This window comes from Pelodiscus sinensis, chromosome 30, assembly GCF_052426305.1.
Source record: "Pelodiscus sinensis isolate ZL-2025 chromosome 30, ASM5242630v1, whole genome shotgun sequence".
Taxonomy (NCBI): domain Eukaryota; kingdom Metazoa; phylum Chordata; order Testudines; family Trionychidae; genus Pelodiscus; species Pelodiscus sinensis.
Genome location: NC_143081.1, coordinates 14,868,125 through 14,939,105, shown reverse-complemented (window position 1 = coordinate 14,939,105; position 70,981 = coordinate 14,868,125). Strand labels below are relative to the sequence as shown.

The 70,981-nt window shown below is 47.4% G+C and overlaps 5 protein-coding genes and 1 pseudogene across 5 annotated transcripts; all 6 read right to left on the bottom strand.

The window, feature by feature from the left end:
- Positions 1-5,650: 5,650 nt before the first annotated feature.
- Positions 5,651-6,598, bottom strand: LOC102450658 (olfactory receptor 4D2-like). Its single transcript, XM_006132672.3, has one exon. It carries the CDS (start codon positions 6,596-6,598, stop codon positions 5,651-5,653), a length of 948 nt encoding a protein of 315 aa, XP_006132734.2.
- A 12,720-nt stretch (positions 6,599-19,318) lies between these two features.
- Positions 19,319-20,260, bottom strand: LOC102458135 (olfactory receptor 5V1-like). The gene has a single exon (XM_006126114.3). The coding sequence runs from the start codon at positions 20,258-20,260 to the stop codon at positions 19,319-19,321; it is 942 nt and encodes a 313-aa protein (XP_006126176.3).
- A 9,683-nt stretch (positions 20,261-29,943) lies between these two features.
- Positions 29,944-30,885, bottom strand: LOC102451141 (olfactory receptor 5V1-like). Its single transcript, XM_006132674.3, has one exon. It carries the CDS (start codon positions 30,883-30,885, stop codon positions 29,944-29,946), a length of 942 nt encoding a protein of 313 aa, XP_006132736.3.
- Positions 30,886-37,005: 6,120 nt separating this feature from the next.
- LOC102451374 (olfactory receptor 5J3-like) lies at positions 37,006-37,950 on the bottom strand. The gene has a single exon (XM_006132675.3). The coding sequence runs from the start codon at positions 37,948-37,950 to the stop codon at positions 37,006-37,008; it is 945 nt and encodes a 314-aa protein (XP_006132737.2).
- An 8,640-nt stretch (positions 37,951-46,590) lies between these two features.
- On the bottom strand, positions 46,591-47,535 carry LOC102451608 (olfactory receptor 11A1-like). The gene has a single exon (XM_006132676.3). It carries the CDS (start codon positions 47,533-47,535, stop codon positions 46,591-46,593), a length of 945 nt encoding a protein of 314 aa, XP_006132738.3.
- An 11,596-nt stretch (positions 47,536-59,131) lies between these two features.
- Positions 59,132-60,060, bottom strand: LOC149521269 (olfactory receptor 6B1-like; annotated as a pseudogene).
- Positions 60,061-70,981: the final 10,921 nt, after the last annotated feature.

The following is a 70,981-nucleotide window of genomic DNA, read 5'->3' as shown; positions in this document are numbered from 1 at the left end:
TGTCCATTGCTCCTCTGTTCTTATGTAAGTTCGTGGTGGATTCCCTATCACTGGCCATTTTTAAATGAAATATGGATTTTTTTTCTAAAGGATTTGCTGTAAGAAGAATTTTGGGGAGGTTTTATGGGCTGGGTTATACTGGAGGTGCTGGTGGACTTGGAACCTGTGAATCTATGAAAAATTCAGCCCCCATTATCTAATCCCCGTTGATGAGCTGCACACTGGCATTGGATGTGCTCTCCATGCTGGTCCATGTCAATGTTGCTCTCTCGCTCTCTCACTCGTAAACACACACTCACTCATCGCTGTCCTGTTCTAAAATAACTAGCACATTCAGGTCCCAGATTCTCAGTGTGTAGACAGGGCCTTAGGAGTGAGTCTACACAGTGGGGCTATTTCAGGATACCTGAAGTATCCTAAAGGAGCTACCCCACATCTTTTGAACACGCCTGCTATTTCAAGATAGGTCTCAAATTAGTGGACGTGCTGTTTTGGCATTCCTGTAATCCTTGTTCCATGAGGGTTAAGGGATGTCTTGAAACAACATGTTATTTCAAAATTTGGGTCGGTAGATGCATCAAATTTTGAAATACTTTGAATGTTGAAAAAATGTAAGTTACGCAATTTGCATAGCGCAAATTGCCTATCTTATTTCAAGTTTAGGATGCTTGGTAGATGCACCCCTGTGTAGATGCACCCCTTCCATGCCAAGGCTGAATTTGACTCAACAAAGGCTATAGGACTGCTTATGCTGCCTTTAGGTGGTGGCCGGTAGTTGGGTTCCTCTTTCTAGAGACCTATCCCCTTTTCATTCATCCTCAGAACCTTGACCATTCATTGACCAAAACCCTTCCCCTTCACTGCCCACTTATGTTCCATATTTTTTCCCATCAACCTAGTCATATCATATCCTTAATCCACCCTGTCAAGTCAGCTTTGGAAAATAGGTAGGACCCATCCTGATGGTCAGCCGAGTTGGCTGCAACATGAGAAGTCAATTTCACTGTCAATGAACCAATAGTTGTTTGCTCATGTGCCTCAGTCAGATTGGAGACACTCCCAATTAAAAATTGCTAGGTGAGAGGACAGATTGTGCATCTGGAGGGTTATAATGTCTGCTACCTTCTGAAGATGTTATTGTTGTGTAGGCAGGAGTTGAACAGACATTGGTATTTTCTGAAAGTTAAAACAAAACTTTACAAGATTCAGAACATATCTTGCATCATTATTTACATCTCTAGGGCCATGTCTACACTACAGAGAAAGATCAAAGAAGTCACAGTCGATCATCCAGGTTCGATTTAGTGGGTCTAGTGAAGACATGCTAATTAAAACTGAGAGTGTTCTCCCTTCAACTTCCCACAGTCTGGATGGTGCCCAAAATCAAGTTAAGATACTTCAATTAACGCAGCTGAAGTTGCGTATCTTAATTCGAACTTATCTACGAATGTAGTCCAGAAGTGTATGTGAGATCTTACCACTGTAATTTGAAGAACTGGATGAATACAAGGGGGAAATGCATGTGTGAAAAGTCACCTGAACGCGCACCTCAATTGCATTTATATTTGTGGAATATTCCAGCAAACCTAATTGGAAGCAACAGGGATGGGATATTCAAAGGGCCCCATGTCAGCTGCAGAAGTCCTCTGAAAATCAGGAGGACTTGTGGTTTAGTTGCTAGAGGCCCAGCCGAAAACCTCAATCAGACTTTCCCTCCCCCACTCTCCAGAAAGTACTTAAGCAGGAGTTGACCGTAAGCCGTCTTGGGGCCTGCTCACCCCACTGCCATGACTGATTTTCAAGAGTATCTCAGAAGATTCCCAGGGGCTGAGTTTTAAACTCGCAGTGGGAGGGGGTTCGGACACCAAACATTTGTTAAGCGGAAGAGAAACCGAGCATGCTGAGATATCCCCAGTCGAAGCAGCCCTGCTATTGCCTGTGGCATATTTGGGGGATACACCCAGGCACAAATATAGGGTTCTCATTATAATTTCTAATAATTCATAATCTTATAACGAACTTCTGTGACTCAAGGTGCCTCTAGGCAAGGAGGGGGGGCATGTGGAGTGAAGTGTTCCCCCCAAATTGGCCTGCTGGGGAGGGGAGGGAGAGGGACCCCTTCTCCTGCAGGCTTTGCCCCCCCATAATGCTCTTGGTACCCGGGCCTGGGTAGAAAGTAGAAGGCTCTGGACTAACGGCTTCTGACCCCTCAAGGTTGTTGTCCATTTGCCAGGCCAGTGGCCAAGCACGTGGGAAACATGCTGGAGAGGAGGCACCACAAGAGAAGAGCCAAGTCCCTCCCCACCACTGCCCACCGATAACCCCTAGCGGGCCCAGGCTGGGTGCAGGGCAGGGGTGTACGGCAGGCCAGAGGAGACACATGAGGCTGTCGTATGCCCTCCCCTTCCGTCTGTGCCCTCCTGGTATCGGATTGTGGGGGCCTGGAGGGTTTATTCACCTTGTTATGTTGCTATGAGTTCTACCACCCTGTAGTAACCCCACCTGCCTCCATGTCCCAGGACACTGCAGCAATACCTAGATGGGATGTGAATTCACACACACACACACACACACAACAGCCTTCACAACCGGACCCCAGGAAGGGATGCAACCAGGGGACACTCTTTTTGATTGGGAAGCAGGACAAAGGCTGGAGGAGGATCCTGGCGGCGGGGCTGGGATGTGGAACAGAGAGTTGGTGAGTCCGGGCTGGCTGGGAAGGCAGGGAGAGGTCCTGTCCCTCTCCCCAAGATGGAACGGTCCTGCCGGCTCTTGCTCTCTGTGCTGACAAGTCTGTGCCACGGTGTGTTCCTGTGGACTAATAACCCTTCTGTGCTCCCTGCTGGAAGATGGGGGGGTGCAGGACCCATGTGGATGCTGGACCAGATGGGGGGTGCAGGACCCATGGACTTGCCATACCTCGGTGACAGGGAGTCATAGAATCATAGAGCTAGACGGGACCTCAAGTGGGTCCTGTAGTCCTGTCCCCTACACTTATGGCAGGACTATTATCTTCTAGACCAGCACTGATACGGTCTTTGTCTAACCTGCTCTTCAATATCTCCAGAGATGGAGATTCCACAACCCCAGTAGGCAACTTATTCCAGTGTTTCACCACCCGGACAGACAGGAAGTGTTTTCTAATGTCCAACCTAAACCTCCCTTGCTGCTATTTAAGCTCATTGCTTCTTTGTCCTAGCCTCGGAAATGAACAAGAACATTGTTTCTCTCTGTCCTTTTTATGTACTTGAAAGCTGTCACCATGTCTCTCCTTTGATCTTCTCTTCTGGAGATTAAACAAATCCTCTCTTTTTCAATCTTCCCTCACAGGTCATATTTCAAGCCCTTTAATCATTTTTATTGCTCCTCCATGGATGTTCTCCAATTTCTTCACATCTATCCTGAAAAGTGGTGCCCAGAACTGGACACAATACTCCGGCAGAGGCCTAATCCATGCAGAGTAGAGCAGAATGACATTTCATGTCTTGCTCGCAACACTGCTGTTAATGCCTCCCAGAATGACATAGGGTTTGTTTGTTTTTTTGCAACAAAGTTACAGTGTTGAGTCATATTCAGCTTGTGGTCCACTATGATGCCTACACCCTGTTCTGCAGGACTCCTTCCTAGACAGTCACTTCCCATTCTGTATGTGTGCTACTGATTGTTCCTTCCTAAGTGGAGCACTTTGCATTTCTCCTTATTGAATTTCATCTTATTTCTCCACTTTGTCCACATCATGTTGAATGTTAATTGTATCATTCAAAGCACTGGAGACCCCTCCCAGCTTGGTGTCATCTGTAAACTTTATAAATGTGTTCTCTATTCCATTGGCTAAAGAAATGATGAGATATTGAAAAGAACCACACACAGGACGGGTCCCTGCCAGACCCCACTTGTTCTGCCCTTCCAGCTGGATTGTGAGCCTGTGATAACTATTCTCTGGAAAGGATGTTCCAACCACCTTATAGCAGCAGAGTTGTGGTTGTATTTCCTTAGGTTTTTGATACTATATTACATGATCTTCTTATAAAGAAACTAAAACAAGATATACTACATCTACCACCTCCCCCCATCCACAAGGCTTGTTACCCTATGAAGTAAACAAACAAACAAACTCTCACGGTAGTTTGGCATGATTTATTGTTGACATATCCATGCTGACTGTTACTGATCACCATATTAAATTATACATCCTTGCAAATTGATTGCTTAATTATTTGCTCCAGTGTCTTTCAAGGTACTGAAGTTTAGCTAATTGGCCTGTAGTTCCCAGATTGTTCTTATTCCTCCTTTTGTAAAGTGGCACTATATTCACTAATTTCCAGTTTCTGGAATCTCTCCTGTCTTCCATGAGTTTTCAAAGATTATCACTAAGGGCTCAGATATCTCCTCAATCAGCTCTTAGGATAGGTTATATCATGTCTTACTGACTTGAAGACATTTCACATGTCAAAGTAATTTTGACTTATTCTTGGCCAAATCTAGCCTCCGATCCTACCACATTTCCACTGGATTTCATTATGTTAGATGTCCAATCACTGCTAATATTTTTGCTAAAAACCAAACAAAAATGTCATTTCTACATTTTCTGTTATTGAATAATGGACCTACCCTGTCCTTGGTCATCTTCTGGCTTCTAATGTAGTTAGGAGCATCTTCTTGTTACCCTTTATGTCTCTACGGCCATGTCTACGCTACAGAGAAGATTGAAGCCACTGCAGTCAATCTTCTAGGGTTCAAATTAGCAAGTCTAGTGAAGACACATTAATTCAAACTGAGAGGGGTGCTCCAGTCTATGTCAATAGTCCTGCTTCTTCAAGGAGTAAGGGAAGTCAAAGGGAAAGCGTGCTCCCTTCAACTTCCCACAGGGTAGATGGCGGCAAAATTCAAATTAAGACACTTCAATTAATGTAGCTGAAGTTTCATATCTTAATTCTACCTTGTCCCCTAGTGTAGAGCAGGGGTAGCTAGTTTAATATCAGGTTGTGCATTGGTCTTTCTAGCGTTGTTTCTACAAACTTGTGTTATTTGCTTTTATTCACCCTTTGCAATTTGACTTAAGTTTCCAGTTTTTGTGGGACTCTTTTTTGAGTTTCCGATCATTGAAGATCTGCTGGGTAAGCCATACTGCCTATCTTTCCTACGCAATGGTCTTCTTCCCTTCATAATATCTCATAATGAACTGTCTTATACTGTTTTTCCCCCTTAGGTTTTGCATCTCATACAAGCTTACCTGTCAACTCCCTGAATTCACTAAAATTTGCCTTTTTCAAATCCCTTATCTTTCTTGGGCTGTCTTCTCCCGAGCCATTCCGTAGAATCATGAACGTTACCATTTTATGATTACTTTTACTTAAGCTGCCTTCTTATCTTAAATTCTCAACCAGTTCCTCCTTTTTTGTCAAAATAAAATCTTAGAACAGTCTCCCCTTTGGCGGCTTTCTCCATCTTCCAGAACTTAAATTAAATTAACTTAAATTAAATTCCTGTAACTCCAGTGGAGCCAAACTAGTTGGCGCCATAGACTTCAGCGGAGTTTGGGGCACAGTCGCTGTCATTCATTCATGAGCATACACATTTCATATGGTAAATTCATTGCCCCTGATATGTTCAGGTCCGATTTGTAATACAAATGGTATGTCTAAATAAATTATGCCTTTCGTTTCTGCCGTGAGCACTGGATTCTCCTCATCTGCCGCCTGATGGCCTTCTTCATCTCGGCATTTCTCAGTGTGTAGATCATCGGGTTCAGCATTTGGGGGATGACCGTGAAGAAGACGGATGCCACTTTGTCCAGGGTGTACTTTTTGAAGGGCCGAGCGTAGATGAAGATGCTGGGTACAAATAGGATACACACCACGATAATCTGGGTTCCACAGGTGGACAGAGCCTTGTGCTTCCCTTCCGTGACGTGTGTCCTGATCTTGATTAAGATGATGGTGTAGGAAATTAACAGACTGATGAACAGTATTATGAGGAGTGCTCCGCCATTGAAAACCAACTGCAGTTCAACCACGTGGGTGTCCGCGCAGGCCAGTTTGATCACCTGGGGGACATCACAGTAGAAATTGTCCAGGACATTTGGCCCACAGAACGGAAACTGGAGGAGCAGTCCCATCTGAACAGCTGAGTGAGCCAATCCACCCACCCATGCCAGCGCCACTAGCCCCACGCACACGTCCCGGTTCATGATAATCAAGTATCTCAATGGCTTATAGATGGCCACGTACCGATCGATGGCCATCCCCACAAGGAAGAATGCCATTGCTCCCCCGATAAAGTGGAAGAAGAACATCTGGAGGATGCACTCGTTAAAGGAGACAGTTTTACGCAGAGAGAGGAGACCCGACAGCAAGTTGGGAGCATTGACTGATGAGTCACTGACATCCATGAAAGCCAAGTTGGCCAATAGGAAGTACATGGGGGTGTGGAGCCGGTGGTCGGCGATTACGGTGATGATGATGGTGAAGTTCCCCAGCCAGGTGGTCATGTAGATGATGAAGAAAAAGAAGAAGAGAAAATACTTCAGCTGATGATTCTGGGTGAGGCCCAGGAAAATAAATTCAGTCACCGTGGTGGTGAGGTTCTGCTGGTCCATTTCATGTCCTTAAAATATACCTGAAAAATTGAATGAACAGAATCAAAATTCAGACTCTTTTTTCTAGGCCTACCTTGGCCTTTCATACTTGGATGGGAAATCTATTTTCAATCCAAATTAGGAAACACACTTTGTGTGGCACTTTTCTTTTTTAATCTCAATTAACATGGAGTCCCACTTCAGGAAATCCCTGATTGCCACGAGTGGGATGACTAGGTTTTACTCAAAGTTCCATCGTTGGGTTCTGGAAGGAAAGGGGATGAGTTTATTCCTCAAAAGAGTCACTGCTCTGCATGCCACTGGGTCCTTTCACTGTCCCCCAGCCCTTGTTCAACACAGTGATCACATTTTAACGGTCGCTGTTCTGGTTTTGGATTTTCAATCTCTTTCCTCTTTGTCCCTCACTCTATTGTTTGTTCATTTGTTTTGCTTTATCCCGTTTTTTCTATTAATGAAGACATGGAAATTTTAAATTGTAAGGAATTTGGGGGGGAAAAACACTTTCTCTCACAATTTGTCATATGAATATTAAGAAACAAATCCAAATGAAATGAGAGACACAAGGGGCACAGCTACACTATACAGACGATCAGCGCTGTCATAGTCAATCTTCCAGAGTTTGATTTAGTGGGTGTACTGGAGACCTGCTAGATCGAACTCAAAGGGCGCCCCCATCACCGCAGGTATTCCTACTCCTCATGAGGAGTAAGGGAAGCCAATGGGAGTGTTTGCTCCTGGCAACCTCCCGCTGTGTGGACGAGGATTGACGTAGACTCCAGCTATGTAATTTATGTAGCTGAAGTATGTAGCTGGAGTTGCATATCTTACTTTGACCTCCCCATGTAGTATAGACCAGGCCAACATGAGCAAGGTAATAACTTTTATTGCACCAACTTCTGTTAGTAAATGAGACTCACACTTTCACAAACAAAAGTTGGTCAAATATGAGACACGCCCTTTCACAAACAAACAATGAAGGAAGGCTGAAAGAATTGGGCTAGTTTAGTTTGGGAAAGAGAAGACTGAGAGGGGACATGAAAGTGGCTTGCAAGTATCTAAAAGGGTGTCAGAAGGAGGAGGGAGAAAAATTATTCTCCTTGGCCTCGGAGGACAGGACTAGAAGCAATGGGCTTAAGCTGCAACAAGGGAGGTTTAGGTTGGACACTAGGAAAAATTTCCTACCTGTCCGGGTGGTTAAACACTGGAATAAATTGCCCAGGGAGGTTGTAGAATCTCCATCTCTGGAGATATTTAAGAGCAGGTTAGACAGACATCTGTCCGGGATGATGTAGATGGTGCTGGGTCCTGCTGTGAGGGCAGGGGACTGGACTCGATGACCTCTCGAGGTCCCTTCCAGTTCTAGTGTTTCATGGTTCTATGCTCTTTGATATATAAGGATGAGCACAACTATTACAAGAATGCTATCGTTCAGATTAATAGTAACGTTCCATTTTAGAGTGACATTTTTTTCTTTGAAAAATCACTGTTCGTAATCAACAAAGCCATTTTGCGATCAAATATTTCAATGCCAATCACACATCTTTTCTGAAAAATGACAGGCTACTCGAGGGAACAATTTGAAAGCCCCACCCCCGATACACTGAGCACAGTTTCTGGACTTGTTTGTACAAATTTCTGACAGGTGTTGATAAAAAGGTCCCCTTTTGCCCCTTGGACATTATACAAGTGTACAGATTAAAAAGCATTTGTCTACCTACATTTTCTCAGCTGGGGACCTGAGAATGAAGTTGTGTCTGATCTTCTCTCTCTTCATCATCATCAGCAAATATTCTGCAGACAACATCAAGCGTTCAGTGACTGATTTGTAGACCTGCCCTCTTCACACCCGGCCCCCACACACTTCAGCTGAATACAATTCTTTTAATTCGGGTTTTTAATTTCCTGTTAATATCATACAAAGAGTGAAGTTAACATTCAGCGTGTGATGGCATTAACATTAACATTTGTGTGATAGTATTAACATTCAGGGTGTGTTTAGACTACAGGGTTTTGTTGACAAAACTGGACTTTTGTTGACAAAACTATACCTGCGTCTACACTGCTGCTGAGTTCTGTCGACATAACGTCGACAGAACTCAACAATTTTGTGGACGGCTGTAAACCTCATTCTACGAGGAATAACGCCTTTTGTTGACAGAGTTCTGTCGACAGAAGGCGTTACAGCATCTACACTGTCCTTTGCATCTACACCATCATGTCGACAAAGTGGCTTGCTTTGTCGACAGAACTGGATGTAGTCTAGACGCTCTTTGTAGACAAAAGCTTTGTCGACAGTATCTGTCGACAAAACTTCTGTCGACAAAACCCTGTAGTCTAGACATACCCCACCTGTTGACAAAACTTCTGTCGACAAAAGCCTGTAGTCTAGATGTACCCTCACTGCAAGTGTTTCTAAGACATAACTGCCAGAAAAAGCATGTAGCAGATTATACAGTGTAGCCTCTATTCAGGAGGTCCTAATGGGTATGAATAGTCAAAATTCCCTTTTAGAGCTGAAAATCTGTTTGGGAAGAAGGGCCCGTGTTTACCTCAGTAAGTTTCAGTATAGAGCAACCTCTTGAGTGCTTATGCTGAAAATATACATTGTGTTGGGAAATTAACAAGGAATCACAACATTGTTGGAAAATTTACACTTTGGGCAAACAGATAAATAAATGTTCCAATAAATCTGTTAGTCTCTAAGGTGCCACACGACTTCTTGTTGTTTACGCAGATTCACACTAACACGGCTACCCCTCTGATACTTATCATTAAAAACCAACAGAGTCCACGAGAGATCAGCACTAGAAGAAAACGGGATGTGTTCAGAACATAAGAAACTGGTTCTGATAGAACACGTGGACCTGGTTCTGATTTAGAGCTGCTTTTTTCTATGATTTTCTATTGTTGAAAATAAATGTATTTTAATTTGTGTGAAAGAAAAATCTCCATGTGAAAAAAATCGCCATGAGGGGGGTCATCAAGCAATTGACTGTCCTTCCCCGCCCCCAAACGGTCTGTAAAAACAAATGTGTTTTTTCATAAGAAAAATGTAGTGTAGTTCAAAATGGCTTTTTTCCCCTCCAGAAAACGTTCAACTCAATCAGTGGCAAAGGTTCTGCACTAGTGCAGAAACACCATTTCACAAGGAAACGTGCGCCTCTCGCTCACCAAGTCATTTCTGAACGTGGCACAGAGGCAACCCATGTTGTTTGGAGCCAATTCCGCAAACCAAATACACAGGGAAGGGTTGGAACTGAACTTCAGTGACAAGTTTGATTCCTATCACACAGGTATGACTAAAGACTTGGCTGGCTAGCACACTGCCTTGCACATCCTAAGGACTTAACCAACCCAACGATGGGTACTGAGACAAGGTGCAAATTGTTCTTATCAGCTTCTTGTAACTTGAACACTCTAATGCATTTTTTTTTCTCCCTTCCATCCCTTCCTCCCCCTTTCCTTATTTATTCTTGAATCTGGACTTTTAATGCTCCAGTCATCTGAAGAAGTGGGTTGTGCCCACAAAAGTTCACAATCCCAGCGACATGTTTTGTGAGTCTTTAAGGTGCTGCTAGACTATTCGTTGTTTTTTTAAAGTTTTTCCAGTTACAGATTAACCCGCCTCTCCCGCTGAAACCAAGTCACTTAGGCTCTTTAAACAATTTTATCCAGGATCCGGGTTTGACTTCTTGCACAATTATTCTTCAGCTTTATTCTCACTACCAATTTTAAGCTGCTTAGAAAAATGGGAAAGAAACCTTTCAGGAAAAGGCAGCTACATCTCAGCTGGCTGAAATTGATATCAGCCCCTTCACACACACACACACACACACACACACACACACACACACACTGTGTCAATTTCCACCACTCGAGAATCATTCCCTAAACAACATCTGATTCACATTGAACACTTAGGAAACGTGAAGAAATTACTCTTAATTTGCCCTTGGTTCATGCAAGTAGAATATGGAGTATGGACTGAAACGATAAAAAGATGCTTAAACCTACCTCAGTCTGCAAGAAACACTTGTCTAAGGAGTGTGAGCCATCAGATTGAAGTTCACTGGCTCTATTGAAGAAGGAGAATAGCACTGAAGTACCCGTCCTTTTCAAAGCACACAGAGTCAAATAGAGTCTCTGTGGTTTTCGAGACAGGTGTCTGGGGATTTTCAAAGTTCAGATGGGCATGCAAACTTGAGCTGGAAAATTCACACCTACTATATGTTTTGGAGAGTTTCTTTGTGGATTTGTTTGTGCAAAATCAAGTCAGACTTCCCAATTACCTATAGATACCAAATTTTCCATAAATAACCCTATCACAGAACCATATAATCCTAGAACCATAGCGCCTGGCTGGGCAGCGCATGCGCCGTGTGCCCCGGGGGTGAGCCCGTGCACCCAGGGGGGTGGACCCACGCCCCACGGGCGGGCCTGCGCATGTGTCCTGCACCCGGGGTCGGCGCTGCACGCCTGGGCCCAGGGCGCCAAAAGGGCTCGGGCCAGCCCTGGTTATATGCTCCAGCCACGTAATCATTTTGGTTGCCTCCACTGGATCCTCTCCAATGTGTCCACATCCTTTTTGTAGTGGGGGACCCAGAACTGGACACAATACTCCAGATGAAAGAAAGAAAGAAAGAAAGAAAGAAAGAAAGAAAGAAAGAAAGAAAGAAAGAAAGAAAGAAAGAAAGAAAGAAAGAAAGAAAGAAAGAAAGAAAGAAAGGAAGGTTCTTACACTCAGAACTCAGGATTTCTACCTTGATTGTCTCCAAATGTGTAAGGGTAGGTTGAGGAGAATTTGAGTTTTATGTAGTGACCATGGTGGGGGGAGCAAAACCACTATTTCTCCAAAGTAGCTCGGCAGGGTTTCCTTTGAGACCAAAAGCTGCTTAGCCGCTGCATGTCCACATGAGGGAGAATTCCCGGCCGGCTGGGAGACTAATTGCTTGGGGAGTGCAGGAACCAGCCGTTCATACCTCCTGGGACCGGATGGAAGGGGAAGGGGTCAGACACGGGGTGGAGTAGAAGCGCCCTGCATGACAGCTGGAGAAAGGGCAGGAATGCCCATCTCTCGATCTGTCTGGCTACGACACAAGGGAAAAAGGCAAGTCAAAGAAAAGAGAGAAGAGCAGAATCGTCTGTGGGCAATTTCAGTGCAGTTTTATGTCTCTGTCTATCCCGGGACCCGTGTAGTGTCTGAGCAGGAGGCAAAGGGGGTTTCTGTTTTATTCCTCCCTCTCCTGGCTCATTCACTGAGTAACTTCCAGCAAGTCACTTCTTTGTGTGTCTCCTCCGTTGGCCCGCTGTAAGCGGCCTTCCCTGGAACCACTCACCCCAGAGAGATTCAAATGCCACCCTGCTGATCAGCACAGAGCTGGCCCAAGCTACGGGCTGACCGGGCTGGTGCCTGGGGCACCCCATTACAGAACTGCTGGACTGGGTGGGGGCAGGACCATGCATGCACCGGGCACTTGGGGCGGGACCCCGAATGCGCCGGGGCCCAGGGGTGCCCTGCGCCCAGGGGTGGGGCCACACATGTGCTGCGCTCCCGGGGGCGGCGCCACACTCCCAGAGCCTGGGGCCCACGAATGACTCGGGCCTGCCCTGGATCAGCGGAACACATGTATCTACTGGGGGTGCACATCTCTGCATGCTTCAGTGCACATAACAACATTTATTCCGCACACGGACGGAAAAAAAAGATAAGGATCATTGGCTAGTCAAAGAGGGCGATGACAGTTTTCCACTGTGGCAAAGGATTCCGATATCCTTGCGGAGAAAGTGGCACAATATAGAAAGGTGACGTTAAAATAAAACAATGCGATACCTGAAATCACTCAAGGTATTTACACGGCCCCTGGCTGTTTCCCAGGCAAAGAATTCTTCTATCAGCCATAGATTTACCTGGTCAGTATCCCTTCCAGGGGGGAACTATCACTCCAAGGACGAATAAGGAACAACATATGAGCATAGGTTGGCTTAGGACTCCTATCCTGAATTAGAATGATAGAATAATAGGATCCTAGAACTGGAAGGGACCTTGAGAGGTCATCAAGTCCAGTCCCCTGCCCTCCCGGCAGGACCAAGCACCATCTAGGTCATCCCTGGCAGGTGTCTGTCCAACCTGCTCATCTTGGTTATTTCTTCTTTCTGAAGGTGGGTTCCAAAGAGGCTGGAGAGAGGCTGTTCTCAGGGGTGGCAGAACGAGGAGCAATGGGCTCAAGTTGCAGCAGGGAAGGTCTAGGTTGGAAATTAGGACAAACTATATCCCTAGTCGGGTGGGGGAGCGCTGGGATGGGTTCCCTAGGGAGGTGGTGGAATCTCCATCCCTAGAGGTTTTGAAGTCCCGGCTTGACCAAGCCCTGGCTGGGATGATTGAGTTGGGTTGGTCCTGCTTTGGGCAGGGGGTTGGACTCAAGGACTCCTGAGGTCTCTTTCAACCCTAGAAATCTAGGATTCTAAGTGGTCCTAATTCTTATGCCTCCATTTCCTCATCTATGATGTAGGGATAATGATGCTGGCCTGCCTTTCCAAAGTGCATGGAGACCATGGAAGGAAAGATGCCACACAGAAGCTGGATGGAGGTATCACTGTTTTATGGATGGAGAAACGGAGGCACGAAGACTGCAACATGATTGCCCGCAGTCGTGCAGTAAGGCAAACTAAACCGAGGTGCAAATCTCCTGTTGCTCACACTGCTCTAAATCAAAAGCCAGGACTATGTAGCACTTTAAAGACTAACAAGATGGTTTATTAGGTGATGAACTTTCGTGGGCCAGACCCACTTCCTCAGATCAATATGTGGAAGAAAATCGGCACAACCATATATACCAAAGTGATACAATCAAAAAAAATGTACGCATGTGAAATTGACAAATCAAATTTTAGAACAGAGTGGGGGTGAGGGGGGAAAGTTACTGTCTGTGAGGTCATGACATAGGGGAGATAATAGGGGAAGTTTCTGTGAAGTAATGACATTAGGGGTGATAATTGGGGAAATCAAGACTTGTTTGCTCCCTTGACTTCCCTGGAATTATTCCCCTTTTCTCAAAGCGGGGATTTCATATCCCAAGGGTGTGTAACCCTGATATATTTCAAGCCACAGGGGCTCTGGATTTCAAGCCTACCGATCGGACCCCTATGTGGAAGGACACACACACCTGGACATCCACCTGTACCTGCATGCGGCAAAGCCAAGGGTCTTCTAAGCCTGCAGCATGCTCTTCTCCCTAGGGCTTTCAAACAGGAACGAAAGGGGAGAGATCTTTCTTCCCCTGCCCTCGGCATCTGGGACAGCCATCCATTACAATAGGAGTTAGACACCAAGGCTCAGAGTTTTGAAGGCAACTAGGTGCCCAACTCCCTTGGTTGTGGTGGGAGTTGGGTGCCTAAATACCTTTAAAAACCCGACCCTTTGTGCCATAGAACACAATGAACCCGTGGAGCAAATTGCCATGGCTGAGGTGTGAGGGCCGAACTGGTAAATGGGTTCTAAAAAGAACTAGATACATCCATGGGGAATAGGTCCTGGTCAAATGCGGGGGAAGAAAAATGGGATCATCCGCATAACCCATTCCACCTGCTGCTCCCTCTGACGGCCAGCAGCCGGGAGGCAAAGAGGGAGTGAATCACGCCAGCTACTATACACGCCCCTTGTAGCCACACAAGAACATCAGAATGGCCACACTCGGCTGGAGCTCCCTTCAGTTCTCTTGGAGTATGTCTACACTGCAACATTATTTCGAAATACAAGCGACCCCCGACTTACAACCGCCCAACTTACAACCTCCCGCATTTACAACCATTTTTTTCATGCGAGATACCTCCTAAAGCCCCCCAATTTACGTCTGCAGCTCACATTTATGACAGTGTACCACGCAGACCCCATGCATCGTCCCAAAACAGGAAACACACAAAGTCAGTCAGACTCGCCAGTCTGCAGCTGTTGCTTGACCTGCGTGTGTCTCTATCACATCGGTCTTCACTTTTTAGTTATTTTTGGGCATTAGTTGAACTATTTCGTTTAGTTTTCCTCCACTTCCGTAGTCAATTTTGGTGGTTTGAGGGTATGAAATGGATTTCTAGGAATGGAACAGCCATTTATAACATTGCGCCTGGGGTAAATAAGAATTCGACTTACGGCGGTTTGACTTACAAAGGTTCTCCCGGAACCAATTAGGTTGTAAGTGCGGGGGTCACCTGTAACTTAGTTCTCGTCTACACAGCTGGCATAATGTCGAAATACTGCCACACTGGCAGACTTCTTACTCCGACTCCTGTAACCCTGATTGTACGAGGAAGAGAAGTCGGAGGAAGAATGATCGATTTCAAAATGAGTACCGTGTAGACGCTCCCAATTTCGAAATGAGCTAGTCGGAAATCAGTGACGCAATGAACATAGCTCAATTTGCGTCACTTCTTTCGAGTGAAGCCCTGTTGTGTAGACGCGTCCCAAGTGGCCTGAGTGAATGACTGTGATGGCGTGTCGGGGTTCCCCCCAATCCTGCACCCCCAAAGCAGCAAGGACAGACTCCACCAGCCAATAGAACAGAGGGGGTTTATTGCTTCTCCAGGATACAGCCTAACACAGATATGATGTGATTACAGGTGTCAGGGACAGGAGCCTCACACCCCTTGGTTTAGGGGGTCCATCCCCCCTCAACCCTCAGCTTAGCCTGTTTCCTTCATGTTTCCCAGCCAACAACTGCCTTGCTCCCAGACCCTGCCACCCAGACAGGTGGCCGTCTCCTCCTCCCTCCCTTTGTCTCTCCCTCTGGGAAGAGCCTTGTTATCTTCTCAAGATGGGACCAGGTGTCTGGGCCAATCCACATGTGGGTGAATCAGTGGGAATCTCACAGCCCAGCTCAGGGGAACCCCGGGTTACAGAGCAGACAGCACCCCCACTACATCACAATGACCTAACGTCATCAAGTAAAGACAGACACCGGGGGCCAGCCAATCATCTCCCACAAGCCTTTTGGACCAGCCCAGGTTTATTTATTGATTTTCCCCCATTGTGCACTAGGCTGAGACCCGGCAATTCGTCTCACATTGCAGACGGTACAAACGTCAGTCACTGCTAACAATACGGTTGCTTTGTCCAGAGCCAGGCAGCCTCAGAGACAGCTCGTAGCTTTGTGTCACATATCAGAGGGGTCGCCGTGTTCGTTTGCGTCTGCAAAAGCGACAAGGAGTCCTGTGTCACCATATAGGCTAACAGATGTATTGGAGCAGAAGCTTTCGTGGGCAAAGACCCATTTTGTCAGCTGCATCTGTCGAAGTGGGTCTTTGCCCATGAAAGCTTTTGCTCCAATACATCTGTAAGTCTATAAGGTGACACAGGACTCCTTGTCGCTTTCGTAGCTTTGTGTTCAGCTAGAAACTGGAACCATCTCATTGGAACGATTCCTATCTATCGACTTTAGCATATCCGAGGTACCCATCACCTTGGTATATAAGCACCCTGATAGCCACTTTATCTCCTGCCTACCTGGACTTTTCTAATCACAATGTGATTGATCTGTAATTCGTATTGATTTTCTCCTTCTCAATTACACCCTGTTGATCCGTAAGATGTTCCCCTTAATGGGTCCCGCTGGGCATTATTAAAAAGTCTTTGCAGTAGGCATGCAAAAAGAGGTTCAACTCCAGAGGGAGTCATTAAAAGTCAGTGAACTCCACTGGTGTAGCAAATCTGGAGTCCACAGTGTGACACTCGGGGTGAATTTGGCCCATCGCGCTAAATGCCCAGAGACAGGAGGTGTGTAGAGTTCTCAGCCGTGGTTACGATTAAAGCAAACTGGATGTGAAATGAAGGCAACTAAATGAGCCCTGGTGAGATTCAACTCACATGAGGAACAAAACTTTCCGGGTCCTAGTTCAATAGAGCTACAGGAACTTTCACCAGCTGAGGGTCTGATGGGTCGCAGAATTGTTGGGCGATTTCCGTGGGGAGGAGCACCCCCCACAGACATCTCCTCAGGGTTCCAGAGAAGCAAGCGGTGGAAATGCCTGTGGGGCTGGAACGGTCCTTCCTCAACTGAGAGAAAACAGCGACTGACTCCAAAGAGGAAAATCCAGTTAGTTCTGGGTCAGCATCAGGGGTCAGACTGGTTCCTGGAGTAACTCTGCTCTTAGACATGGGGTTACCCCATCATGGGCTAGTGACCAGTTCGGGGTGCTAGCTGAAGGCTAGCCTAGGAACCCTTTGCTCACATTAATGAATAGTTACACATGTAAATCGTTCCACTGAAGTCAGCAGTACGAATAACTGTTTATCAGCAGAAACACTCCAGCTACTGAGAGTTAAAGGCCCAAGTCTTCCTTCCTCATTCACAGGGTGAAGGACTAATCTTTGACTAGGCCAACTGACTTCAGTAGCTCTAGTCATAACATAAGGACTAGAGGTCACCACATGAAATGAATAGGCAGCAGGTTTAAAACAAACCAAAGAATTGTTTCTTCATGCTGTGTCAACTCGTGGAACTCCTTGCCAGAGGATGTTGTGAAGACCAGGACTTTAGCAGGGTTCAAAAAAGAGCTAGATACATTCATGGAGGTTAAGTCCATCGATACTTATTAGCCAGGATGGGTGGGAATGGTGTCCCTAGTCTCTGTCAGAATCTGGGAATGGGCAACAGGAGACAGATCACTGGATGATTCCCTGTTCTTTTCACTCCCTCTGAGGCATCTGGCATTGGCCCCATCAGCAGACAGGACACTGGGCTAGATGGGTCTTTGGTCTGACCCAGCCTGAACGTTCTTCTCGCTTCTCGGCCTCTTGAAGGCTAAGATCAGTATAGTCTATGTTCTTATGTTTCAGTTTGGTGTGTGGAGACTTCAGCCTACTCAGTTTTACGGCAAATACGCCATGAAAAGTCCTTTTTACCCTTTATTAAAGATACAGATGCTTAGCCCGCCATAATTACATTCCCCTGCTAGCAAGACAGGACTCAGCATTTATATAGGTCATGAGAGTCCGTAGCTTCCATAGTTTTACCCATGACCGCTCATGACCCTGTGTATTTGTTAGTCTCTAAGGCCTGGTCTATACTAGGAACCTCAGTCCAAAATTAGCCTCCCAAGGTTGCATTTATAAGCGATGCACCCACACTACCAGGCCCGTTATTCTGGAATAAAGGGTCACAGAATTCGAACTCCATCGTCCTGCCTTTCACGAGAAGTAACGCGATTCCTGAACCTGTGCGTCTAAAATAACGGGAGGATAGAGGCTCTGGTGCTACTTGGCCTCCGGGAGGCCTCCTGCAGCTCCCCAGAGCGCTTCTGGGGGTCTGAGTTGAAGGATAAACTTAATTTATTGTCAGTATGACCTCTGCTGTGACCTGGATGTTAAGTCTGGTCTTTGTAAAGAGGTACATGCTTGAACACAGGTATACAAAAGGAGGGGACAGGTGAAACTGGTTTGAACCTGTTGTAAGGCCTGCAAAGGGACTGTGAGGGGACAAATAATGATTGAAGGGAATTTGGTGCAAAGGGGCATGACCTGTATATGCATGCAATTGTAAGTGGTCAGTGAAAGAGGGGTAATTACCATGTAAGATAGTACAAAAGACCTTGCCTTTTGTTTGGGCAGTTGCAGAAACTTTGCAGAAACTTTTTCCTCAGTATCCTGGAGATTTTTGCCCTGGAATGCATTCCTGAATAAAGCTGGTTGCTTGAGAAGGGTGTCTGGAATTGATTTGGTAGGGGTTTTGGGCCCCCATCCGAACCCTCGGATTAAATTCTCCGTCAGAGTCCAAGGTAGCACATCCACATGAACAGATTCTGCCTTGGACGACATTTGATTCTTCCCCATTGCGAGGACACGGAACTTCCAATTTGTAAAATCGAGTGCCCAGAAATTGAACGTAGTCAATACGAAATAGGTTCCTAGTGTAGACATGGCCTAAGGCAGTGGGTCTCAAAGGGCAGTCCGAGGACCACTCATAGTCTGCAGCCACTTCCCAGGTGGTCTGCAGCTGGAGCTAATTCCCCCCATTCCCCCACAGCAGGGAGTGTGCTGGCATTCGAGCCTTGGGTCCGCCATGCCCCAACCCTGCCAGACCGGCTCAAGGGAGACCAAGAGCAGCTCCACTTTTCTTGCTACTCTCATTGGCTGGAGTTGCAGCCAATGGGATCAGCAGGAGACCATATTGGGACCCATGAGGGTGCGGAGCCAGATAAGCAGCTCCCCCGCATGCCCAAACCCTACACCCCAATCCTTCTCACATCCCCTCCCCCAACTCCACACCCACAGCTTGCTCCTACAGAGGGGCTGGGCAAAAGGTAATCTGTGGGTTGATCTGGCCCGTGAGAGCCTCCGCCAGCCCCCTGCCTGCCCCCGCCTCCGCTCGGCACTCAGGGAAGCCGACTGCAGGGCCACCTGTGTATTTGTGTTTCTGAATGCCGAGAGCCTGGAGGGAGGGGGGAGAGGCTTCTCCTGCTGCCCTCATCCCCAGTAGCTCCTATTGGCCAGTTTCGGCCAATAGCAGCCCCCTGTTTGCAGGATAGGAAGCATGGAAAGTGCCCCTCCTTCCTCATTCCCCTCCCCTGAGTTGAAAGCAGTGAACATGGCTCCTGCGGCTCCCTCGAGCACATCCAAGGGCTATACATTGATCCAGGTGGTCCACAGGCCAAAAAATTTGAGAACCACTGGCCTAAGGTGTCACAGGGCTACTCGTTATTTCTATTAAATTTAAGATGACTGATCGGCTAGCATCATTGAAGCATGAATTTCCTGCTAACTTTCCTCAGGGCTTCCTTGACCTCTTTGTTTCTCAGGCTGTAGAGGAGGGGATTGACCAGGGGGGTCAGAACCGTGTAGGCAACAGACAGAACTTTCTTGAAGTTCCCCAGAAGGTCGGTGGTTGGGAACATGTAGACAATGAGGAGAGTTCCATAGTAAATAGTCACCACGATGAGGTGGGAAGAGCAGGTGGAAAACACCTTTTGCCGCCCCCTCGTGGACGGGATCCTCAGGATGGTGGTGATGATGCAGATGTAGGACGTCACGGTGAGCAGGAACGGGACCAGTGAGAAAATCAAGCACAGCATGGAAGCCACCGTTTCCATCAGCTGAGGGTCATCGCAGGAGAGTTTTACCAGGGGGATCAGATCGCAAAAGAAATGGTCAATAGTGTTGTGGTCGCAGAAACTTAACTGGGATACTGATAATGTTGTTATGGCATTACCTAGGAAGCCCCCTAGCCATGAGCCACCTGCCAGCTGCAGCCAGGCCCTGCCCCTCATGCGGGCTGCGTAATGCAGTGGGTAGCATATCGCGACATACCGGTCATAAGACATCGCCGATAAGAGAAGGCATTCGGTGGCGACCAGAGAACCAAAGAAATATAATTGTGTGAGGCACCCACTGAACGAGATGGCCCTGTCCCCCGTCAGGAGCCCAACCAGCAATTGGGGCAGGATAGTGGAGCTGTAGCATATCTCCAAGCAGGACAATTTCCCCAGAAAGAAGTACATGGGGGTGTGAAGGTGAGGGTCGGCCACCACCAGCAGCACAATGAGGATGTTCCCAGACATGGTTGCCACGTAGATCACAAGAAACAGCAGGAAAAGGAAGGTTTGCAGATCAGGAAGAGTCCCGAAGCCCAGGAGGAGGAATTCCGTGACGGACGTTTCGTTCTGCTGATCGAGGTGCATCACGGGGTGTGTCCACAGTAAGTAAGGCTGCAACAGAAAAGAACAATTTCAGCTCCATAGGTGACAGGTTTATGTTCATTGCCTCTCTCTGCTGGCTATCAGAATAATAGCTGGGTGGCGAATGGAGGCCAAAGAAGAGGAAATCCCATCTCTCTTGAGACCCGGAATCGGTTTCCAACCTGAGCAGATGACAGGTTAAAACCCAATGTGAATCTCTCTGGAAACTTGCACAGTACCTTGGAAGACGGCCCGGGGGGTGATGGGGTCAGACACAACATTATGGACAGACAGACAGATAGATATTGGTTCAGATACTCTCCTGCAGGAGAGTTTGAACATCAGAATGGTCAGACCAGAGGTCCATCCAGCCCTGTGTCCTATCTGCCCACAGTGGCCAATGCCAGATGTCCCAGAGGGAGGGAACAGAACAGGGAATCCTCAAGGGATCCCTCCCCTGTCACCAACCTCCAGACAAACAGAGGCCAGGGACACCATTCCTACCCATCCTGGCTAATAGCCATTGATGGACCCAACCTCCATGAATCGATCGAGCTCTTTTTGGAACCCAGTTAAAATCTTGGTCTTCACAACCTCCTCTGGAGTTGGACTAGATGACCTCCAGAGGTCCTTTCCAATTGTAATTTTCAACGATGCTACAATCACTTTCTGGTGTCTAAAAGAAGAACCAAATGGAATTATAGAATCCCAGAATCCTAGGGCTGGAAGAGACCTCAGGAGGTCATCAACCCCCTTCCCAAAGCTGGACCGACCCCAACTCAATCATCCCAAGGGGGACTTGAAAACCTCTAGGGTTGGAGATTCCACCCCCTCCCTAAATGGGTCGGAAGTGCACTGCTGCGAGGGATCAGGGTTTTATATTTTAGGGGAAACCACAACAAAGACACAAACCAAGGAAACAGGGCTGGTAATTGCAAATGGGTGTGCAGCCAACACCAGGTGAACTGGAGGGGCAAGTTGCAGGTAAACTCTATTATCATCCATTAGAAATGATATCCTAGACAAAGAGGAATGCCTGTCCTACCTAGGGATAGCTATTCAATTTTTTGTGGTAGGACATTCTATGGCCAACGACCCAACCAATCACCATCTGTTTCACAACCACCAAAATTACCCTCTTTCATAGAATATTAGAATCCCAGGGCTGGAAGAGACCTCAAGAGAGATTGAGTTCAGCCCCCTATCCAAAGTAAACCAACCCTGACTCAACCATCCCAGCCAGGGCTTGGTCAAGCCAGGACTTGAAAACCTCTAGCGATGGAGATTCCACCCCTTCCCTAGGGAACCCATCCCAGCGCTTCCCCACCCTCCTAGGGAAATCGTTTTTCCTAATATCCAACCTAGACCTCGCCTACTGCAACGTGAGACCATTGCTCCTCGTTCTGCCACCTGTCACCACTGAGACCAGTCCCTCTCCCACTCTTTCACATGAATTATTTCTTTGTAACATTTGTAACAAATATTATTACTTTAGTGGTAGAGAACCCAAATCTAAATTTCACTGGCAATAACATGTTCTCAAATGTTTGGTTTTAATTCCAATTTTGAATTTAAATGGTGTCTCTTCTTCATTTTATTAATAGATGGAATTTTATATTACTAAAATATTGAGTTTATTGCATATTATTTCTATATTTTAATTGTTTATGTTGTATGTGATTTTGATTTGATTTTCGAGGCCAATATGAAATAGCTTTGTTTCTTACAGGATAATTTTGCTGACATAAATATGATCCCCGGGGACATTTTGTCCTTGACCAATTGGCATTTCCATCAGATTTTTTTATCGTCTCTACAGTTTCTCTTTTTTTAATATACGGATATTGTTTCTTTTTGTCTTCAGCGCTCATATCTGCCAGTGTTGTCTCTCTCACCATTACGAATCCTTGGAGAGACAAGATAAATGAGAAAATATCTTTTAATGGATGAATTAATTAATGCTTATTAACTATATGTCAGGACCTGATTTTACACCCCAGGAATAATTCTCTTTATTCTGACTTGTCTCTTGCTGCAGTTAAGGATCCAATTTCCACCGCCTTCACGAACTGGATCATTTGATTTCAGTTGCACATGGGCAGCTCCTGCCATTATAGTTCAGCTTGGCAGGATGCGATTTAGTGGATAAATGTTGGCAAACGTTCATGACAGCCGACCCACTGAAACCAACACCAGAGGAGTCCACCCTGCCGCTGACTGGCTTCTTCCCATTGAAGGAGCCATTTAACGATGAAATGGCCCCTCTGTAACTGGCACCTTTTCATCATCAACCTAGCTATGGATCTCTGCTCTATCGTGTTAAAGTGGCTGCCATCCCTGCACTGGGTATCCCAGGATTTTGGACCACTTGGCAATGCACAGAGCTATTGGTCATGGCTAGAAGGCCACCAGCAGCTCTGCCCTACCCCCGATCACATTGTTCGGATGCCAGACCATCACCTCCCAAAATAGGTCCTTCAAGTAGGCTCATAGATAGACTCATAGACTTTAAGGTCAGAAGGGTCCACCATGATCATCTAGTCTGACCCTCTGCACAATGCAGGCCACAGAATCTCACCCACCCACTCCTAGAATAATTCTCTCACCTATATATCAGATATTGAAGTCCTCAAATGATGGTTTAAAGACCCCAAGAGGCAGAGAATCCTCCAGCAAGTGCCCCTTGCTACAGAGGAAGGTGAAAGTAGTTAAAGGTGCTAACCTACCTCACCTCACTAGCCCTTCTCCACACCTCGGGAAGGTCACTGCTGGTGGAATGAAGGTTGCTTCAGGGTTGGAAGAGTCTCCCTCCACCCCTGTAGCCGTGGGGAATGGTTCTGTTCCCTGGTTTGCCACAAAATCTTTGTGTGACTTTCCGGCCAGGTTATTATCCCTCAGTAGGCCCTGAAAAATGTGGATTGGTGGCAGGATGGGTGAAGTACCTCAAACCGATTGACTTCAAATCTCACTAAAGGCATTTGGGCCGTTAGGTGCTGAAACACATGTCTAAATGCATCCCTCAGGGCAGCACGTTCCCGTCTGTAAATCGGGGTAATGACACGGCACGGGGAGGTGGGCAGATAGACTGTGAGGTGTCCGGATACCATGGTGAGGGGAGGCCAGATAAGGAGATAAGATATCAGTGAGCTGCCTTTGTGTTGAGTGGAGAGTTTGAGAGAGATCGCTGCCAAATTCCAATTGGGTTCCTCTGAGACTCCTCACCTAACACACTGAATTCCCCTAAAAAACCTTGAGCGCAAGAAGAAGGGAAGAAAAGGTTGCTTTACCTCTAAGCTGAAGGCTCTTGTCACCTCCTCGCTTGGCATCTCAGGGAGAAGATTGAGTTTATTCCATCCAGCCTCTCCCTCCACCACATTCACGTACATTCATGTTCCCAGTAAATACAGTGTCATAGTCCAGAGCAGCTACCGAGGCTCCGTTACCTCAAATGGAAATACGCTCTCTTCCTCAGACCTGCCTCCAAATGGGAAAAGGCTTTTCTGACTCACTATATATCCATCTGGGGAGCAGGTTCACTCTCCCCAGGCACGTCTGTTGTTGGGGAACATAACAGGCTAGGAAAAATTGGTATTTGCTTTGTAGTTAGAAAATGTGACTTGAGTTCAACTTCTAATACCAATGGGAGGGAAAGTCCTAGAAAGGGAAGAAAAGTCTAATCCTAAAATTAATCTCTCTTTATTGTGTGACCGTCTAGGTGACTATCAAGAAATAATGAACCCATTCTAGATTTTACATCCAAGATGTTCAGGGATGCTTAAGTGATTTAGGGTATGTCTACACTAGCCCCCTAGTTCGAACTAGGGGGGATAATGTAGGCATTCAAAGTTGCAAATGAAGCCCGGGATTTAAATGCCCCCTCACTCCTCTCTTCTGCAGACTAAACAAGCCCAAAACCCTTAGACTCTCCTCTTAAATCAAGTTTGTTTACAGAAAGTGCAAGTTCAGATTTCTAACACTGCCTAAGGAAACTGAATGAGGAACTTGTGTCTAAGGGTATGTCTACACTAGCCCCCTAGTTCGAACTAGGGAGGCTAACGTATGCATTCGAAGTTGCAAATTTAAATATCCTGGGATTCATTTGCATCTTCCCGGGTGCCGCCATTTTTAAAAGTCCCTTAGTCCGAACTCCGTGCCCGCGGCTACACGCAGCACGGAGTAGGTAGTTCGAATCAGGATCTCTAATTCAAACTACCATTACTCCTCGTGGAACTACTCCACCGGTAGTTTGAATTAGAGATCCTGATTCGAACTACCTACTCCGTGCTGCGTGTAGCCGCGGGCACGGAGTTCGGACTAAGGGACTTTTAAAAATGGCGGCGCCTGGGAAGATGCAAATGAAGCCCGGGATATTTAAATCCCGGGCTTCATTTGCAACTTCGAATGCCTACATTAGCCTCCCTAGTTCGAACTAGGGGGCTAGTGTAGACATACCCGTAGACACAAGTTCCTCATTCAGTTCCCTTAGGCAATGTTAGAAATCTGAACTTGCACTTTCTGTAAACAAACTTGATTTAGGAGGAGAGTCTGAGGGTTTTGGGCTTGTTTAGTCTGCAGACGAGAGGAGTGAGGGGGGATTTGAGAGCAGCCTTCAATTCCTACGTTATTTTTTCATGATTTTTCAGTTACAGACTAACATGGCTACCCCCTCTGAAATGTTATAAAGTGTTACTAGCCAATGGATGGTCCGATTTAATAGCAGTCAGCATAATCTTGGCTCCCCAATTGTCCTGTTTCAGCAAGAAGAAAGACATATTTTCAGTTCATCCCTCAGGGAAATGTTTGTTTCGGCCTCTGCAGAAGAACACGAGTATCCGTCTGTTTTCTGTACGCAGAACAAAATGGAAGATTGTTTTCCCCTGTGCTCATCAAGCACAATTTCACTCCTGAGCTGTAGAATAAATTCAGTCAAACACTGATTTGGTCTCAACTGGAGTATTGTGTTCAGTTCTGGTTGCCACATTACAAGACAGTGGAAAACTAACTGGAGGAAGTCCAGAGGAGAGAAAAAAAATAATCAGAGGTCTAGAAAATATGACCATTGAGGAAAGATTGAAAAATATGGGTTTGTTTAGTCTGGAGAACAGAAGACTGAAAGCGGACAGGATAACCATTGTGAAGAACATAGAAGCTCAAGGAGGAGGGAGAGAAATTGTTCTCCTTGGACTTTGAGGATAGGACAAGAAGCAATGGGAGGCAAAGGAGGTTTAGGTGGGACATTAGGAAAAACTTCCTACCTGTCAGGGTGGTGAAACACTGGAATAAATTGCCTAGGGAGGTTGTGGAATCTCCATCACTGGAGATATTTAAGAGCAGATTAGACAGACATCTATCAGACATGATCTAGTAATTATGGACTATTGGAGTTTTACTGTAATTATGTAATCCTACCTTGAACTGGATCAGATGACCTATTGCGGATCCTTCCAGTTTAACACTTCTATAACTCTGCCAGCGGAAAACACACTTCCCTTGGATTATCAAGGCTTGTTGTGTTTTCTCAGGGATCCATAATAGGTCTTCGTCTGAATTTTGCAGGGTGTGTCTTTGTTATGGACGTAGTTATATTGCATGATCCAACTCACGGACCAGTTTTGGTGATGAATCCTGGTGATGAGCCACCTGAGGTACGTGTGGGGCAGACACTAAGAAGAGTATTCAGGTGCTTTCTATGAGCGTGAAATATTTCCCCTCCTCTATGGGAATGAACTGCACTAAGGTCATGTCTAGAATACGGAGTTAAGGTGGTTTAAGGTCAACCCATGATCATTTTTAACCTCTCGAAGTTCCTACCAGTTCAATGTTTCTGTGAGTCGATATGGCCTTGCCGCAGGTGGGAAATGATAGGTAAAATGGTGCAATGTCCATGTGTAGACAGGACCTGAGGCCTTTATTCTGCACACGGTGGGACAGCTAACGGGAGGTGTGCCACTGCAGAAGTCAGAAAGAGAAGATTTTGTTGAGCTCTTTATTGCATTAGGCTTTTGGTGACAGAGATACTTTTATTAGGATCTCCTAGAAAATGGTGAAACATGAGGTGGGACTGGTGGAAAACACCCCCTGGAAGTGGGAGGAATTCTCAGGCCAGTGGTTAGGCTTGAAACACGCAGGCTGGGTTTTCCCATCAGACGCTGATGTTAGGTGCCCGAATCCTATGGATGGTGAATGGGATTTGGGCACCTGACACCTAGATCCTACACTCGATAACCACCAGACATGGTGGAGTAGCTAGTGCTCTGGATTAGGACATGGGGTAACTTGTTTCTAGGATTTTCTCCTCTTATTCTGGGCAGGTAACATCACCTCTCCCAGCCTTAGTTTCCCCAAGGTATAACATGAGGACACGGAGGTGGCCTTAGGGATGGATCCATAAAGCTTTTACGTTGGGCATATGGATCCCAGAATCAGACCCCACTGAGATTCACAAGGCCCCTGCTCAACTGTTTTCAGTAAAGAACCCATAAATGCCTCTGGATGTGTCCTCTGAAGCCCCACACCAGGTATCTTTGTGTCAAAGCATTAGAAAGAGGCATAAACACGGGGCAGGTGCGAGCCCCCATGCGACTCCCCTGTGGGTCCTGATCCAGCATGAATGATCCCATTGAACATCCAAGTGTCCTTAAAAACGAGACCTATGTTGTTGTTGAAGATGGGCAAATAAGAGGCGTGCTCATATGTCCCGTGTGCAATGGCCCATGTTGGTTTCGGGTCATTTTGAAACACAGCAGGAACTGAAATACAGGCAGTCCCCGGGTTACATTAATCCGACTTACGACGGATCCCTAGTTACAAACGGGGTGCAGCTAGTGCGGGGTGCCTCCCCCACTGTCGTTGCCTCTGGTGGTGTGGGGGGCGCTTCCCCCCAGCAGACCAGGGAGATGCAGAGCTAGCGCCCCCCCCCAGCAGACCAGGGAGACGTGGAGCTAGTGCCCCCCCCAGCAGACCAGGGAGACGCGGAGCGGCTTTTCTCACCGCGGAGGATGTGGGTCTGCTGGGGGGAACAAGACACCAGCCAAAAGGGGGCACTCCAGAGCGGAAAAATTAATTTCCTAGGGAACAGCAGGAGCAGCAGGCAGTGAGACCCATTGTGTTACAGTCCCCACCTTGGGAGCAACAGCTCTTTCCCTCTTCAGCACTAGAGCTGCAAGTATCTTGTTAACGTCACATGAAATTAACAAGTCCCTTCCAGCCTGGCAGAGGTGAAGCTGAAAAATTACCCAGTGGTGTGGGTGGGCAGGACAGAAGGGAAGAGGGGATAAGCCCCAACCCCACACCCTGGCTGGAGCGGAGCAGGGTAAGCCACGAGGGGATGGGTCTGGTTGCTAAGTGGGTGAGTGGAAAATGAGGACCCACCTGTGGCTAAACTCCTGTTCCCAACACAGAATTTTTCTTTAAAATTAATCCTGTGGATAAATTCACACACACACTTCACAGGAAGGGATTTCCATTTTCTGCTCAGCAGAATACAACAACACCTTTGATTGTATCAATATTTCCCTGTGCTCTCCAATGACTATTGATTACACTTAATACCCACTTCACTGAACCATCTGTAGCAAATTCTATTTGGAACAGTAATATGCATTGAATAAACTTTTTTTAGTTATAAAAAACAAAGATTCTGACTATTAAATGAATAACTGGGATCTTTCAGGTACCCCAAAAGGAAGATTTGGATATAGCATGAAACACTGAAACTTATGATCAATTTTTAATTAAAATATCAACCAAAAAACCTTCATATCAAAACAGTATGTGTTTTTCTTAGAATAATGAAGTTGTATGAGAATCATGGTCTTTTCCAACTAACTCCAGCTGCCCGCCCCACCCCAAATATGTACCAGTTCTGACTTACATACAAATTCAACTTAAGAACAAACCTACAGCAGTGCCAAAGTGACCTTGCAACTCTGTTTTTATAACGTAGATCTCTACAATCTATTGGAAAGTGTCTGTCTGTTTGTTCCAGAACTCCTAAAATGTAAGAGCTGGGGGCCACCACGTTCAATACACAGCTTCCTCTAGGGTATGTCTACACTACCCCACTAGTTCGAACTAGCGGGGTAATGTAGGCATACCGCAATTGCAAACGAAGCCCGGGATTTGAATTTCCCGGGCTTCATTTGCATAAGCGGGGCACCGCCATTTTTAAATCCCCGCTCGTTCGAACCCCGTGCCGCGCGGCTACACGCGGCACGAACTAGACTTCCTAGTTCGAACTACCGTTACTCCTTATTCCACGAGGAGTAACGGTAGTTCGAACTAGGAAGCCTCCTTCGAACTACCTAGTTCGTGCCGCGTGTAGCCTCGCGGCACGGGGTTTGAACGAGCGGGGATTTAAAAATGGCGGCACCCCGCTTATGCAAATGAAGCCCGGGAAATTCAAATCCCGAGCTTCGTTTGCAATTGCGGTATGCCTACATTACCCCGCTAGTTCGAACTAGTGGGGTAGTGTAGACATGCCCCTAGTCACCTCTTAAAACAAGGCCAGGGATTGGTCCTGCCAGGAACACGGGATGTGCCTGGAATGGGTTTGGTTCTCACAAAACCAAACAGAAAAGAGACAGAATCGACAAATCAAGCACAGCCCGCAGAATTAACGTGGTGGAGTGAATGGGGACAGAAACTAACCCAAGATGAATCAGAAACATATGGTGACCCTGGGATAGGATTGCTTCTCTACAAATCTTAGAGAAGAGATACAATGGAGACATTTGGATTCATGTTCCGTTTAGACACAGCTAAATCACTGCTTAAGGCAGGGGTTGGGGAACTTGCAGCCCCTGGGGCCAGATGCAGCCCTTGGCATGATGGTGCTTCCAGCCTCTCCCCCTCTCCCCCACCCCGCCAAACTCCATGGGGCTGGTACACACAGTCTACTAGCCTGAGCCCCCCAGGCACTCGTGTGTGACAGAAAGTGAGGAGTATCTTTCTGCTTCTCAATCGGGGGCCGCTTCTCACTTGCGTGTGGCCCCCGACCCAAAAAGGTTCCCCACCCTGGCTCAGGGTTTGAAGACTAGATGACAATGTTATTGGAAACCAAATTGACTGTAGTGATTTTTTTTTATTATGAACACTTAGCAAATGATAAGAGTTCAGAAGGATGAAGAAAAAACATACCTGATGGAAATCCCATTAAAAAATATCTAAAAAACCCATAAATGGACAAACTTTAACAATCACTGAAAAAAAAGATATCCCACATAAAAATTGACTTCATAAAAATAACACTGTATTTTTGAAAAATACAACAAAGCATGTACATTTTCCTTTTATTTTTCCCCCAAAAAACCCTACCCTTAATTAAGTTAAGGGCCCAAGAAGAGCTGGGGAAATACGCTACTACTGTATATCTCTATGTGTGTGTATATATAGAAGCTCTGTGTGTTCTGAATGGATTTTATCTGCACCTTCTCGCTGGGCACATTCTACCCTTGTTTCCTCAGTTTAGAGCAGCCCCAAGTGCATTTTGCCCACCTAGGTCCTAAAGAGAATGGTATCATGGGTTTTAAGAGGTCTAACGGTTTCTTCCACAGCCATAACTCTCTGAAATGCCCAGGAAGTCTAAATGAAACACAACCTGGATCTAAGCTAGCTTCAATTCAGGCCCTATCCCAGCACAGAGTATATCGATTTTATTTTCACCTAAGGCAGCAGAGCAGTTGGTGTTATCGAAACACAAACGACTTGCAAGCTTTCCTCAGGGCTTCCTTGACCTCTTTGTTTCTAAGGCTGTAGATGAGGGGATTGACCAGCGGAGTCAGGACTGTGTAGACGACTGAAAGAACTTTCTTGAGGTCCTTCAGGAGGTCGGTGGTTGGGAACATGTAAATAATGAGCAGCGTTCCATAGTAAATGGTCACCACGATGAGGTGGGAGGAGCAGGTGGAGAAGGCCTTTTGCCGCCCCCTGGTGGAAGGGATCCTCAGGATGGTGGCGATGATGCAGATGTAGGATGTCACGGTGAGCAGGAACGGGGCCACCGAGAAAATCAAGCTGAATATGAAAATCAACATTTCCATCAGCTGAGGGTCACTGCAGGAGAGATTTATCAGAGGGACAAGATCACAAAAGAAATGGTCGATTGCATTGGGGCCGCAGAAATTTAACTGGGATACAGACAATGTGATGATGATGCCGCACAAAAAGCCACCGGTCCAACAGCCACCGGCAAGCTGGAGGTGTAACCGGCCGCCCATACGGGTTGTATAGTGCATTGGGTTGCATATCGCTACATACCGGTCATAAGACATTACTGACAAGAGTAGGCATTCAGCAGCAACCAGGGAGCAAAAGAAATAATATTGCGTGAGACACCCGCTGAACGAAATAGCCGTGTCCTCACTGAGAAGACCGGCTAGCATGCTGGGCAGGACAGTGGAGGTGTAGCAGGTCTCCAGGCAAGACAAGTTCCCCAGGAAGAAGTACATGGGGGTGTGGAGGTGCCGATCTGCCACGATTAGAGTTATTATGAGGATGTTCCCGGCCACAGTTGCGGTGTAGATCAAGAGAAACAGCAGGAAGAGCAGGACCCACAGTTCAGGAAGAGTCCCGAATCCCAGGAGGATGAATTCTGTGATGGTGGTTTGATTTCCCTCTTCTGGGCTCATTGTGGGGTCAACCCACGGGAAAGGACTTCACGGTATACTAGAAATGAAGAACATTCACTCCATAAATTGTCAGCCTTGTTGCTGTTGTCTTCCCAGCTAGCTACTGAGTAGAAAGTAGAGGCTAGGGGCAGGGATGTTGAGAAAATACCATCTCTGTTGACCCAATGGACAGATGGCAGGTTCAACAAAACGTCAGTCTCTCTGGACACCTGGGCAGTAACTTGACCGATCCCCACAAGCACCTCTATATTATGATAATGGGTCTTGGACACAACAGTGGAGAGTCACAGACAGGTATGACTGGACCTAATGCCTGGAAGATAGCTAACGTTATGCTAAAATTTAAAAAGGGCTCTAGAGGTGATCTTGGCAATCGCAGACTGGTAAGTCTAACATCAGTACTGGGCAAATTACTTGAAACTATAGTAAAGAATAAAATTGTCAGACACATGGATGAATATAATTTGTTGGGAGAAAGTCAACATGGTTTCCATAAAGGGAAATCCTGCCTTACTAATCTACTAAAGTTCTTTGAGGAGGGTCGACAAACATGGGACAAGGGGGATCCAGTGGATATAGTGTACTTAGATTTCCAGAAAGCCTTTGACTAGGTCCCTTACCAAAGACTCTTATGTAAAGTAAGTTGTCATGGGATAAGAGGGAAGATCCTTTCATGGACTGAGCACTGGTTAAAAGATGGGAAACAAAGGGTAGGAATAAATGGTCAGTTTTCAGACTGGAGAGAGGTAACTAGTGGGGTCCCTTAGGTTGAATAGGACTGGTCCCAGGATAGCCCCCTATTTATAAATCATCTGAAAAAAAGGGGCAAACAGTGAAGTGGAAAAATCTGTAGGTGCTACAAAACGTCTCAAGATAGTTAAGTACCAGGCAGACGGCGAAGAGTACAGAGACATAGACAGAAGAAGCTGCATAACAAATTTGATGGCCTTGCTCTTACCGCTTAGAAGGCGTTTTTGAACAGACAGAATCATTTTTTTCATCATAATGGTGAGCTGGAGGACTTCTTACTCCAACCCCTGTAAGCCTCATTTGACAAGGAGTAAGGGAAGTTGAAGGAAGAGTGTTTTTCCTTTGACTTCCTGCTGTTTAGACAACGCCAACACTTGGGTTACGTCTACACTGGCATGATTTTCCAAAAATGCTTTTAACGGAAAAGTTTTCCGTTAAAAGCATTTTCTGAAAAATCACGTCTAGATTGGCAGAATGCTTTTCTGCAAAAGCACTTTTTGCAGAAAAGCGTCCGTGGCCAATCTAGATGTAGTTTTCCGCAAAAAAGCCCCGATCTCCATTTTCGCGATCGGGGCTTTTTTGCGGAAAACAGTACTATGCTGCCTACACTGGCCCTTTTGCGCAAAAGTCTTTCGGAAAAAGACTTTTGCCTGAACGGGAGCAGCATAGTATTTCCGGAAAAGCACTGATGATTATACATAAGATCATCAGTGCTTTTCTGGAAATTCAAGCAGCCAGTGTAGACAGCTGGCAAGTTTTTCCGCAAAATCATCTGATTTTGTGGAAAAACTTGCCAGTCTAGACACAGCCTTTGTGTGTTCAGCAGGATTCGATTTCAGCGGGTCGATGTTGGTGTATGTCAATGTCGGCTGACTGACTGAAATGAACGACTCATTCACACGTTGGGCAGCCTCCTGCCCCACTTGTGCCTGTGGGGATGGGGTCACCGGCCCCAATGCTGAGCAGGGAGCCCTCTACAGCCAGGCATCACAGAGGTGGGGGAGCGGGTCCATGGCACCCTGCCTGGCTGTGGGGCTGGAGACATCCCCACAGGTGCAAGTGGCTAGGGAGGCTGCCCAGAGCTGAGACCTCCAGTCTGTGCTGCAACAGGATGGGTGAGTGCCACTCTGTGGAGTAGTCCACCCCACTGCTCAATGGCTTTTGCCCATGGATGGAGCCCTGCAATTATGGGGTGGCCTCCCCTGTGGCCAGGGGCTTCTCATCCTCCTCTCTATCTCTTTCATAACTGTGCATCTCCGCTGGATTCTCAGAGCAGCTTGCACTCTGTCCCTTGCATCCCCCAGTTCTTGGACCTCCCCTGATCTTACAGGGGTCCCATTGTTCACTGCTGGGAGCCCCTGTTGGGAACCCCCTGTCACCACTGTTGTATGCCTGGTCCCAACCCTGATATTCCCTTTCCTTGCTCAGTTTCCCTCACTTGTAACAATTGGGAAAAGCTTCAACATAAATAATAATGATCCACATTGGGAGAACCCCGCACCTCATGTTCTGCCAGGCCTGCTCCAAGCCAGTGCCTGCTCCCCGAACACTGAGCACGACAGCTAGTGTCAGTGCCGCCGTTCCCACCTCATCTCACTAACCTTCTCCTGGCCCCAGCGAGGTCACTGCCGGTGAGAAACGCACCCGGTACGCTGGGCGGGGAAGCGAGGCGGCTGGAGGTGATGGCCTCCTGAGGTCTCTTCCAACCCTACAATTCTATGACTCTATGAAGGCTCCTCCAGCCCTTAGAAACTCGCCTCGGACTTTGGAGATGTTGGTTCATTTCCCTCCTTCGCCACCAACTCCGTGTGACGTTCAGGCTGGGTTACGTTCAGCACCTGTGAGCGGTGAGGGGCAGCCACAGATATCTAATCTTACAAGGCGTGAGTCTGTGGGCAGGCGCCAAAAATGCATCTCAAAATCCATTCCACTGTGTGTTGGGGCCCCCAATGGGAAGCAGGGAATACACCTCCCAGGAAGTGGGATGATGCCAACTTTCAGGGCTCTGAAATCGTCAGCTCCCGCATTGAGCGGGGGACAGATTCGGAGCTAGGCTAGCAGTGACTGGAAAGGTTTTTCTTTTTTCCCCCGATTCCAGAGATCCCTGCCAAATTCCCCTTGTATACCCATGGTATTAACTACAGGACAAAGTGAAGTCACTTCAAAACCAAGGGAGGGAAGGTTATTTTACCTCTCTGGTGGATCTGATGTCTTCTCCTCATGAAGGAGTCAGGGACCAGCACATGGGTTAATCAGTCCAGCTTTTCACCCCCACCATATTCATCTGCTTTGATGTTCCCAGGACGTGACACATCACAAGGCAGAACAGCGATTGCGTCTGTCCCCATGTCTGGTTACCTGCCCTCAGACACTGCCAAATGGGAAGAGTCTTTTCTTGATCACTATATATCCTTCCAAGGGACGGGGCAGTCTCCTGACGCACATCTGCATGGAGAACCTAACGAGCAAGGAAACGTTAGTCTCAAATTCATACTTAGACAATACCGGCAGTGTCAAACTTCCAATCTCCAAAGGATTGTGAGGGCGGGAAAAAGCATTTCATCCTCCAGCAAATCGAATGCTACTGGGATTGTGAAGACATAGGAATACATTTTATGGCTGAGATTTTCTGCCATCAGTGATTTAGACACCAGGATCTCTGTAGACAACTTTGAAAGTGTCACCCTGGGTGGTGGGGTTCATCACGTACAGGTTAAGCTGTTGGTTGGGTGATGACCAAGTCCATGGAATTGGTTTATTTTAGCATTATGGGGAGGGACACCCCAAAATATTCCTGCCCAGGACCCTTGGGAGGCCAGGACTAACTCCACTTTTCTAAACCAACTTCCTGTGGCCCTCTCTATCAAACACATGTGGTGGCCAGTTCCCCTCTAAGGAGCTTGGGTAATCAGCTCAGGGAGCAGGAAACCCACATCTCCAAATTGCTTTGCTACCTGTCATTTGATTGTGCCTCGCATCACACCATCTGATGGACATCGGTTTCGGCAGTCCTCAAGTTGGACTTTGGCTCTGTCCCTCATAGGGAAAGTACCAAGGAAGAGGGGTTGGAGGCCAGGAAAATGAAAAGGGGAGATTCCCTGGGACCAGAAGAGGAACTCGCGTATTGGAGGGCAGGAGAAGGAAATGGGGAGAAATGACCGAACTGTAAAATCCCTAGATAGGGACACAAAGGGTGTGTCTAGACTACAGGGTTTTGTCGACAAAAGTGGACTTTTGTTGACAAAACTATACCTGCGTCTACACTGCTGCTGAGTTCTGTCGACATAACATCGACAAAACTCAGCAGTTTTGTCGACGTATGTAAACCTCATTCTACGAGGAATAACACCTTTTGTCGACAGAGTTCTGTCGAGAGAAGGCGTTATTGCATCTACACTGTCCTTTGTGTCTACACTCTCATGTCGATAAAGTGGCTTGCTTTGTCGACAAAACTGGATGTAGTCTAGACGCTCTTTGTCAACAGAAGCTTTGTCGACAGTATCTGTCGACAAAACTTCTGTCGACAAAAGCCTGTAGTCTACACGTACCCAAAGAGAGAGGACACCAACCCACTTAGACTAGCAGAGTGGCTCAGAAAAGGGCAGGAATTTAGCAAGAGAAAATTCCCACTGGCATCACACAGGGTGCAATATGGATAGCCAGGTCCCGGCAGTTTTCCAACCCAAGGGGTCTCTTCCACTGCGTTGCTGTGAGAACCACCACAGAGGTTATCCTCCCTCCAACCTCATTGTTTGTTTGTTTCCCCACCCTGGCTTTAGCCCATCATTTCAGGATGTCAGAAATTCAGCCACCAGCCGGGGCCCTGATTCAGGATTGGGTGGATGAGATTCTGTGGACGGTGGTGCAGGGGGTAACACATGGGTAGAGGAGGATCACAGCTGAATCTCTGTCATTAAACAATCATGCAGGAAACTGAATGTAAAGTAAATTTCAACTAGTTTATATGATTCAAGCTGAGATTTTCCCCAGACACCCCACTCAAAACACACTGTTAAGACAAAGCATGTTTATTAACTACAGAAAGATACATACAAAGTGATGTTTAATTATAGCAACCAGAGCAAAGCAGATTATCTAGCAAATAAATAAAAATTAAAACTAAATCTAATGTTCTAGATGGCTAGGATTGGAATTAGCGATTCCTCATTCTGATTGATGACATTATCAGTCCACCAACTTTCCCTCCGCAGACTAGAAATCTCTTGAGCCTGGGGCCAAAATTTACCCCAGTTCAGTCTTTGTTCCTTGGATATTTCCTGGGTGTCTTGTGTGGGGAGTGAGGCTGAGAGAGGATGTCATACCCCAACTCATATAGTCTCAGAGTGGGACCTGTGTTAATTTGTAAAGTAAAAAACTTTAAAAAAGAACTATGGTCTTGTAGCACCTTGGAGACTAACCCCAAAAATATACCAATAGAATCATAAGCTTTTGTAGGTGCAACTCTCTTCTTCAGATGACAAATATGGAGCAAGAGGCACAGAGGTTGAACTATAAAGCAGAAAAAGAGGAGAAAGAGGGAAAGAAAAAACCCATCAATTAAAGTATCCTTGCTAAATGAGGCTAATAGAGTGGGCTGTAGGGCCTGATACTCAGCTTTTGATGTCTTTTCACTGTTGACTATAACGGCCCATCCAGTTCCTGTCTTTGTGGAGCCAGGAGAGATAATGTCAGATTTGCATATGAAAGGCCAATTCCACCGACTCTCTCTCTGGTTGGTTCCTGATATTACTGAGTAGGAGAAGTGCCACTTTGAGATCCACCAGTGAGCGCCCGGTCAAGTTGAAATATTCCCAACAGGTTTGTGTGTATTATCATTTTGAATATTTGATTTGGGTCCATTGATCTTTTCTCAGAGAGACTCTCCAATTTGGCTAATATCCATGGCTGAAGGGCATGGCTGGTACTGGATATTTCAGGGCCCAGAATGAAGGTTACCAACTCCTTCTTCCCTCCTCCCACATTCACTTTCCTGCATATTCCCCACAAATGGTCCATCACATCCCAGAACTACCACCAAGATTCTGCGCCTTGCAATCCATGGACCATGAGCCTTATGTCCATTTGAAACAAAAAATATGTTTTCTGATTCATTGTATACCCTTGGATAGGAAAGGGAAATCTCCAGGTAGTCCACAGCTACCCACTGTTGAAAACTCTATTGATTCCAAAAAACAAGGATAACAGAGGTTGAGAAATCTACCATGACTGTGACTCTGGAAGAGAATGGCATGGAACCAAACTAATCTAATGGACGCAAGCACTTGGACTTCTGGATACTTTGGTTCAGGCCCAATCCCAGCTCATGTATTATCTCTTTTATTTTAACCTTATGCAAAGGACCACTTGGCATTATCCAAACATGAATTTCTTCCTAACTTTCCTCAGGGCATCCTTGACCTCTTTGTTTCTCAGGCTGTAGATGAGGGGATTGACAAGAGGAGTCAGGACCGTGTAGATGATAGAGAGAACTTTCTGGAAGTCTCCCAGGAGGTCAGTGGTTGGGAACATGTAGACAATGAGCAGCGTTCCATAGTAAATGGTCACCACGATGAGGTGGGAGGAGCAGGTAGAGAAAGCCTTTTGCCGGCCCCTGGTGGAAGGGATCCTCAGGATGGTGGCGATGATGCAGATGTAGGATGTCACAGTGAGCAGGAACGGGACCAGTGAGAAAATCAAGATGAATATGAAAACCAGAGTTTCCATCATCTGAGAGTCATTGCAGGAGAGACGTATCAGAGGGACAAGATCACAGAGGAAATGGTCAATAGTATTGGGGCCACAGAAAGATAACAGGGATAAAGAAAATGTTGCTATGCCATTACCTAGGAAGCCCCCTATCCACGAGCCACCTGCCAGCCGCAGCCAGTTCCTGCCCCTCATGAGGGCTGTGTAATGCAGTGGATGACATATTGCGAGATACCGGTCATAAGACATCACCGATAAGAGAAAGCATTCAGTGCCGACCAGTGAACCAAAGAAATAATATTGGGTGAGGCACCCACTGAAGGAAATTGATTGGACCCCGGTCAGGAGCCCGGCCAGCATCTTGGGCAGGATGATGGAGCTGTAGCAGGTCTCTAGGCAGGACAAGTTGCCCAGGAAGAAGTACATGGGGGTGTGGAGGTTGTGATCCGCCACCACTAGTGCCAAAATGAGGAGGTTCCCAGCCACAGTTACAATGTAGGTCACTAGAAAGAGCAGGAAGAGAAAAAATTGGAGTTCTGGAAGAGTCCGGAATCCTAGTAGGATGAACTCTGTGATGGATGTTTCGTTTCCATGTGCTCGGTTTGCCATGGGGTAGGTCTATGGGAAAACAATGAACTCTCAGATGTAAATGACCATTCAACAAAGAAACGTTAACTTTTTTTCATCGTCTCCTCTTCTGGCTACCAGCACGACCTCTGAGCAGGTGGTGGTGTGCAGGGCAGAGGAAATGTTGTCTCTGGATCCCTGGAACAGATTCTGTAGCAGAGTGGACTGAACATTAAAGCAACACACCCATCTCTCTGGAAACGTGCATGGCACCTTGACAGATGGCACCTATAGAAATAGGGATTCAGATAAAACAGTAAAGAAACACAAACAGAGGAAACTGCACAACAAATTTATTGGTTCTAGCTCTTACCGATTAGAAGGCGTTCTTTGGACAAACCGTATCACTTTATTTCATAATAATGGTGAACTGGAGGACTTCTTACTCCAATCCCTATAAGCCTCATTTCACTAGGGGTATGTCTAGTCTTCACACCTTTTCCGACAGAGGCTTTGTCAACAGATACTGTCAACAAAGCCTCTGTCAAAAAAGAGCATCTAGACTACAGCCAGTCCTGTCGACAAAGCAAGCCGCTTTATCAAAAGAGTCTAGACACTCTCTTTCGAAAAGCACAGTTTGCATGCAATAGCACCTTTTTTCAACAGAGTACTATCGAAAAAAAGAGTTATTCCTTGTAGAATGAGGTTTACTGCTGTCGATAAAACTGCCACGTTCTGTCAACTTTCTGTTGACAGAATGCGGCAGTAGTGTAGACGCAGGTATAGTTTTGACGACAAATGTCCACTTTTGTCGACAAAACTGTAGTTTAGATACACCCTAGGAGTAAGGAAAGTCCAAGGAAGAGTGTTTTTCCTTCAACTCCCTGCTGTGTGTACTCAGCTACGCAATTTATGTAGCTGAAGTTGCGTAGCTGAATTTGAGTTTTCTCTTGCTGTGAAGAAGTGCCCCATGACTTCTCTGAGGGGGTCAACAAGCATGTGGACAAGGGGGATCCAGTGGATATAGTGTATGTAGATTTTCAGAAAACCTTTGAGAAGGTCCCTCACCAAAGGTCAACAAAGGAAACTGCCATGGGGTAAGAGGAAAGGTCCTTTCATGGATTGGTAACTGGTTAAAAGACAAGAAACAAAGGGTAGGAATAAATGGTCAGTTTTCAGAGTGGAGAGAAGCAACTAGAGGTGTCCCACAGGGGTCTGTCCTGGAACCCATCCTATTTAACCTATTTATAAATCATCTGGAGAAAGGGGTAAAGATTGAGATGGCTTTTTAGATTGGAAAAGAGCTGACTATGGGGGGATATGATTGAAGCCTATAAAATCATGACTGGGGTGGAGATAGTGGGTAAGGAACCTTCCCATAACACAAGAACTAGGGGTCATCAAATGAAATTAATAGGAAATGGGTTTAAAAGCAAGAAAAGGAAGCATTTCTTCATACAACGCACAGTCAACCTGGGCAACTCCTTGCCAGAGAGTTTTGTGAAGGCCACGGCTATCAGTGGAACCCAAAAAACCAAGAAACAGTCTAGAAGCAGTTTAGAGAATAACAAGACATAGAGATGGGATCCTGAGCTTTCATTGGTGCAATCCACTTCCTCAGATGACTGGAGTATTAGAAATCCACGTTCAAGAATAAATAAGGGAAGGGGGGAAGGAAAAAAGAGACAAAAAAGAAGGGGAGAAAAAAAGAGACAGCGAGTAGATGGTTCAAGTAGTTACAAGAGGCTGATAAGAAGAATTATCACCTCCATTGGTTGGTTGGTTAAGTCATTAGGATGTGGTAGGTAGTATGCGAGCCAGCCGATGAAAACAACAGAATCTCACTTGTCATCACCGACAGACCACAACTCAACCCCTCCAAGGCATTATCCACAATCTACAACCTGTCCTGGAACATGACCCCTCACTCTCACAGGCCTGGGGGGAAAGGCCAGTCCTCGCCTACAGACAACCCCCCGAACCTCAAAACAATTCTTTCCAGTACCCATGCAACACACCTCCATAATAATCATCCAGGAACCCAGCCCTGCAACCAGCCCCGGTTCCAACTCTGTCCATACATCTCCACCAGCGATTTCAGCACAGGATGATGAACAACATCAGCTACTACATCAGGGGCTCATTGAACTGCACATCCACTAATGGGATCTAGGCCATCAAATGCCAGCAATGCCCCTCTGCCATGGATATTGGTCAAACTGGACAGTCTCTACAGGAAAGAACTAATGGACACAATCAGATGTCCAAAAAGACAACACACAGAAACCTGTTGGAGAACACTTTAACCTGCCCAGGCAATCATTAATGGGTCTCCAAGTCACCATGTTCTTTCAGCCAATTGCACAAGCAAAATACACAGGGAAGGGTTGGAATTTAACTTCATATACAAATTTAATTCTTATGCAAATGGTATGAACACGGACATCGGCTGGCTCACTCACTATCTTACACTTCCTAATGACTTAACCAATCAACCAACCTACGGAGGTGCCAATTGTTCTTATCAGCCTCTTGTAACTACTTGAACAATCTATTCATTGTCTTTTTTCCTCTCCCCTCCCGCCCTTATTTATTCTTGGAGCTGGACTTCTAATACTCGAGTCCTCTGAAGAAGTGGGTTGCGCCCAGAATAGCTCATGATGCCATTTACATGTTTGGTTAGTCTTTAAGGTGCTACTAGACTATTTGTTGGTTTTTTAAAGTTTTTCCTGTTGCAGAATAGCCCATCTCCCCTCTGAAGCAGTGGAACCAAAACAAACTCAAGTAACTTCATGGATGTTGGGACCATCAACAGCTATTAGCCACGATGGGCAGGGAGGGTCCCTGGCCTCCGCTTGTCAGAGGCTTGGAAAAGGTGACAGGGGAGGGATCACTGGATGGTTACCTGGTGTGTTCCCTCCCTCTTGGACACCTGGCACTGGCCACTGTGGGCAGACAGGACACTGGGCTGGATGGACCTTTGGTCTGACCCAGTCTAGCTGTTCTGTTTTTTATCTTCATATTCAGTTAAAACATGAGTTCTGTCTCGCTCTCTTAGATTACAACGGTCACATCTGCCCATGATGAGTCACCATTACAAGTATTTAGAGCGATCATAGAATCATAGAATACTGGGACGGGAAGGGACCTTGAGAGGTCATCGAGTCCAGTCCCCAGAGATTGCGTACTGTCCCCACCTCATTCTCCTGGCCCCAGCAAGGTCACTGCCGGCGAGAAACGCACCTGGGACACTGCGAGGGGAAGCGAGGGGGCTGAAAGTGATGATCTCCTGAGGTCTCTTCCAACCCCATGATTCTATGACTCTGTGAAGGCTTCTCCAGCCGTTAGAAACTTACCTCGGACTTTGGAGATGTCGATTCATTTCCCTCCTTTGTCACCAACTCCCTATCTGATGTCCAGGCTGGATTATGCAGGTGTATAACACCTGTGCATGGCGAGGGGCAGTGTGGGCAGTCACGGCTGTCAGTCCTCATGAGGCATGGGTCTGTGGGCAGGCACCAAAATACCTCTAAAAATCCACTGTGTGTCAGGGCACCATCTGGGAAGGAGGGAAAATATCTCCCCGCGAGTGGGATGAAACCAACTTTCAGGGCTGTGAAGTCATCAGGTCCCGCGGTGATAGGGGGACAGTTTCGGAGCTAGGCTAGAAGTGCCTGTAAAGGTTTTTTTCTTTTCCCCCCGAATTCCGGCAGTTGCTGTGGGCTTGGAGTTTGAGAGAGATCCCTGCCAAATTCCCCTCAAATACCCCTGGTATTAATTGCTTGACAACATTACGTTGCTTCAAAAACCAAGGGAGAGGAGATAATTTTACCTCTCTGATGGATCTGTCATAAGATCTGTCTGGTGGATCTGTCTTCTCCTCATGAAGGATTCAGAGACCAGGATCTGGGTTAATCCGTCCAGCTTTTCTCCCTCACCACACTCACCTCCTTCAGTGTTCCCAGGACATGGAACATCATAAGGCAACACAGCGACTGTGTCTCTGTCCCCATGTCTGGTTAGATGCCCTCCGACACTGCCAAATAGGGAGAGTCTTTTCTGGATCATTATATCTCCTTCCACGGGAAGGGGCAGTCTCCAGAGTCACGTGTGCGTGGAGAACTTAATAAGCAAGGAAACGTTAGTGTCGGATTCATTCTTAGACAACACAGACAATGTCAAACTTCTAGTCTCCAGGGGAAAGTCAGGGCAAGAGATAAAGCATTTCATCCTACAAGAAATCTTTCTTGGCTGGGTGAATGCTACGGGGATGGTGAAGAAATAGCTTGCTCATTCTAGGAATACATTTTATGGATGAGATTTACAGGGCTGCCCAAGTGGTTTGGACACCAGGATCTCTTCCAGCTCTCTTAGACAACTTTGAAAGTGTCACCACAGTGAAAGTCGGGGGGAAGCACGTACAGCTTGAGTAGTTGCTTAGGGATCCAACCAGCTCAATGGAATTGGCTTAGTTTGGCATTATGGGGCAGGAGGCCCCAGAAATATTCCTGCTCAGGATACTTGGTGGTCAAGGACCAGCTCTACTACTTTTTCCAAACAAACTTCCTGTTGCCCTCCCTAGCAAGCACACACAAGTCCCCCTCCAATGACCCTGGGGGTCTGATACAGGAATGGGTAGGAGAGATTCTGTGGACTGTGGTACAGGGGGTCACACATGGGTAGAGGAGGGTCGCTGCTGAATCTTTGCCATTTAACAAACACATAGCAAACTGAATGTAAAGAAAATTTCAATCTTTGTTCATTGGATCTTTCCTGAGTTTGTCTTGTGTGGGAAGGGATGCTAAGAGAGGATGTCATACCCCAATTTATATAGTCTCAACTATGCTCCTGTAGCACCTTAGGGTACATCTACACTTGCAACCTGTTTTGAAATGGGGATGTAAATGTAGGTGACCTTAATTGCTGTTGAAGCTGGGATTTAAATATCCCGCGCTTCATTAGCATAATCGCGTCCAGGCACGATTTTGAAATCACGTTATGTCAAAATAAAACACCCTGTGTAGCAGCGTTATTTTGAGAGAAAGTCCTTCTCTCGAAAAAACTGGTAAATCTCATTGTATGAGGAATAAAAGTTATTTTGAGAGAAGAGATTTTTCTCAAAATAATGCTACTACACAGGGCATTTTATTTCAAAATAATGCGATTTCAAAATGGTGCATAGGATATATATCCCGGGTTCATTAGCAATTTTGGTCACCTACATTTGCATCCCTATTTCGAAATAGGGTGCAAGTGTACACGTAACCTTAGGGTATGTCTACACTACAGCACTATTTCTAATTAACTTAATTCAAAATAGTTAATTCGAATTAAGCTAATCTAGACACAAAAACTACTTCAAAATAGCATTTTGCAGTTTCAAAATAGCACGTCCATACTGAGTAGACCCTGAACCGAAGTTAAGACTGGCAGGAACCAGCGCCGGCAGGGCATCAGGTTAAGACTTAGGGTATGTCTACACTGCCACCCTAGTTCGAACTAGGGTGGCTAATGTAGGCATTCGAAGTTGCAAATGAAGCCCGGGATTTAAATATCCCGGGCTTTGTTTGCATCTTGCCGGGCGCCGCCATTTTTAAATCCCCGTTAGTGCGGACTCCGTGCCTGCGGCTACACGCGGAACGGAGTAGGTAGTTCGAATTAGGCTCTCTAATTCGAACTACCTACTCCGTTCCGCGTGTAGCCGCGGGCACGGAGTCCGCACTAATTTGAACTACCTACTCCGTGCCGTGTGTAGCCGCGGTCACAGAGTCCGCACTAATGGGGATTTAAAAATGGCGGCGCCCGTCAAGATGCAAACGAAGCCTGGGATATTTAAATCCCGGGCTTCATTTATAACTTCGAATGCCTACATTAGCCACCCTAGTTCGAACTAGGGTGGCAGTGTAGACATACCCTGCTGCCTGAGGCTAACTGAGCATAAAGGGACCCTATGCATGCCGGTGCATCTCGTGGAGTTGTCACCATCAGTCCGGCTACACTTGCTGCAGGGTGCCATCGGGGGGGGTCCATAAGGGGGCTGTCAGGATCCAGGAGGCCCTGAGGGAGAGCGTCCACCCCGAGGAGCCCACAGAGCTTCCCCAGTGCTCCCCACCAGTGGCTCATGCCCCATTCCTCCCTCATGTCCTTCCACTTAGCCCTCCCTAGCCCCCCTTCCTGATGTCAAATTAAAGACATGTGTGTTCAAAAATAGAAACTGGATTTATTGAACAGAACTGGGGGGGGGGGGGGAGAACCTCTGAGGAGACTGAGAAAAGGAGGTGGGAGAGGGGAAGAGAGAGGTGGAAGGGAGAGGGGGAAGGGAGAGGGGAGGGGGAAACCTGGGAGGAGGGAGCTGGAAGGGAGAAGCAAGGGGAAGAAGAGGGAGGGGAAGCTCAGGACTCAGGGTTGGGGGGTCTCAGCAGACCAACTTGACTTTCATGCAAACCTGCTCCTGGGTTCACATGTGGCCTTTGGTGGCCAGGTTGGCAGCTATCCTGCCATAGACGGCCACATTCCTCCATCTAGTGTGGAGATCATGGACGTTGGGGGCATCCCCCCCAAACCTGAATAAGGTCCATGATCTCCACCCTGGACCAGGAAGGCGCCCGCCTTCTCCAGCCCCTGGCAGGCTCCTGGCAACTGGCAGACTGCTCCTGGGGAGTGGTGGAGGGCTGGCTGCCAGTGTCTTGTTGGCTCATGTTTTAGGACCACTATGTCAGGGGGCCCAGTGGCCACTGCTGGCTCTGGGCTGGCAGGCTTGGAGCTGGCACAGGCCCTGTGGCCAGGGTCTACCCCTTTAATGTCTCCGGGGCTGGGGGAGAGGAGAGTAAGTTTTCCTGGTTGTGCCCACCAGGGCTCCCTGGGAAGGGCTGGAGGCCCCCTATTCTGAATTAAGTGTCTACACAGCACTTAATTGAAAATAGCTATTTTGAATTTGGCGTTACTCCTCGTAGAATAAGGTTTACCAAATTCGAAATAAGGCTCCACTATTTCGAATGTATTTCGAAATAGCGGGTTGCCTGTGTAGACACTATTAAAGTGAATTCGAAATAACCCTCAGAGACTAACCCAAAAATATATAGAGATAATATCATGAGCAAGACGCACAGAGGTTGAATTATAAAGCAGAAAAAGGGGGGAAGAGACAGCGAGGGAATGAAAAAAAAAACCCTGTCAACTAAAGTGCCCGTGCTAAATGAGGCTAAAGGAGTGGGCTGTGAGTGCCCCCTACCCAGCTGTTGATGTGATTTGGGTGTTGACTATGACCACCCATCCCCTTCGTGTCTTTGTGGAGCCATGAGGGATAGTGTCAGAGTTGCATGGGAAGTCCAGTTCCACCGACTCTCTCTCTGGTTGGTTCTTGATATTACTTTGTAGGAGAAGAGCCACTTTGAGATCCACCAGTGAGCGCCCAGGCAAGATGAAATGTTCCCAACAGGTGTCTGGGTGTTGCCATTTCGAATGTCTGATTTGGGTTCATTGATCCTTTCTCAGAGAGACTCTCCAGTATGGCCAATATCCATGGCAGAGGGGCATGGCTGGCGCATATATGTGTAATATACCATGAAGTGCTATAGCTTTAACATAGACATGGAGTGGATGGGCCATTACATTCAATGTCCATGGCTGAGGGGCATGGGTGGCACTGGATGGCGCATACGTCTGATCTCTGCCATCGAGTGTCATGGACTGAACATAGACAAGAACTGGATGGGCCATTACATTCAACCCCCAAATGACACCAAAAACTGAGTATTGGGCACTTAGAGCCCACGCTATTAACTGCACTTAGCAAGGGCGCTTTAATTGTTGGCGGGGTTTCGGTTATAGGACCATTGTTGTGTGGATGCTTCACTGCTGCTATTTTGAAATAGCTCCTCCCCGGGGCCATTCTAAGGAATTCCTCCCCAGAACTTCCGGGGGCTGTAAGTCGGGGTAGCGCATCCACATTAGGGGAGCCTGCCACCAAATGATTTTGAGGCTTCCCTATAGTGGCTGCTCTATTTCAAAATAAGCTATTTTGGAGTATATCTTCCGGTATAGCTTATTCCAAAATAAGCGTGCCACGTAGACGCACCCTTTCTTATGGAAATCCTTCTTGCAGAACGACCTCTAGTGCCCACTCAGCGTACCAATATCGATGTAGCTAGAGAATCCTCAAGCTTCCAGGAGCAGAGATGTAACGATTGATTTGCCTCCACGGCGGGTCTGTCAGCCACTGGAGTCTCTGAACGACCCATGCTCGTGGCATTTCTGAGCTCAAGATGGAGGTTATAAACTCCAACTTCTCTCCCCACCACCTTCACTTTCCTGCACGTTCCCCTCAAATAGAACATCCTATCCCAGAACTGCTACTGAGACCCTGCAGCCTTGTTGGCCATGCACCATGTGTGAAATGAGCCTTGTGTCCTGTGTGAAATGGGAAACATGTTTTCTGATTTATTGTATATCCCTCGATAGGAAGGGGCATTCTCTCGGCAGTCCACTGCTACCCACGGTGGAAAACACTATTGGGTCTAAAAAAAAAAAAAGGTAACAGAGGTTCAGAGGTCTCCCATGTCTGTGGCTCTGTCAGAGCATGACATGGAACCAAATTAATCTAATGGCCCTTAGACTTCAGTTCACTTTGGTTTAGGCCCTACGCCAGCCCATGTTGTGTCTAGTGCAAAGGACCACTTGGCATCATGCAAACATGAATTTCTTCCAAATTTTCCTCAGGGCTTCCTTCACCTCTTTGTTTCTCAGGCTGTAGATGAGGGGATTGACCAAAGGAGTCAGGACTGTGTAGGCAACAGAGAGAACTTTCTTGAAGTCCCTGAAAAAGTCAGTGGTTGGGAACATGTACACAATGAGCAGTGTTCCGTAGTAAATGGTCACCACAATGAGGTGGGAGGAGCAGGTGGAAAAGGCCTTTTGCCGCCCGCTGGTGGACGGGATCCTCAGGATGGTGGCGATGATGCAGATGTAGGACGTCAAGGTGAGCAGGAATGGGGCCACTGAGAAAATCAAGCTCAGCAGGAAAATCAACGTTTCCATCAGCTGAGGGTCATCACAGGAGAGACGTATCAGAGGGACAAGATCGCAGAGGAAATGGTCAATAGCGTTGGGGCCACAGAAAGTTAACTGGGATACCGACAACGTTGTTATGCCATTACCTAGGAATCCCCCTAGCCATGAGCCACCTGCCAGCCACAGCCAGGTCCTGCCCCTCATGTGGGTTGTGTAATGCAGTGGGTGGCATATTGCCAGATACCGGTCATAAGACATCACCGATAAGAGAAAGCATTCTGTGCCGACCAGAAAACCGAAGAAATACAATTGTGTGAGGCACCCACTGAAGGAAATGGTCCGGTCCCCTGTCAGGAGCCCGGCCAGCATCTTGGGCAGAATGGTGGAGCTGTAGCAGGTCTCCAGGCAGGACAAGTTGCCCAGGAAGAAATACATGGGGGTGTGTAGGCGCCGATCAGCCACCACCAGTGAAATGATGAGGAGGTTCCCAGCCATGGTCACAATGTAGATCACCAGAAAGAGCAGGAAGAGAAAAAATTGCAGTTCCGGAAGAGTCTGGAATCCCAGGAGAATGAACTCTGTGATGGACGTTTCGTTTCCATGTTCTGGGTGCCCCATGGAGTGAATCTATGGGAAAATTGTGACCTCTCAAACATAAATGAACATTCACCCAAGAAACATAACATTGTTTTCATTGTTTCTCTCCTCTGGTTACCGGCACAACAGCTCAGTGGGTTGTGGAGCATAGGGCAGGGGAAACACTCTCTCTGGATCCCTTGGACAGAGTCCATAATCAAACGGACTGGAGGTTAAATCAACACACCCATCTCTCTGCAAACCTGCATGGCATCTCGACAGATGGCACCTACAGTAACAGGGACCCAGCTACGACAATAAAGAGACACAGACAGAGGAAGCTGCATAACAAATTTGGTGGTACTAACTCTTTCCACTTCGATGTAAATGCTATACAACTATTTAGTTTGCTAAAGAAAATTTTGCAGAATTGAATATGTCCCCATGCAATAGTTCGATCTTGATCATCAGAATTGTTCATCTCTGCATTTTACTCTTAACTCTCTTTAAATGGTGGACATCCGTCTAATTTATTCGGAAATTGAAGGGTATAGTGTCGAAAGTGCAGTCCTTGCAAGTAGCGAGAAAACATTTTAAAAACACCATAAGTGAGACTCAAATGTAAGAGGAACTCCTGCTGCATTACTCTATTAGGGTATGTCTACACTACAGTTCTATTTCGAATTAACTTTGTAGTGTAGAGATACCCTTAGGGTACGTCTAGACTACATGGTTCTGTCGACGGAGCCATGTAGATTTGTTTGTTCGGCAAAGGGAAATGAAGCTGTGATTTAAATAATCATGGCTTTATTTAAATTTAAATGGCTGCCCTGCTCTGCCGATCAACTGTTTGTCGGCAGATCGGGGCAGTCTGGATGCTCCCTTGTCGACATGAAAACCGTTTATCGACCTCCCCATAAGAACATAAGAATGGCCGTACTGGGTCAGACCAAAGGCCAGCACCAGGTGCCCCAGAGAGGGTGGACCGAAGACACAATCATCCTACAAGGCATAAGGGGGAGGTCAATAAAGGGCTTTCAGGTCGGTGCGGAGTGTCCAGACTAGCGTGCTGAGCCGACAAACAGCTGATCAGCACGGCAGCCATTTAAATTTAAATGAAGTCGCGATTATTTAAATCGTGGCTTCATTTCTCTCTGCCAATCAGCCTAATCTACATGGCTCCATCGATGGAGCCATGTTGTTTAGACACACCCATAGAGTTCTTTGAGAGGGTCAACAAACATGTGGACAAGGGAATCTAGTGGATATAGTACATTTAGATTTCCAGAAAGCCTTTGAGAAGCTCACCAAAGGCTCTTAAGGATAGTAAGTTGTCGTAGGATAAGAGAGAAGGTCCTTTTGTAGATTGAAAATGGTTAAAAGACAGGAAACAAAGGGTAGGAATAAATGGTCAGTTTTCAGAATACAGAGAGGTAACTAGTGGGGTGTCTTAGGAGTCTGTACAGGGACCAAGCCTACTTAATTTATTCACAACTGATCTGGAGAAAGGGTTAACAGTGAGGTGGCAAAACTTGCAGGTGATACCAAATTGCTCAAGATTGTTAAGTACCAGGCAGACCATAACGAGCCACAAAAAGATCTAAAAAAACCTGGGTGAGTGGGCAATAAAATATCAAATGATGTTTAATGTAGATAAATGCAAAGTAATACACATTGGAAAAAATAATCCCAACTATACATACAATATGATGGGGACTAAGTTAGCTACAACAACTCAAGAGAGAGATCTTGGAGTCATTGGGAAGAGTTGTCTGAAAACAGCACCTCCATGTGCCGCGGCTGTCAAAAAAGGAAACCGAATGTTGGGAATCATTAACAAAGGGATAAATAATAATACAGAAAATATCATATTGCCTCTGTATAAATCCACGTTAAACTCACATCTTTATTGCTGTATACAGACAGGGTTACCCCATCTCCAAAAAAGATATTTTGAGATTGGAAAAGTTTCAGAAAAATATTTAAAAAAATTATTCGTGATATGGAATAGTTCGTGTCAGGACAGATGAATAACACTGAGGCTTTTCAGCTTGGACAATAGGAGACTAAGGAAGGATATGACTGAGATGTAAAAAATCATGACAGGTGTGGAAAAAGTAGATGAGGAAAAGTTATTTACTTGTTCCCGTAACATAAGAACTAGAGGTCACCAAATGAAATGAATAGGCAGCAGGTTTAAAAGAAACCAAAGGAAGTTTTTCTTCACACAACACAGAGTCCGTCTGTGGAACTCCTTGCTGGAGGATATTTTGAAGACCTGAACTTTAACAGAGTTCAAGAAAGAGCTAGATAAATTCATGGAGGTTAGGTCCATTAGCCAGGATGAGTAGAAATCATGTCGGTCAGAACCTAGGGTACCTGGAATTGCCTAATGTAGGCAGACAGGACTCTGGGATGGATGGACCTTTGGTCTGACCCAGTCTGGCCATTCTTATGTTCTTAGGTTCTTTTTCCTTTCTAATTGGTTAAAATATGAATTCTGCCTCTCTCTCTGTTTTACTCAACATATCTGCCAGTCATGTCTCCCTCGCCATGACTAGTATTTAGAGAGAGAAGATGGTTGAGGTAATAGCTATTGCTGCACAATTTTCTAATCACAGAATCACAGAACACTAGAACTGAAAGGGACCTCAAGAGTCATCGAGTCCCATCTCCTGCCCTCATGGCAGGACTAAGCACTGTCTAGATCATCCCTGACAGGTGTGTGTCCAACCTGCTCTTAAATATCTCCAGAGATGACGATTCCACAACCTCCGTGAACAATTTATTGCAGTGTTTAGCCACCCTGACTATTAGGAAGTTTTTTCTCATCTCCAGCCTAAACCTCCCTGTCTGTAGTTTAAGCCCATTGCTCCTTGTCTTATTCTCAGAGGCCAAGAAAAACAATTTTTCTTCCTCCTACTTGTAACATCCTTTTAGATACCTGAAAGCTGCTCTCATGTCCCTTCTCAGTCTTCTCTTTTCCAAACAAAACAAGACCAATTCTTTCAGTCCTCCCTCATAGCTCATGTTCTCTAGACCTTTAATAATTTCTGTTGCTCTTCTTTGGATCTTCTCCAATTTCTCCACATCTTTCTTGAAATGTTTTGCCCAGAACTTGACACAACACTCCAACAGTTTGCAAGTATTTCAAAGGGCATCACAAGGAGGAGGCTGAACACTGGCATAAATTGCCCAGGGAAGTTGTGGAATCTCCATCACTGGAGATATTTAAGAGCAGGTTGGACAGACACTGGGTCAGGAATGGTCTAGACAGTGCTGGGTCCTGCCATGAGGGCAGGGGACTGGACTCCATGAGCTCTTGAGGTCCCTTCCTGTTCTAGCGTTTTATGATTCTATGACACCTGCTAAGGGCAGTCTGGGCTGACATGGATATCCGACCTCAACAGGTGTGACTCTGTGGTTAGGTGCCAAAATTACCTCTTGAAATCTGTCCCTCTGTGTCATCCCTCCATCTGCAAAGCAGGGAAATCAACACCTCCGAGTAAGTGGGACGATACTGACTTTTGGGGCTGTGAAGTCATCAGGTCGCACAGTGATGGAGTGGCAGATTCGGAGCTAGGCTAGAAGTGACCAGAGAGGTCTTTTCCTTTCCCCCCTACTCTAGCAGTTTGCATTGGGCTGGGAGTCTGAGAGAAATCCCTGCCATATTCTCCCTGGATTCCCGTCTTATTAATTTCTTGACAAACTTAAGTTGCTTCAAAAGCCATGAGCTGCCCGGAACAAGGGAAGGGAAAGTCGATTTACCTCTATGATGGTCTGTCACAGGCTGTCTTCTCCTTACTCACGTTTTCAGAGAGCCGGAACCGGGTTGATCAGTCTGAGTTCTCACCCCACCGCATTCACCTACCATGATAGGTTCCCAGCACACAGAGTGTCCTAAGGAAGAACAGCCACCGCGTCTCCATCCTCATGTGTGGTTAGATGCCCTCAGACACAGCCAAGTGGGGAAAAGTCTTTTCTCGATCGTTATATAACCTTCCAAGGGAAGGGGCAGTCCTTGAGTCACGCTTGTGTGGAGAACCTAACGAGCAAGGAAACATTAGTGTCTGATTCATTCTTAGACAACACTGGTAGTGTCAAACTTCTAGTCTCCAAGGGAAAGTCCGGGCAGAAGAGGCCTGGGGAGAAAAAGCATTTCATCCTTCAGCAAATCTCTCTTGTCTGGGTGAATGCTACTGGGATTGTGCAGAAATAACTCTCTCCTCCTAGGAATACATGTTATGGCTGAGATTACCAGGGCTGCCCAAGTGATTTAGACACCAGGATCTCTTCCAACTCCCTTAGCCAATTTTGAAAGCGTCACAGTAAAAGTTGGGGTTAAGCACGTACAGCGTAAGCAGTTACTTAGGGTTCTGAACCCTGAAATTAGGTTTTTTTAGCTTTATAGGGAGGGACTCCCCAAAAATATTCCTGCTTAAGATTCTTGGGGGGCTCGGGCCACCTCTGCTACTTTATTTAAAACAAGCTTCTTGTTGCCCTCTCTAGCAAGCACACACGAGTCCTCCTCCGATGACCCTGGCGATTCAGCTCAGGTAACGTTTTCGTGATTTAGGGGTGCCAACCTCATTTTCAAAAGTGTCCTCGTCACTAAGGCTTGGCAGCCTGTGTCTGGCGACAAGTCTGAAGGACGTCAGTTCTGACGCCATTTTGATGTGTAAGGGCAGGGCTGTGGCAGGACCAGAATTTCCCGGCGGGTACCAACTCTGGGGCATCCTGTGGAGGGAGCTGGCTGTTTGCAGGGAGTTGCTAAGGGTATTGCCTAGTGCATGGCAAGGGGCTGCCCAGCAGGGTATGAAGCCAGGACTGCCCAGTGGGATCAGCAGGGCAGCAGGGCAGGTAGCTGGGTTGGAGGCTGGCCGGTCAGGCCACGACTGGAGGGGCTGGTGGCAGGGGGCCCAGAAAAATCCCTCCACCAGTACTTGTCAGGTCCGGAGGGTGCCAGACCAGGGAGGTCCAAGGCTTATTAGCATGTTTGTTACCCAACTCAAGAACACAGACCCCTCTCTGTGGAGGAGGGTGTTACACATGGGCCAACTGGGGGTTCCATGGGCATCCAGAGACAGTCTTATTCCATGGCAGGAGGCTGGAGCTGTAGGAGGTCTTCAAGAAGGGCAAATTCCCCAGGAAGAAACACATGGGGGTGTGATGGGGCTGGTCAGCCACCACCAGCACCACGATGAGGATATTCCTGGTCACGCTTCTCTAGGGCACTCTGGACTCATCTTCAGCTTCTCATCCACTGAAATCCCCAGGGTCCTTTTCTGCCAAACTCCTGCTTAGCCAGCTGGTCCCCAGCCTGTACCAATGCTTGGGATTCTTCCCTCCCAAGGGCAGGACTCTGCACTTGTCCTCGTTGAACCTCATCAGATTTCTTTTGGCCCAAACCTCCAATCTCTCCACTTCACTCTGGACCCTCTCTCTGCCCTCCAGCGTCTCTACCTCTCCCCCCAGCTTAGTGTCATCCGTGAACTTGTGAAGGGTGCAACCCATCCCCTCAGCCAGGTCATTCATAAAGATGTTGAACAAAACTCTGTGGTGCCAAATGCGGCAGAGCTGGCTCAGACACTGAGCACTCACCAAGGCTTGGCCAGAAACGGGGCAGCCGAGGAGATGGGTGGGATTTCAGCACGGTGGGAAGTATCTTCCGAGGGACCTAGTGCAATCATCTATCTCCCATTACAAGGGGAATTGGGTGCCTAACTCGCTGAGGCATCTCTGAGAATCACAGCCTGGAGACTCACCGGGCGTCCATCATGGTAGCCTCCATCTCAGCATTTCCACTGGAAAGAGATCCCCCGGCAAGCAACTGGGCAGAGGGGGACCTCCAGGGACCCCTTTGACAGTCACCGCTCCTGCAGATCCAGCTGCAGCCGGTCACGCTGCTATCTTGCTGGTCCATGGCTTGGCTCCCCGCAGCGCTAATGCAGGACGGGCCGCACGTGGCAGTTGATAAGACATGAGGAAAGATTCATTTGTGCAGGGTGAGCCCACTGGAGAGCAGAGGAATGGGAATGGGGCAGGCCAGCTCTGAAGGCAGCAGAGGAGTGAGGAGACCTGGTAGGGGGAGATGGTCCTGACACCTGGGTAGTGTGGGCAACCATCCAGGGTAGGGCAGTCCAGGGGACATTTTGGTGAAGCCAGCCCAAGATGCCCTTAACCCTCAAGTTCGGAGCCTACGGCCATGGAGACATAGGGTGAGGGGGGCCTGGCTCAGAAGTTCCTGAATCCACCAGGTTCCACCTGCTAGTCCTGATGGAGCTGGGGAGAAACAGGACTTCCACTTCCTCTGCACAACGTGCTCTGGAGTACATAAGAGACCCACGTATAAGAAACTGCCCCCACCCCCAGTTGCAGGATGCTCACCACTGCTGGCTAGGAAAGAAGATCTGAAGGCAGCAGAGCAGAAAGGAGGGTGAAAAAGTCCTGCCACGCCACCCTTCCATCTACAGTGCTGCCGGTGGTGCAGCTGTTTTGAGGGCTGAGTGGCTGCAAAGAAGCACTGCTGGATGGTAGCCCAGCTCGGAGGCAGCAGCGCAGAGCTAAGGGTTCAGTGGCCTGGTTTTGTGAGGCCTAATATTGTCACGCTTCCCTCTGCACTGCTGCTGGCAGTGCCCCGGCCTCCAGAGCTGGGCTCTTAGCCAGCAGCTGCTTCAGTCTAGCTGCCCAGCTCTGACAGCAGCAACACAGCCAGCAGCGGTGCAGAAGTAAGGGTGCAACCTTCAACCTCCCTTTTCTAACTCTTTCCCACATTTGGGGCTGGACTCCCATGGTCACAACACTGTGAATTTGCAGCTTTAAATACCGGAATCCATGGCCTTTTGGATTGTTAGAATCCTATGGCTGCGAAATGTATCAAAACGGACCAGGAATTTGGTAGAGACCTAACCATTAGACTTGAGAAAAAGTGCAATTACACTAGTGATGTTGTGTGAATTGCACTAGGGCCTTGTTAGCTACAAAGCTGGGGAGATATAATTGACAGAGTGGGAGAGAGGCTGACATGTAACTGTCTAAGAAAGCATGAAGATGGGAGGTGAGTCCGAGGGAGCATTTACACTGTGTAAATCAAAGGGAAGCCCGTTTTCTAAGGGCAGATCAAATGCACCTTCAGGCAACTAAAAGACAGAGAATCCAAAGAGAAAACCTAGGTTCTGCTAGAAGAGGAGAACCAAGAACCTCAGCAGAAGAGACGTAGTCCAGGAAGTTGAATCATAGAACCATAGGACTGGAAGGGACCTAGAGAGGTCATCGAGTCCAGCCCCCCGCCCTCATGGCAGGACCAAGCTCCGTCTACACCATCCCTGACAGATGTCTATCTAACCTGTTCTTAAATATCTCCAGAGAGGGAGATTCCACCACCTCCCTTGGCAATTTATTCCAATATTTGACCACCCTGACAGTTAGGAATTTTTTCCTAATGTCCAATCTAAACCTCCCCTGCTGCACTTTAAGCCCATTACTCCTTGTCCTGTCCTCAGAAACCAAGAGGAACAAATTTTCGCCTTCCTCCTTGTGACACCCTTTTAGATATTTGAAAACCGCTCTCATGTCCCCCCTTAATCTTCTTTTTTCCAAACTAAACAAGCCCAGTTCATGAAGCCTGGCTTCATAGGTCATGTTCTCTAAACCTTTAATCATTCTTGTCGCTCTTCTCTGTACCCTTTCCAATTTCTCCACATCTTTCTTGAAATGTGGCGCCCAGAACTGGACACAGTACTCCAGCTGAGGCCTAACTAGTGCAGAGTAGAGCGGCAGAATGACTTCACGAGTTTTGCTTACAACACACCTGTTGATACAACCTAGAATCATATTTGCTTTTTTTGCAACAGCATCACACTGCTGACTCATATTCAACTTGTGGTCCACTATGACCCCTAGATCCCTTTCCGCCATGCTCCTTCCTAGACAGTCGCTTCCCATCTTGTATGTATGGAGCCTAAGCGGAGTCTGTGCTTTGGTTACAAGTGAGCACTATTTCCTGGTGGCCAACACCAAACAGAGGCTGTGGTAGCCAGGTGATGCTGGTGTGGTATTTTGACAGAGTTTGTGCTTTGTTAATAATAATAACTGTTTGTTCTGTGTTAATAATAATGTTCACACGCATACAGAATGGAAGGTGACAGTCTAGGAAGAACTCCTGCAGAAAGAGATCTAGGGGTCAGAATGGATCGCAAGCTAAATATGAGTCAACAGTGCAAAGTTGTTGCAAAGGTAAACCTCATTCTGGCTCTGGACATGAATTGTAATAGGAGATAAGGAGACATTCAAACCCTTGATGGTTTTGAAAATCTCTATCTTCACCCCTCTTCATTGTCTATTTATTGCTTATTCCTGGATGGTTCAGTGGAGATTTGGATTCTCTTTCAACCTGTCTGAAACAGATACAACAAAACTGTTTTTAAAATTATTTATTTTAATTAAGACCTTGTGATCTTCAAACCCCCTCTCATCCCTGTAATTTCACACTTATACTTCACCCTTCTTGCATCCTTTTTAATGTTCCTTTCTATCATTGTAACTCAGACTTGATTTGCAAAAAAAGCAAACATGACTCTGGGCGGCATTAACAGGTGTGTTGTGAGCAAGACACGAGAAGTCATTCTTCCGCTCTACTCTGCACTGATTAGCCCTCAGTTGAAGTATTGGAGTATTGCATTCAGTTCTGGGCACCACACTGCAAGAAAGTTGTGGAGAAACCGGAGAAGGTCCAGAGAAGAGCAGCAAAAAGGTCTAGAAAACATGACCCATGAGGGAATGCTGAAAGAATTGGGCTTGTTTAGTTTGGAAAAGAAAAGGCTGAGAGGGGACATGAGAGCTGTTTTCAAGTATCTAAAAGGGTGTCACAAGAAGGAGGGAGAAAAATTGTTCTCCTTGGCCTCTGAGGACAAGACAAGAAGCAATGGGCTTAAACTGCAGCAAGGGAGGTTTAGGTTGGACTTCCTATCGGTCAGGGTGGTGAAAAACTGGAATAAATTACTTAGGGAGGTTGTGGAATCTCCTTCACTGGAGAGATTTAAGAGCAAGATCTTCTTGCCCCTCTCCTAGCTGTTCTTGCTGCTGTATCGTTATCCCATGGTCATCATGTCGTGCAGACAGCCCCTCTCTGGTTAGATTTGTCCCTCAACTCGGTTCTGTCCCTTCCTCAAACCCACCCTCCAACGAGCTGTATTTTATCATGGTGATGAATTGAACATCCGGACACAGGTCCCTCTAGAGATCACTTTAGCAACGGGGCAACTATGGGTGATTTGACCCAACTTGGCAATTTTTGGCATAAACTGATACATTGCGAGGGGGTGAAAATTAGTCCATTTCTGATGGAACCCTTGCGAATGGTTAGAGACATCTACGTTAATTCCCACGGACGCTGTGTAAGGGCACTCGACTGCACTGAAAAATCTCGGTCCATGATTGACCTTCATGCAGTTCATTTATTCTGACTCCTAAAACAGGGCACAATTCTGGCCATGAAGTGCCCTTCTGGTGCTCCGTCATGACAGCTGAGGGGATGTGATAGTAGAGGAAGACATGGTCTGGCCTGTCCTTCCACTGTTTGGCTGCCAGAGAAATGCACTGTTGTGGTATCTATCGCTTTGCTATGTCTAGGAGTAGTTTACATGGGTGGGGGATAGTTTTTCTTCGTGCAGCCACTCAGCAGAGATTCTAATGCCGCCCAGCTAATTAGCAGAGGACCCACTGCTAGGTTTTTCGTTTCTATGGGTGGTGCACATTCGCACATGCCTCAGTGCACATGAAGTTATTCTGCCCTTGGATGGAGAAGATTAATGGGACTATTGACAGAACCCCCCTGAGACAATACAACCAGCCTTCACACTTCAGACTGAGAGCAGGATAGGGGGACATGGGGAAGTTGGCGGATGTGCTGTAAAATGACTTTAGCAAACCTCTTGATATGATCTCCATCAATGTTGTTGCCAGCAAGAGAAGAAAGTATGGATTGTGTAAATAGCCTGTAAGGTGTAGAGAAATCTGGCTAGATTGTCAGGCCCAACAGATAATGATCAACGGCTCGATGTCAGGTTGACAGTCGATTTCAAGCGGAGTGCCCCAAGGATCAATCCTATGGCCAGTTTTCTTCAACATCTTTATGCGTGACCTGGCTGAGGGGATGGGTCGCACCCTCAGTAAGTTTGCAGATGACACTAAGCTAGGGGGAGAGGTAGATACGCTGGAGGGCAGGAAGAGGGCCCAGAGTGACCTGGACAGATAATAGGATTTGGCCAAAAGAAATCTGAGGAGGTTCAGCACGGACAAGTGCAGAGTCCTGCCCTTGGGACGGAAGAATCACAAACACTGATACAGGCTGGGGACCGACTGGCTAAACAGCAATTTGGCAGAAAAGGCCCTGGGGATTGCAGTGGATGAGAAGCTGCAGATGAGTCAACAGGGCGCCCTTGTAGCCAAGAAGGCTAATGGCATATTAGGTTGTATTAAGAGGAACATTACCAGCAGATCCAGAGAAATGATTATTCCTCTTTATTCGACTCTGATGTAGCCACATCTGGAGTATTGTGTCCAGTTCTGGGCCTCCTCACTACAGGAAGGACGTGGACACCTTGGAGATGGTCCATTGAAGGGCAACCAAAATGATTCTGGGGCTGGAGCACATGGCCTATGAAGAGAGGCTGAGGGATTTGGGCTTATTTAGTCTTCTGAAGAGACAAGTGAGGAGGGATTTGAGAGCAGCCTTCAGCTTCTGGAAGGGGGTTTCAGAGAAGATGTAGAGAGGCTGTTCTCAGTGAGGGCATATGGCAGAACGAGGAGCAATGGGTTCAAGTTGCAGCGGGGGAGGTCTAGGTTGGATATTAGGAAAAATTATTTCCCTAGGTGGGTGGGGAAGCGCTGGGATGGGTGCCCTAGGGATGGGGTGGAATCTCCATCCTTAGAGGTGGAGTCTCCATCCCAGCATGACCAACCCCTGGCTGGGGTGATTGTGTTGGGGTTGGTCCTGACCTGGGTAGGGGGCTTTACTTGATGACTCTGGAGGTCTCTTCCAGCCATGAGGGCAGGGGACTGGACTCGATGACTCTCAAGAGTTTCAGGGGGATAATTTTCTCTCTCCTCCTTGTAACACTCTATGATTCAATGTGCCTTGTAAGATGCCTGACCACCATATGTGGGCACTTGCATTTCTGAGAGATGTCTGCTTCTCCCAGAGGAGGAGAAAACCCCCCGTCCTTTTCTGCCAAATTTTTGCCTAGCCAGTCGGTCCCCAGCCTGTCGGGACCAATGCTTGGGATTCTTCCCTCCCAAGGGCAGGACTCTGCCCTTGTCCTTGTTGAACCTCATCAGATTTATTTTGGCCCAATTCTCCAATGTGGCTAAGAAGCTGCAAACACTCCTCCCATTGGGTGAGTGGTTCCCTCAATACCATGGAAAGAAACATGTGACATAGACGCAGCTCAGCCTGTTAGATACAGCCTCCGTAACTGCATACTGATCCACCTCTGTCTTTTTGTCCACATTAGCACTGACACTTTCAATGGGGGGTTTACAACAAGGAAACTTATCATGTCCATCGCCCAGACAGCTTGGAAAACCTCCTGTTCAGTGTGTCTCTAGGGGTCTCTGCATGGCTTGGCAAAGGTTCCATTTACCGAGGGCTTTGCAAAGGGCTCCCCTGACCTCTCTGTTTCTTAGGCTGTAGATCAGGGGATTCACCAGAGGCGTGAGGACAGTGTAGCACAGGGAGAGCACTTTGTTCATGGCTCTCAGTGCATTGTCTTTTGGGAGCATGTAGGCCATCATTATCGTTCCATAGAAAATGCTCACCACGATGAGGTGGGAGGAGCAGGTGGAAAAAGCTTTTTGCCTCCCGGTGGCGGATGGGATCCTGAGGATGGTGGCGAGGATACATGCGTAGGACATCAGGGTCAGCAGGAACGGAGGCAGGGTGAACACACAGGCCAGGATGACATGGAGCAGTCCCGTCAGGGGGATGCCTCCACAGGCGAGTTTCATTACGGGGGTGGGATCGCAGTAGAAATGGTCAATTTCATCAGGGCCGCAGAAGACTGACTGCGAGACGAATGAAACAAACATGGTGGAAGCCAAAAACCCATTGAACCAGGACCCAGCAGCCAGCTGGAGGCAAAGCCTGATGGTCATAAGAGTTGAGTAGTGCAGAGGCTGACAAATGGCCAAATACCGATCGTAAGACATGGCCGCGAGCAGACAGCATTCTGTGGCTGCCAGCGAACCACAGAAAAATAGCTGTGTGAGGCAGCCACGGACGGACACAGCCCGGTCCCCCGTCAGAAGACTGGCCAGAAGCCGGGGCAGGACAGTGGAGGTGTAGCAGGTCTCCAGGCAGGACAAGTTCCCCAGGAAGAAGTACACGGGGGTGTGGAGGTGCTGATCAGCCAACACCAGCGCCACGATGACAGTGTTCCCAGCCATGGTTGCCAGGTAGATCAGCAGGAAGAGCAGGAAGAGAAGAATTTGCAGGTCAAGGAGATCCCCAAATCCCAGCAGGATGAATTGTGTGATGGCTGTTCCATTTTCCCAGGCCGTGTCTGCCATACGTTGGCTGCAGGAAGAAGACACCTGCAATTTCATCATGAGAACACAGAGTGAAAAGTTAATCGCGCCTCGTGAGTTAATTCTACAAATATTCAGAAATTCCCTGTCAAGGCTGATTGCCCACTCTGGCCCGATAAATGCAGAAGTGGGGGCCCACAAAACCTGATCTCTACAGGGTTGGGTATAAAACTTTCCCCAAAAATCCTAGAAACCAAGATTTTGGGGATAAAAATCTGATGCCACCAGCAAGTGCTTTTGAACCCACAAACAGGGACGGAGACTTGAAACCAACCCCTGGACACCCCACGCTCTCTTCCCAAAAAAGCCTGAAAAGAGAAAAATAACCTAGAGCCTGTTGTGGCTGCTTCTGCCAGGCAGGTAGATATATACACAGACCATACAGGACACAAAAATGAACCAAAATCGGATACTTAGAAAAAGAAAATAACCTTTTATTACCAAAACAAGATTACAGTTGCAAACATGATTACGGTGACTGGATGGTAAAAGTCACAAATTAATAAACTCTTGGGGGATTCCCATGGGCTCAGGACTTAGTACAGAAGGGAGAGAAAAAAAACCATTTCTAACAGCACAGACCTTAAATCCAAATTCCCAAACTAGAAAACAATAAAACCTGGTGGGTTTATCTAGACTTTTCCCTAATTACAGATGGTGAAGTCTTTTCTTAGAGAGACATGTCCTCTGTTCCCCCACAGGACCTGGAGAGTCAACTGGCTCAGAGACAAAGGAGGGAAAACCAAAAATTGCTTTGTCTCAGTTTGAAATTCCTTCCTGCATCTCTATTGGCTGACCGCTCACCTGACTAGGGAGAGTTAATCCCTTAGCCACCAGGCCAGCACTCTGGGTTATGACACTTCCCTTCCTCTCATGGAATCCCTGAATCATAGAATCCCAGGGCTGAAAGAGACCTCAGGAGTCATTGAGTCCAACCCCCTGCCCAAAGCAGGACCAACCCAACTCAACCATCCCAGCCAGGGCTTGGTCAAGCCAGGACTGAAAAACTTCTAGGGATGGAGATTCCACCCCCTCCCTAGGGAACCCATCCCAGGGCTTCCCCACCCGCCTAGGGAAAGAGTTTTTCCTAATATCCAAACTAGACCTCCCCCACTGCAACTTGAGCCCATTGCTCCTTGTTCTGTCATCTACCCCCACTGAGAACAGCCTCTCTCCATCCTTTTTGGAACCCCCCTCTAGGACATTAAAGGCTGCTCTCAAATCCCCCCTCATGATTCTCTTCTGCAAACTGAACAAACCCAAATCCCTCAACCCCTCCTCGTAGGTCATGACCCAGAATCATTTTGGTTGCCCTCCACTGAACCCTCTTCAATGCATCCACATCTTTTCTGTAGTGGGGCAATTGGACGCAATACTCCAGATGTGGTGTCACCAGACCCAAATAAAGGGGAATAATCACTTCTCTGGATCTGCTGGCAATGCTCCTCCTAATGCCCCCTAATATGCCATTAGCCTTCTTGGCTACAAGGGCACCCTGTTGACTCATCTGCAGCTTCTCATCCACTGTAATTCCTGAGGCCTTTTCTGCCAATGTGCTGCTTAGCCAGTCGGTCCCCAGCCTGTATCAGTGTTTGGGATTTTTCCATCCCAAGGGCAGGACTCTGCCCTTGTCCTTGTTGAACCTCATCAGATTTCTTTTGGCCCAATCCTCTAAACTGTCTAAGTCAATCTGGACTCTATCCCTGCCCTCCAACATATCTACCTCTCCCCCCAGCTTAGTGTCATCTGCAAACTTGCTGAGGGTGCAATCCATCCCCTCATCCAGGTCATTAATAAAGATGTTGAACTCAAATGACCCTTCAACCAATCCTGGGGGAACCCCACTTGAAACCGACCACCATGCGAGCCGTTGATCACTACTGATTGGCCCTGACAGTCTGGCCCTGACAGTCTAGCCAGCTTTCTATTCATCTTGCAGTCCTATTATCCAATCCATACTTCCTTCACTTGCTGGCAACAATATTGTGGGAGACCATTTCAAAAGCTTTGCTAAAGTCAAGGTACAGCACTTCCACCATCTTCCCCATGTCCCCCTTCCCTGCTCTCAGTCTGAAAGGTGACGTCTGGTTGCATTGTCTCAGGGGGGTTCAATCAATGGTCCCACTAATCTTCTCCATCCACGGGCAGAATAACTTCATGTGCACTGAGGCATGTGTGAATGTGCACCACCCATAGAAACAAAAAACCTAGCAGTGGGTCCTCTGCTAATCAGCTGGGCGGCATTAGAATCTCTGCTGAGTGGCTGCGCGAGGAAAAACTACTCCCGCCTTATAAACTACTCCTAGACAGAGCAAAGCGATAGCTACTACGACAGTGCATTTCTCTGGCAGCTCAATAGTGGTAGGACAGACCAGACCATGTCTTCCTCTACTATCACATCCCCTTAGCTGTCATGACGGAGCATCAGAAAGGCACTTCATGGCCAGAATTGTGATCATAGACCCAGATTTTTCAGTGCGTTTGATTGCCCTTATGCACCGTCCGTGGGAATGAATGTAAATGCCTCTAACCGTTTGCAAGGGTTCCATCGGAAATGGACTAGTTTTCACCCCCTCGCAATGTATCAGCTTATGCCAAAAATTGTCAAGTTGGGTCAACTCACCTGTAGTTGCTCCGGTGGGGATGGTGACCTGCACAGGGACCTGTGTCCGGATGTTCAATTTGTTGCCGTGATAAAATACAGCTCGTTGGAGGGTGGGTCCAGTGAAGGAGATTCCACAACCTCCCTAGACAACTTATTCCAGTGTTTCACCACCCAGACACTGGAAGTTTTCCTCATGTCCAACCTAAACCTCCCTTGCTGCCGTTTAAGCCCATTGCTTCTTGTCCTGTCCTCAGAGGCCAAGGAGAACAATTTTTTTCCCTCCTTCTTGTAACACCTTTTTAGATAACAGAATACCACTATCATGTCCCCTCTCAGTCTTCTCTTTTCCAATCTAAAGAAGCCCAATTCTTTCAGCCTTCCCTCATGGGTCATGTTTTCTAGACCTTTTTGCTGCTCTTCTCTGGACCCTCTCCAATTTCTCCACATCTTTCCTGAACTGTGGTGCCCAGAGCTGGACACAATCCTCCAACTGAGGTCTAATCAGTACAGAGTAGAGCGGAAGAATGACTCCTTGTGTCTTGCTCACAATACTGCTGTTAATGCAGCCCAGAGTCATGTTGCTTTTTTGGCAAATCAAATCTGAGTTACAATGATAGAAAGGAACATTAAAAGGGATGCAAGGAGGGTGAAGTTTGAGAATGAAAATACGGGGATAAGAGGAGAGTTGAAGATCACAAGGTCTTAATTAAAATAAAACAGTTAAAAAATAGTTTTGTTGTATCTGTTGTAGGCAGGTTGAAAGAGAATCCAAATCTCCAACGAACCATCAGGGAATAGACAATAAATAGACAATGAAGAGGGGTGAAGACAGAGATTTTTCTAAACCATTAAGGGTTTGAATGTCTCCTTATCTCCTATTATAATTCATCTCCAGAATCAGGTTTTGCTTTTTTTTGCAACAGCGTCACGCTGTTGACTCATATTTAGTTTGTCGTTCACTCTGACCCCTAGATCCCTTTCTGCAGGACTCCTTCCTAGACTGTCACCTCCCATTCTCTGTGTGTGAACATTATTATTAACACAGAACACACAGTTATTATTATTAACAAAGCACAAACTCTGTCAAAAGACCACACCAGCGTCACCTGGCTACCACAACCTGTGTTTGTCGTTGGCCACTAGGAAATGTTGCTCACCTGAAACCAAAGCACAGACTCCGCTTAAAGCGTTGAGATTTTCTTTTTCCAGGTTCAACTGCCCGGACTAAGATTCCTCTGCTGAGGTTCTTGGCTCTCCTCTTCCAGCAGAAACTGGGTTTTCTCCTTGGATTTTCTGTGTTTTCATTGCCTGAACGTGCATTTGGTCTGCCTTTTGAAAAGGGGCTTCCCTTTGATTTACGCAGTATAAATGCTTCTTTGGATTCACGTTATGTCTTTATGCTAAGACAGTTACCTGTCAACCTCTTTCCCAGTTGGTTAATTATATCTCCCCAGCTTTGTAGCTAACAAGGTCTAGTGGGACTTGCACAATGTGACTTGTGTAATTTCCCTTTTTCTCAAGTCTGTTAGGGCTCTACCAAATTCCTGGTCCGTTTTGATACTTTTTACAGCCATAGGATTCTAACAATCCAAAAGGCCATGGATTCCGGTATTTAAAGCTGCAAATTCACAGTGTTGTGACCATGGAAGTCCAGCCCCAAATGTGCGTAATGGAGGGATGTGAGGTTATAGTAAGGCAGCCGCAAGATTGTTATCCTTACTTCTGCGCTGCTGCTGGCTGAGCTGGGTGGCTGGAAAGCAGCAGCTGCTGGCCGGGATCCCAGTTCTGCAGGCCGTGCTGCCGGCAGCAGCAGTACACAGATAGGAGTGACAATACCAGGCCATGGAACGCTTATCTCTGCCCTGCTGCCCTCTGACCTGGGCTATCGTCCAGCAGCCACTGCTTTGCAGACATCCTCAAGACAGCCCCACCGCCAGCAGCACTATAGATGGAAGGGTGGCCTGGCAGGGCTATTTCACCCTCACTTCTGCAGCTGGATGAGGTTCTTATAGGGGGGTCTCTTATGAGCTCCAGAGCACCCTGTGCAGAGGAAGTGGACATCCCGTTTCTCTCCAACCCCATCACGACTAGCAGGTGGAACCTGATGGATTCTAGTGCCTCCTAGGCCGGCCCCCCTCACCTTATGTCTCTTTGGCCGTAGGCTCTGAACTCGGGGGTTAAAGGGACCTTGGGCTGGCTTCACCAAAATGAGTCCTTAACCGCACCACCCTGTGTGGTTGCTCACACTACCCAGATGTCAGGCCAGCTCTCCTCCACCTCTAGTGACCATCTCCCCGTGCCGGGTCTCCTCACTCCTCTGCTGCCTTCAGAGCTAGCCTGCCCCTTTCCCATTCCTGTGTCCTCTAGTGGGCTCACCTTGCACAGTTGCATCTTTCCTCATGTCTTACCGATTGCCATGTGTGCCCCGTCCTGCATTAGCGCCATAGGGAGCCAAGCTGTGGACCAGCAGGATTGCAGCAGGACAGGCTGCAGCTGGATCTGCAGGAGCGGTGACCGTTGAAAGTGTCCCTGCAGGTCCCCCTCTGCCGGGTGCATGTTGCTTGCTGTGGGATCTTTTTCCCATGGAAATCCTGAGATGGAGGATACTACGATGGAAGCCTGCTGAGTCGCCAGGCTCTGATTCTCAGAGGCACCTAAGGGAGTTTGGCACCCAAATCCCTTTGTAATGGGAGATAGATGATTAACTGCACCAGGTCCCTTGGAAGATCCTTCCAAGTGTACTGAAATGCCACCCACCTCTTCAGCTCCCCTGTTTCTGGCCTAGCCTTGGGGAGTTCTCAGTGACTGAGCCAGCTGTGACATCACAGGGGTTCAACAACTTTATGAGTGATCTGGATGAGGGGATGGGTCGTACCCTCAGCAAGTTTGAGGATGACACTAAGCTGGGGGAGAGGTAGAGACGCTGGAGGGCAGGGAAGGGTCCAGAGTGACCTGGACAGATTAGAGGATTTGATCAAAAGAAATCTGATGAGATTCAACAAGGACAAGTGCAGAGTCCTGCCCTTGGGAGGGAAGAATCCCAGGCATTGGTACAGGCTGGGGACCGACTGGCTAAGCAGCAGTTCAGCAGAAATGGAGCTGAGGTTACAATGGATGAGAAGGTGGGATGAGTCCACAGTGCCCTTGACAGAACCGTGACCAGCAATATCCTCATTGTGGCACTAGTGGTAGCTGACCAGCCTCATGACACCCCCATGAGCTTCTTCTTGGCTACAAGGGCACCCTGTTGACTCATCTCCAACTTCACATCCACTGTCATCCCCAGGTCCTTTTCTGAAGAAGTGCCCCAGCCTGTATCAGTGTTTGGGATTCTTCCGCCCCAATGCAAGACTCTACACTTGCCCTTGTTAAACCTCATCAGATTTCTGTTGGCCCACCAGGGACACTTTGGAAAATAAGGCCAAGGCACCTAAAATCACCAGAATGTTTCTGAGCTGATTAACAAGGGTCATCAGAGAAGGACTGGCCACCATGTTGTGCTTGCTACAGAAGGCAACAAAAAGTTTGTTTAGAAAAAGGAGCAGAAATGGTCTTAGCCCCCAAAGGGTCCTAAGCAGGAATATTTTTGGAGAGCCCTCTCTTATCGGTGATGTCTTATGACAGGAAACCAATAAAACCTTACGGTTTGCCCTACTTAAACATTGTAAGAAGTCTGTTCTTGGGGACAGACAGGCTTTCCATCTCCTTCAGTCTCGGAAGAAACCTCTCTAAATCTCAAACAAATAAACAGAGAGAAAAACCCCTTTCCCAGTCTGAAATTCCCACCTGCATTGTTATTGGCTGACCACCCGATACCTGGCTAGCTACAGGAGACATAGTTAACCCGTTAGTCACCAGATACTGGTCAGCCTTCCTGCTTATAACAGGCACGCTTCTGTAAAAGTTGCAACAGACATTTCCTTTATGCTGAAGCAGCAAGATGTAGAATGGAGTTCGGTGCACACCCAGGGCAGATGTGTAATCACTGTACACCCATGGAGTTCTAAATTGGCCCATGTGTGACACTCTCCTCCACAGAGAGTGGCCCGTGTTCTTGTGTTGGGTAACAAACATGCTAATACTGGTTGGACCTCCCTGGTCCAGCATCCTCCGGACCTCACCAGTCATGGAGGAAGGATTTTCCTGGATCAGGGATGGTCATTTCTGGCCCCCTGCCAATGGCCTCTCCAGTTCTGGCCTGGCCGGCGAGCCTCCCAACCAGCTTCCTGCCCCGCTGATCCCCCCGGGCAGTCACAGCTGCCCTCGCACCAAACCCTGCTGGGCAGACCCACTTCCATGCGTGGGGAACACCCTCATCAGCTCCCTGAGGACAGACCACTGCCCTGCCGGCTCCACAGGGCTCCCCACTGCTGGAACCCACCGGGAAATTCTGGTCCTGTCACAACCCTGCACTTACACATCAGAATGGTGTCGGAGCCAAAGGCCTTTAGACCTGGCACCAGACACAGGCTGCCAAGTCTCAGGAACGAGGAGATTTTGGAAAGTGAGGCCGAGGCACCTAAATCACTAAAACGTTACCTGAGCTGATTAGCCAGGGTCATCGGAGGGGGACTTGCATGTGCTTGCTAGAGAGGGCAACAGGAAGTTTGTTTAGAAAAAGTAGTAGAGCTGGTCGGAATCCCAAGCAACTGCTCAAGCTGTACGTGCTTAACCCCAACTTTAACTGTGATGACACTTTCACAGTTGTCTAAGGGAGCTGGAAGAGATCCTGGTGTCTAAATCACTTAGGCAGCCTTGGAAATCTCAGCCGTAACATTTATTCCTGGAGGGAGGGACTGTCTCTTGGAGACGGGAAGTTTGGTACTACCGGCGTTGTTTAAGAATGAATCAAACACTAACGTTTCCTTGCTCGTTAGGTTCTCCATGCAGACATGCGTCAAGAGACTACCCCTTCCTGTGGAAGGATATATAATGATCCAGAAAAGAGTCTCCCCGTTTGGCAGTGTCCGGGGGCATCTAACCAGACATGGGGACAGAGACGCATTTGCTGTTCTACCTTGTGATGTTCTGTGTCCTGGGAACACCGAGGCAGGTGAATGCGGGGGGTGAGGAACTGGACTGATCGACCCAGATCCTGGTCCCAAAATCTTCGTGAGGAGAAGACATCAGAGACCCAAGCTTGTGACAGACCCACCTCAGAGGTAAAATAACCTTCCCTCTGTTTGTTCCCAGAAACTCATTCTTTTTGATGCAACGTAAGTTTGTCCAGGAATTAACACCATGGGAAACCAAGGGCAGGTTTGTCTCTCAAACTCCCAGCCGAAACAAAACGAATTGGGGGAAAATATCACTTCTATCCTAGCTCTGAACCTACCTCCCTACCAGCGCACGAGATGACCACTTCACCGCCCTGACAGTCCGTGTCTTCCCACTGGCTGGGAGGTGGTGTTATCCCTGCTCCCCAGACGGGGCCCTGACACACAGCGGGATGGACTTAGAGACGTATATTGGGCACCGAACTATACAATCACTCCTAGTGAGGCTTGATATCTATAAATGGCCAGACGACCCTTCTCTGAAAACTTCCACGCAGTGTGCAGCAGCGGTCAAAAAGGCAAATAGGATGCTAGGAATTATTAAGAAAGGGTTAGAAAATAAGACCCAGAATAACTTACTGCCCCTGTATAAAACTATAGTACACCCACATCTGGAATACTGTGTACAGATGTGGTCTCCTCACCTCAAAAAAGATATTTTGGCCTTGGAAAGGGTTCAGAAAAGGGCAACTGAAATGATTAGGGGTTTGGAACAGGTCCCATATGAGGAGAGGTTAAAGCGACTGGGACTTTTCAGTTTAGAAAAGAGGAGACTGAGGGGGGATATGATAGAGGTCTATAAAATCATGAGTGGTGCGGAGAGGGCCGATAAAGAAAAGTTATTTATTAGTTCCCATAATAGAAGAACTAGAGGACACCAAATGAAATGAATGGGCAGCAGGTTTAAAACTAATAAAAGAAAGTTCTTCTTCACACAGCGCGTAGTCAACCTGTGGAACTCCTTGCCAGAGGAGGCTGTGAAGGCTAGAACTATAACAGAGTTTAAAGAGAAGCTAGATAATTTCACGGAGGTTAGGTCCATAAAAGGCTATTAGCCAGGGGACAGAAATGGTGTCCCTGGCCTCTGTTTGTCAGAGGCTGGAGATGGATGGCAGGAGATAAATTGCTTGATCATTGTCTTTGGTCCACCCTCTCTGGGGCACCTGGTGCTGGCCACTGTCGGCAGACAGGACACTGGGCTAGATGGACCTTTGGTCTGATGCATTACGGCCGTTCTTATGTTATGTTCTTATGTAGGAAGCACAGGCATCACACACATGGATAATCCAGCCTGAACATCACACGGAGTTGGTGACAAAGGTGGGAAATGAACCAACATCTCCAAAGTCCAAGGCGAGTTTCTAACGGCTGGAGGAGCCTTCATAGAAGCACAGGGTTGGAAAAGCCCTCAGAAGTTCATCACCTCCAGCCCCCTTGCTTCCTCTCCCAGCATCCCGGCTGTGTTTCTCACCAACGGTGACCTAGCTGGGGGCACGAGAAGGTTCGTGAGAGGAGTTGAGGACAGCGGAGCTGATATTTGTTGCTGGGCTCAGCGGTGGGGAGCAGGCACTGGCAGAACAGGGGATGGGGTTCACCCAATGCCAGTGATTATTATTCATGTTGAAGCTTTTCCTAGTTTTTAACTCTTTGCATTATTACGACGGCGGGAAATTCAGCAAGGAGAGGGAGTAGCAGGGTTGGGACCAGGCTGAGGACAGAGGTGACAGGGGGGTTCCCAACAGGGGCTCCCAGCAGTGAACACTGGGACCCCTGTGAGGTCCAGGGGGTCCAAGAACTGGGGGTGCAAGGGGCAGGGTGCAAGCTGCTCTGAGAATCCAGCGGAGATGCACAGTGACGACAGAGACGGAGAGGAGGATGAGAAGCCCCTGGCCACAGGGGAGGCCAACCCACAAGTGCAGGGCTCCATCCATGCACAGAAGCCATTGAACAGAGGGGAGGACTGCCCCACAGCCGGGCACTCCCCCTCCTCCTTGCAGCCCAGATTTCAGGTCTCCGCTCTGGGCAACCTCCCTGGCACCTTACACCTATGCAGATGTCTCCATCCCCACGGCCACGCTGGAAGTCACGGTCCCGCTCGCCCACCCCCATGATGGCTGGGGGCAGAGAGCACCCTGCTCCGCCGTGGGGCTGGCGACCATGTCCCCACATGCACAAGTGGGGCAGGAGGCTGCCCAACCCATGGATGATTTGTTGTTCATTTCAGCCTGTCCGCTGACATTGACAGGCACCAATATCGACCATCTGAAGTCGAACCCTGCTGAAAATTCCAAGGCAGGCTCCAGGCAGGAGCTGTCCCCGGACCCATGAAATCAAAGGGGTCCACCCTGGGAGCCAGCAGAAAAGTTTTTGTTTAATTGTTGCCATTGCTGGAGGGGAGAGAAGAGAATTATGCGTAGAACGAACCCTGTGCAGAATCGGGTTTTATTAGCACTTAATCAGCTTCAGTCAATTTGTCCGGGAAAAGGTCTCACCTCGCCCAGCTTATCTCTCGAAATACTCGTAATGGGGAGGCATCATGGGCGGATGTGATCGTTGTAACCTAAGAGAGAGACAGAGTTCATATTTTAACTGAATATAAAGATAGAAGAGCAGAACGGCCAGACTGGGTCAGACCAAAGGTCCATCCAGCCCAGATCTGCCCACAGTGGCCAATGCCAAGTGCCCCAGAGGGAATGAACAGAACAGGGAATCATCCAGCGACCTCTTCCCTCTCACGCATTCCCAACCCCTGACACACAAAGGACAGGGATACGCTTCTTGCCCATCCTGGCTAATAGCCACAGATGGACCTAACCTCCATGAATTTATCTAGTTCTTTCTAGAACATTGTTAAAGTCCTGGTCTTCACAATACCCTCTGGCAGGGAGTTCCACAGGTTGACGGTCTGTTGTGTGAAGAAAAACGTCCTTTGGTTTCTTTTAAACCTGCTGTCTCTTCATGTCATTGGGTGACCTCCTAGTTTTGAGCTTATGAGAATAAGTCAATAACTTTTTCTTCTTCACTTTTACCACCCCAGTCATGATTTTATCGACCTCTATCAGACGCCACCTTAGTCTCCTCTATTCTAAACTGAAATATCTCCGTCTTTCTTCCCATGGGACTCCTTCCAAACCTTCTCATCATCTTTCTTGCAATTTTCTGAACCTTTGCCAATGCCAAGAGATCTTTTTTTGAGATAAGGAGACCACGTCTGTAGGCAGGATTCGAGATGTGGGCGTCC

What these genes read in the sequence shown, in the direction of transcription:
- LOC102451141 (XM_006132674.3), bottom strand. Translation starts at nt 30,885, where the DNA reads ATGAGCCCAGAAGAGGGAAATCAAACCACCATCACAGAATTCATCCTC.
- LOC102451608 (XM_006132676.3), bottom strand. Translation starts at nt 47,535, where the DNA reads ATGGGGCACCCAGAACATGGAAACGAAACGTCCATCACAGAGTTCATT.
- LOC102450658 (XM_006132672.3), bottom strand. Translation starts at nt 6,598, where the DNA reads ATGGACCAGCAGAACCTCACCACCACGGTGACTGAATTTATTTTCCTG.
- LOC102451374 (XM_006132675.3), bottom strand. Translation starts at nt 37,950, where the DNA reads ATGGCAAACCGAGCACATGGAAACGAAACATCCATCACAGAGTTCATC.
- LOC102458135 (XM_006126114.3), bottom strand. Translation starts at nt 20,260, where the DNA reads ATGCACCTCGATCAGCAGAACGAAACGTCCGTCACGGAATTCCTCCTC.